Raw genomic sequence first — 71,553 nt, forward strand, 5'->3', positions numbered from 1 at the left:
ATTTATATATTTCAATAAGATATTTGTTTGTATATAATGTATAGAAAAGCATTTAACACAGCATTTTTTAAATTTAATTTATTTTTTAAAATTTACATCCAAGATAGTTAGCACATAGTGCAATAATGATTTCAGGAGTAGATTCCTTAATGCCCCTTACCCATCCCCCCTCTCACAACCCCTCCGGCAACCCTCTATTTGTTCTCCATATTTAAGAGTCTCTTATGTTTTGTCCCCCTCCCTGTTTTTATATTATTTTTGCTTCCCTTTCCTTATGTTCATCTGTTTTGTATCTTAAAGTCCTCATACGGGTGAAGTCATATATTTGTCTTTCTCTGACTAATTTCGTTTAGCATAATACACTCGAGTTCCATCCATGTAGTTACAAATGCCAAGATTTCATTCTTTTTGATTGCCATGTAATACTCCATTGTATATATATATATATATATATATATACACTACATCTTCTTTATCCATTCATTGGTCAATGGACATTTGTGCTCTTTCCATACTTTGGCTATTGTTGATAGTGCTGCTATAAACATGGGGGTGCATGTGTCCCTTTGAAACAGCATACCTGTATCCCTTGGATAAATACCTAGTAGTGCCATTGCTGGGTCATAGGGTAGTTCTATTTTTAATTTTTTGAGGAATCTCCATACTGTTTTCCAGAGTGGCTGCACCAGTTTGCATTCCCACATGCAGTTAACACAGCAAATTTATAACAATGGGGAGGTAACTGCACTTTGGGTGAGGACAGTGGATTTAAAGTGATACTAGTGTTTTTCTGGCTAAAAAGATTATGGCTAATCTTTTTATTAGCCATATTGTACAATTTTTGTAAAGTTTATTTATTATTTTTTTTGTGTGTGTGAGAGAAAGAGAGGGGAGAGAGAAAAAGCACAGAGGAGGGACAGAGGGAGAGGGAGGAATAGTATCTTAAGCAGGCCCCATACTGTCAGTGCTGAGCCTGACATGGGGCTCAAACTCACAAACTGTGAGATCACGACCTGAGCCAAAATCAAGAAATCAAGAGTCAGATGCTTAACTGACTAAGCTATCCAGGCGTCCCCATATCGTATAAATTTAACATGATGTATTTAATTTTTTCCTTATTGATGGACATTGTATGTTTCTTCAGCTTTTTTAACCTTTATAGGTACTGCAATAGATATCCAATAGATATTCTTTACTAGATATACATATATATGTGTGTATATATATATATATACACACACAGACACACACACATATATATAAATACAATGTATATACAATACATATATACAATGTATATATAATACATAATACAATGTTTATACATTACATATATAAAATGTATTTATAATACATATATACAATACATATACATTGCTTTGTGAAACTGTGTAGGTATATGGGCTGGTTAAATTCCTAGTAAAAGCATTGCTGGGTCAAAGAATTTATGGGATATTGTATTTATCATTTAATAGATTTTGTCAAATTGCTCTCTGAAAAAAGTTTGCATCACAATATGTGGCCCAACAGTGTGGGAGTGCCCATTTCCCCACAAACCAATCGACAACATTATCAAATTTCTATATTTTGACAAACTTCTAGCTGAAACACGTAAGACACAGTTGTTTGGATTTGCATTTCTTTCAAATTGAGCATCTTTTCATATATTTATCAGTTATTTGTATTTCTTTTCTGAGAACAAATCTGTTCATGTCTTTGGTTCATTTTTCTATTGAGTTCTCATTTTACTAATGATTTGTAAGTTTTTAGATTATCACAAATTAGCCATTTGTCATCCTATGCTTGTGGGGTTTGTATTTTACTTTAATAAAATATTAAATGTTTATGTAATCAACTTATGAATCTTTCAATTTGATGGAGAATATAAGTTAGTCATGAGCAATTGAGTTCTGAGAAGTCATATCAAGGTTCTAGAGCACTCTGGGCTCCTTGGCTTGCTTCCTAGAGGGGCGTCCCCCACACAGAGGCCCATTGTAGGGAGAGCTTCCTGCTAGAGTGTCATATTTCAGCATTCAAAGAAAGAGGCTGCCTAAGGGTCCATATTTAGAGTATGATTCCCTAGCTGGGACAGCTGAATGGGGACTAATTTCTGCATACTTTGTCCCTGAGTTCTGGTATTATTCTGAGGGGCTTGTATGGGTGGTACAGTGAAATTGTTACAGAAGGCAGCGAGTGAAAAGACCTCTTTCTTCTGGTGACTGCTTGAGATCCTGTAAACTGTGCTTTTTGTGAGGGAAAAATGACAAAGATTTCATTTACAGACCCTCACCACTTTCTACACTGGAAGGTGCTGAACACAAGCTGCTGCTAGGGTGACATATAGTACATGAACAACAGATCCTGGAGATATCTCACCAATGTCGTGATTAAATGAACATTCCACCTGCTAAGCCTCATTGCCATCAGTGGGATAATAGTTGGTCCTGTCCAGGGTGTGAGGAGACTGATTTGATCACATGCTTGTGTAAAATCCAAATAAAGCCCTGAAAATGGAAAACAGGTTAATCTAGGAAGTCACCAGTTTTCAGGCACTGGGTTCATCAGGAGTTGGGTCTTCATTCAATCATCCAGGAGTCATCTATGAGGAAGTTCCCAGACACCTGAAACAAGATCATAGTTCATTTCAGTCAGAACCTCAAAAGGTTGTAAATCACTTGTGGGAAATTGACACTTTTAGAAAACTGAACGTTTTCCCACAGATTATAGATGACATTGAAACTGTGGTTTTGTTTGATATTTGTATATAAAATGTCAGTAATTACTAATATGTTTTGAAAACGGATATAGTTCATAGCAACTAATGTGGCACAGAATAATGTGTTTTGTTATTTTTGCGAGCTAAAATTTAAATGTCAAATGAAAATGGCTTGACTGCATTTCCCGATTACAAAAACAATGAGTGCAATGTTAAAGTTAAAAAAAAAAAAAAGAACATAAAAAATGTTAACCGTCCTTTCTAAATGCATTCTCTGCCTCCTTTCCTGACATCCCTTCCCTAGCCCATTTTGGTGCATCACTGTACCCCATGGGGACTGTTGGTCTTATAGTCTAAGGCAGAAACAGAGGATTCCTCTAAGAATCCAGAGAAAAGACTAGAGCAAAGGCCTGGGGGAGGGTGAGATGGAGACCTTCCCCAGTAACCCTAGAAGGGCAAACCACAACCTCAAGGCAGAGAGGCTACTCAGATTGGAGAGGACAGAGCTGAGTGACTGGGCGGTGCACGCTGAGGCCGATCGCAATGACGGGTGGAAGGGGAGTTGGTGCACCGTGAGGTAGGGGGTAGGGTCCTGCAAAACTCCCGGCTGTCCAGAGGGGGTGGGGTGGGAGGGGAGAGAGCTTGGTGACGCGAGGCCCTCACATGACCTGGAGCTGCAGAGCAACGCAGCTTTCCGTGCAGTCGTCACTCCCTTCTAGGTATCAGCTCCCCGCTGCCTTGCGCCTGGCGGGCTGGCACTGGGTCCGAGGAAAGCGGAGCAGGTAAGGGCTCTGGGGCCCGCGCGCTGAGGCCAGGGGGGCAGCCGCCCACCAACCCCGGTAGCTGGTTCATGGATACCGGACAAAGCGGGTCCAAGTTCCAGGAGCCTTCACTGTGATTCTCCCGAGTCCCCTCCCCCTGCCTACGTCTGTGCTGGGGAATCTTGGGCTATGACAAGGCTGATAGTTGGCAGGGGGTGGGGTGGCGGGGAGGAGTGTCTCGAAAGGGAAATGCAGAGATTGAGATGTCCCATCCTCTCTGATTCTAATCGCTGACCTCACACTTCCGTCCAGATTCCTGCTCCTTTCATTGGAAGGGACATGTCGCCGTGGGATTTACACAGAAAATGGTGGGCCTTGGTGACTGGACGGTGGGGTTGGTGGGGATGGCGTTTTGGAATGAGGGAAGGGAGATTTGATAACAGGGATCCTGAATTCAGAAAGGTGAGTATTAGGATCTGTGTCCTGGGTGCTGGTCCAAGCACTCAGCGCGTTTCCTCTTTTCTGTTTGATGAACAGTAGATCGGTGTGGCACTGTTTTGTGGCGAGGCAAGGGAAGAAAGAGAGAAGAAAACTGCACGGGATCTGTGGAGGTTAGTGTGAGCACAGGCACTGCCTATGGACAGTTGAAGTTCTGTGTGCATTCTCTAAGGCAGGAACTTAGGCACCGCTGTCTGGTTGGGATATAAGGTGGGGCTAACTAGGGGACTTTCCCTAAACTGCGTTTACTTACCAAGCTTCGGATTTTTAACTTAAATTGTATGTTGAAGACCAGTAAAGACAGCAAACTTTTCTACGGATGCTTTAATTTGCACTCCAGATAATATTGAGAAAATGCAAATTATATCAAAGAACATTATTATTATATTTTGAGATAGCCTTTGCCAAGAGGCATAGCAATTTTACAAAAGAAAAAGCCTTCCCTCACTCCTTGTCTGTTCTGGAGACTTCTAGAGATGTATTTAAAGAGAAGTAGGTGTCAGTCTGCTATGTATGATTCTGGAGTAAGGGATCTGGGGGCCTCCATCTCTTTCTCCATTTTCCAGTTTTCCAGATTCCCCTGTTTGAACACCTTGGTGAAAGAAATGACGGACTTTTGGGAGAAACCCTAGAATATTACAGGTGGTTTTAAAATAATTTCCCTTTGTCTCTTCCCTTTTATTTTTTCTGCCTCCCTTTTACACCCTGCCCATTTCAGTGCTGGGGAAGCCCCAGGCTCTGCTTTTCAGAGAATGGGTTTCTAGATCTAGCACAGAAGGTACTGGGACCCCTGTTTTAGATATTGGGATGTAACAAGCACTCAACAGTTAACCTTCCCCTTCTTCTCTGTTTGTTCCTAGGTCTTCCCATAGGCCCACAGTAGGGCTGTTTACCATTGGAAGCAAGGGAAAGGGGGAGACTGGCTTGGAACCATGAAGGTTGGTGTGAAGGTGAGCAGTGCCTTGTGATAACAAGAGGGTGAGCACAGAAGGTGGCCGAGACTTGAGAGGGTCTTAGTGGAGGGTATTTCTGCCTCTCCCACACTCTGTCAGATTTCCACAGTGTTGCCAATCCCTTGGTGATTTCTGTCCTGGAAACAGGAGTAATATTGGGATAGGGGTGGGCTGGACTGTGACTGAGAAGATAAGAGGAGGGATCACAAGATTTAACACATTAGCAAACTGGACATGGGCTCTGGCAAGGCAAGTACTGGGGTCAGTGATTAGGGCACTTGTGTGTTCTATGAGGACTTAGTGTCTATTACCTCCTGTTTGTTTACTTGTCCATAGATCTGCCTGCAGGTCTGCTGTAGGGCTTGAGATTACTGGAAGCAAAGAAACAAGGAGGAAATTGCCTCTGATCGGTATAGACTGGTAAGAGGATGGGGAATACCTGTAGATCTCAAGGGTGGGTTGGTGGAGATCAGTGTGCATCTAGTAGGGTCAGTGTGCAGTCTGGAGGATCCTTAGCCTCTCCCTTTCCCAGCCACCTTTCCTACCATCTCTGTCACTTACCCCACACTCTTACCTTTATTTTGGTACAGAAAGTTGGGTAAACTGAGCAAGATAGAAACATAGTTTGATAATGTGCCTGTCACATTAAGAACAAAATCTCCAGTCCCATCTGTCCCTCCATCTGTCTGTCTGTCTCTAGGTCCACAGATCTCGTAAGTTTATAGATCTACTTTAGTGTATATCACCAATCAAAAGAAGGAAAGAGGAGGGAACTGCCTTGATCATTACAGGTTGGTATGAGGGTGGGGACCTCTGGGAGTGGTGACAAGAATAGGTCTAGTAAAAATCAAGGTCTGAGGGCTTCTCAGTCTCCCCCATTCATAGTCAGCACCACACTCCAATATCTTTTTCATTATTCATTTGGTGTAAGGAAATGTGTATGGATGTACCTTAGGGGAAAGTTGTTGGGCACTGGGGAAAATGGGGAGGGGAGAAAATAAAAAGGATGGAGAGAGAGTTTGCTCATCATCCTCTTCTCCCACCAAGGACATCATTTCTACACTTTTCTGTCCTTCTGTATATCTATCTGTGATGCACGAAATTAGAAGAGAAATTTTAGTCCATTTCCTTCCTCCACTTCTAGGTCCACCTCCAGTGGCAGCTGTAGTGGCCTCTAAGTGGCTGAAGACCAGCGCCCTCACAGGCCTACACCCAGACCTACTACCCTCTTTCCCCATTCTGATTGAGCTTCTGGTACCTTGTTCGTGCCTTCAGTAGGAGTGATTACATGGGTCGCATTCAGGAAGTGGGTTGGGTGACTGCAGGATTGGTGATCTGGGCTGGTACCTGCTACTGCATTCACAAATTAACCAAAGGAAGAGCCCAGGGAGTGAGGAAACTTTCCAGAAATGGGTCCAGAGTCAAGATGGAGACTGTGGTTGGGGTACAGAACCAGACCTTGGCCATGAGTGAAGCCATGGCTGGAACAGAGACTGAGACTAGACCCATGGCCAAGACTGGAGCCGAAACCAGAGCAGGAGGTAGGATTGGGGTTGAAGTAGAGACTACCACCATTGCTAAGGCGAACTCTCAGGCCAAGACAATGGCTGAGGTAGAGGCAGAGAACCAGTCTGAGGCCAAAACAGTGTCCACAACAGTGGGCATGATAGAGGCAGTGACTCTGAATGTGGCCCAGCTCAAAACTGGGGAAGTAGCCATGAAAGAGGCAGTGACCCAAACTGACTCTGAGGCTGGGAGAGTAGTCAAGAAGGAGGCTGTGACCCAGACCAAGGCTAAAGCTTGGGCACTGGTTGCCAGGGCAGAAACCAAGAAGCAAATAATGACCCAGACAAAAGTGGAAGCTTGTTTACTGGCTGAAAAAGACACGAACAAAGTAATGGTGACACAGAATGAGGCCTTGGGAGTGACCAGGGAAGCAGCCAAGATGGGTGCCATAAATAAGACTGGACTTATGGCTGAAACCAAGGCAAGAGCCCTGGATGAGACTGTGAATGTGGCCAAGACTCAGTCTGAGGCCAGGCCTGGTCACATAGTTGATGCTAAGGGAAATATTAATACCATGTCCAGGAAAGAAGCTGGAGTGGACATGAAGTCCTGTGCACCATCTCAGGCTGTGGCCAAGATCCAGGTTGACAACATGCTTGGTGCTGGGGTTGAGGCCAAGGGGAATCACAAAACAGTGTCTCAGGCAGAGTCTAGGGCAGACATGAGGGCTTCTGCTCAGCCTCAGATTGTAGCCAAGACCCAGGCTGAGGCTATGCTTGGGGTAAAGTTTGATGCCTGGGGTAATACCAATGCTGTGTGCAAGGCAGGGGCAGGGGAAGATAGAGTTTCAACACAACCTCAGACTGTGGCCAAGAAACAGGCTGAAGCAATGTTTGGGGCCAGGGATGATGACAGAGGAAATACCAATGTCACATCTAAGACAATGACTGGAGGTGACATGAGGGCTGCTGCTCAACCTCAGGCTATAGCGAGTGCTCAGGTTGAGCCTATGCCTGATGCCAGAGTCAAAGGTAGAGGCAATTCCAATGCTGTGTCTAAAACAGGGGTCAGGGCAAACTTGAGGACCAATTCCCAGGCTGAGGCCTTGCTTGATGCCAGGGTTAAGATCAGAGACAATCCCAATACCATGTCTAAGATGGGGGCTGGGACAGACATTGAGCTCTATACACAGCCTCATCCTATGGCCAATGTCCAGGTTGATGCCTTGCCTGATGGCAGGATTAAGGCTAAAAGCAATGTCAACACCATGTCTAAGGAAGGGGGTGGGACAGACACAAAGGCACAGTCTCAGGCTTCTAACAAGAGCCAGATTGAGGTTTTACCTGGTACTAGAGGTAAGGCTAGGGGAAAAGCCAAAAGCAAGTGTAAAGCAGAGGTGGGGATAGAAATGAAAACCTGTGTGCAGCCTCAGGTTGGCGTCAAGATCCAAGCTGATGCTTTACCTGATGGCAGGGATGATCCTAATGCCATTTCTAGGTCAGGGACTAAGGCAGACCTGAGGGCCTGTGGTCAGCCTCAGACTATGGCAAATTCCCCGGGTGAGGCCTTGCCTGGTGCCAAGAATAAGATCTGGGGCAATTCCAATGCTATATCTATGTCAGGGGCTGGGCCAAGTACAATGGGCTCTGCCCAGCTCCATGGTATGGCCAATTTCCAGGATGATGCCTCACCTAATACTAAGAATAAAGTCAGGGGCAATCCCAGTGCTATGTTTAAAGCAGCAACTGGGCCAGATTCAATATGTTCTGCCAAGCCTGAAACAGATAAAACAGACTCTGCCCAGCCCCAGGCTGTGGCCAATTCCCATGGTGAAGTCTTGTCTGGTACTAAGAATAAGGTCAAGGGCAATCCCAATGCTGTGTCTAAGACAGCAGCTGGGCCAGGTGCAATAGGCTCTGCCCAGCCTGAGGTATCTAATATCCAAGATGAAAACTTGCCCAGCACTAAGAATAAGGTCAAGGGCAAGTCCAATGCTGTGTCTAAGACAGGGGCTGGGCCAGATACAGTGGGTTCTGCCCAGCTGCAGGCCGTGGCCAATTCCCAGGGTGAAGCCTTTCCTGGTATCAAGAATAAGGCTAGGTGCAAGTCCAATGGTGTGTCTAAGACAGGGGCTGGGCCAGATGCAGTGGACTGTGCCCAATCTCAGGTTGTAACCAATTCCCAAGGTGAAGTCTTGTTTGGTACTAAGAACAAAGCCAAGGGCAATTCCAATGCTGTGTCTAAATCAGGCACTGGGCCAGATACAGTGGGCTCTGCCCAGCTCCAGGCTGTGTACAATGCCCAGATCGAAGTCTTGTCTGGTACTAAGAACAAGGTCAGGGTCAATCCCGGTGCTGTGTCTAAGGCAGAGGCTAGGGCAGATGCAATGGGCTGTGCCCAACCTCTAGCAGATACAACAAGCTCTGCCCAGCGCCTCACTGTGGCCAATTCCCAGTGTGAAAACCTAGTGTACCTGCCTGGTACTAAGAACAAGGTCAGGATCAATCCCAATGCTGTGTCTAAAGCAGGGACTGGGCCAGATATAGTGGGTCCTTCCCAATCTCAGATTGTGGCCAATTTCCAGGGTGAAGTCTTGCCTGGTACTAAGAACAAGGTTAGGGGAAATTCCAATGCTGGGTTTAAGACACGGGCTGGGTCAGATACAGTGGGCTCTGCCCAACTCCAAGCTGTGGCCAATTCCCAGGGTGAAGGCTTGTCTGGTCCTAAGAATAAGGTCAGGGGAAATCCCAGTGCTGTGTCTAAAGCAGAGAATGGGTCACATATAGTGGGTTCTGCCGAGCCTCAGATTGTGGCCAATTCCCAGGGTGAAGTCTTGCCTGGTACTAAGAACAAGGTCAGAGGAAATTCCAATGCTGGGTCTAAGACAGGGGCTGGGTCAGATACAGTGGGCTCTGCTCAGCTCCATGCTGTGGCCAATTCCCAGTGTGAGGCCTTGCCTGGTATCAAGCATAAGGTCAAGGGCAATCCCAGTGCTTTGTCTAAAGCTGAGACTGGGCCAGATACAGCAGGCTCTGCCCAGCCCCAGGCTATGGCTGATTCTCAGTGTGAGGCTTTGCCTGGTGTGAAGAATAAGGTCAGCAGCAATCCCAATGCCATGTCTAAGGTAGAGGCCAGAACAGATATAACAAGCTTTGCCCAGCCCCAGGCTGAGTCTGATTCCCAAGGTGAAGCCTTTTCTGGTGCTAGGAGTAAGGTCCAAGGCAATCTGAGTGCTCTGTCCAAATCAGGCACTGAGAAAGATATAGTGGCCCCTGCCTGGCCCCAAGCTGTGACTAATTCCCAGGATGAAGCCTGGTCTGGTACTAAGAATAAGGACAAGGGCAATCCCAATGCTGTATCTAAGGCAGAGGCCACTGCAGATATAACAGGTTCTGCCTGGCCCCACATGGTGGCCAATACCCAGGGTGAAGCCTTGTCTGATATTAAGAACAAGGTCAGGGTCAATATCAACACTGTGTGTAAGGCAGAAGTCAGGGCAGATACAACAGGCTCTTCCCAGACCCAAGCCGTGACCAATTCCCAGGGTGAAGCTCCAACTTGCACTAAGAATAAGGTCTGGGGCAATCTTAGTTCTGTGTCTAAAGCAGGGATTAGGCCAGAAACAATGGGCTGTGCTTGGTCCCAGGCTGTGGCCAATTCCCAAGGTGAAGCCTTGCTTAGTGTCAAGAATAAGGTCAGAGGCAACCCCAATGTTGTGTCTAAGGTAGAGGTCAGAGCAGATACAAGCTTTACCCACCCTCAGGCTGTGTCTGATTCCCAAGGTGAAACCTTGCCTGGTGCTAGGAGTAAGATCCAGGGAAATCCCAGTGCTATGTCTAAGGCAGGCACTGGGCCAGATACAATGTGTTCTGCTCAGCCTCAAACAGATATAATAGACACTGCCCAACCCCAAGCCAAGTCTAATTCTCAAGGTGAATCCTTGTCTGGTGCCAGAAATAAGGTCAGGGACAATCCCAATGTGGTATTTAAGGCAGGGGCTGGGCAAGATAGACGAGGCTCTCTTTCACCCCAAGCTGTGGCCAGTTCTCAGGGTGAGGCCTTGCTTGGTGCCAGGAGTAAGGTCAGGGGAAATACCAATGCTGAGTCTAAGGTAGAGGCTGGGGCACATATGATGGGCTCTGGCCAGCCTCAGTCTGTGGCCCATTCCCAGAATAAGGTCTTGCCTGGAGCAAAGGACAAGGTTATACCCAAGTCTGAGGCAAAAGTCACAGAAGATGAGGGCTATGTAAAACCTAAGACTGAAGCCATGCTCACTTCTGAGAGTGGCGGTGGGACAGGCACTCAGGCCTGCAGAAAAATTCAGCCTAGGGTCCATGACTATTACTGGAATGGGATTGGTATTGAGGATTGGATTGCTTCTGAGCGATGGATAAAATTTAGGTTTCAGGCCAGGGATGGATACTGGGAGAATAGCATGTCCTGGGCTGATGATGAGAATGAAGCCAGTGTTGAATCCTGGACTGGGGCTAGTGATAAGTCTGATATTAAGTCCTGGGCTGGGGCTAAGGCTGACAATGAAGCTGGTTTTCCTTCCTGGGCTGCAGCTGGGGACCAGGCTTGTGGGGGGCTCTGGGGTGGGAGCCAGGCCAGTGAAGAGTCCTGGGCTGGGAACAAGGCCAGTGGGGGTTCTTTGTCAGAGGTTGGGGACATAGCCATTGGAGGGTCTTGGATTGGGGTTGAGAACCAGGCCAGTGTGGGATCTTGGGCTAGTACTGGGAACCAGGCTATTGGTGAGCCCTGGGCTGGAAGTCAGGCCAGTGGGGTGTCCTGGGCTGGGAAAGATGCCATTGGAGGGTCCTGGACTAGAGCTGAGGAACAGGACAGTGGAAGGTCCCAGGATGGGGCTAGGATTCAGGCTAATGGAGGGTCTTGGGCTGAAGCTAGAGCTGGGAATGTGGCTAGCATTGGGTACTGGGCTGAGAATATGGACCAAGCTAGTGGAGGGTACTGGATTGGGAACAGTGATCTGTCTGCTGGATCCAAGCCTAGATTTGAGGATCAAGCCAGTGGAAATATGTCCTGGTCTGTGGCTGGTGGCCAGTCCAGTGGAGGGTCTAGGCTCAGGCCTGAGGATCAGTCTAGTAGAAAGTCCTGGGCTGACACTGCAGACCAAGCCAGTGGAGGGGCCAAAATTAGGCCTGTGGACCAGTCTGGGGGTGGGTCCTGGGCTAGGGCTGGGGAACAGGCCAACAAAGGGTCTAGGCCAGGGTTTGTGGACCAGTCGAGTAATGGGTCCTGGGCTAGCACTGGCAGTCAGGTCATTGGAGGATTCTTGGTTGGGACTGTGGACCAGGCCAGTGGGAATTCCTGGTCTGGGACTGGTGATCAGTCTGGTGGTGAGTCCAAGCCTAGATTTGAGGATCTGGTAAATGAAGAAGAGTCTTTGGCTAGGGCTGTTGGCCAGGCTGGTGGAGGGCCAAGGTTGGGGCCTGAGGACCAGTCCAGCAGAAGGTCCTGGGCTGACTCTGAGGACCAAGCCAGTGGAGGGTTCTTGGTTGAAGCTGTGGACCAGGGCAATGGAGGGTCCTGGGCTGCACCTGGGGATCAGGCTGGTGGTGGGGCAAAGCCTAGATTTGAAGAGCAGACAAGTGGAAGAGGGTCTTGGGCTGACAATGGGGGCCAGGCTGGTAGAGGGTCTAGGCTAGGTCCCAGGGACCAGTCATTTGGAGATTCCTGGGCTGGCACTGGGGACCAGGCCAGTGAAGAATCCAGGCCAAGGCCTAAAGACCAGTCCAATGGATGGTTCTGTGCTTGCAGTGGGAGTCATGCTAATGCAAGAGGGTCCTGGGGTGGGGCTGGTGGCCAGGCTGTTGGAAGATCTAGACTAGGGCCTACGAACCCATCCAGTGGTGGGTCCTGGGCTGATACAGGGAGTCGGGTCAGTGGAGGGTCTTGGGTTGTGGCTGGAGATATGGCTAGTAGCTGTCCCAAACCTGAATTTGAGGATGCCAGTGGAGGAGGGTTCTGGTCTGGTGCTAAGGACCAGATTGTTGAAGGGTCTAATACAGGGTCTGCAGACCAATCTAGTGGTGGGCCCTGGGCTGGCACTGAGAGTCAGGCCAGTGGAAGGTCCTGGGCTGGGGCTGGGGATCAGGCTGATAGCTGTTCCAAACCTGGATTTGAGGACCTGGCCAGTGGGGAAGTCTCCCAGGCTGGCACTGGGGATCAGGCTAGTGGAAAATCTTGCCCTGGGTTGAGGCATGGTAATGAGGCCAGTAGAGGATCTAGGCTGGGGCCTGAGGACAAGGCAAGTGGAGGGTCCTGGGCTAGGGCTGATGACCAGGCCAGTGGAAGACCACAGGTCAGTGCTGAGATGGAGGCCAATGAAAGATCCTGGTTTGGGACTAGAGGTGAGATTTCTACAGGGTCCTGGTTCAGGAGAGGGCAAGAGGCTGCTGGTATTGCGTCCAAACTTGGAGGTAAAAATGAGGCCAGTATTGAATCCAGATCAAGGGCTGAAGAAGAGGCCAATATTGAGTCCTGGACCAGATCTGAAGAGGCAGCCCATGTGGATTCCTGTGTGGGAGCTGGGGCTGGGGCAGAGGCCAGGAAGGAATCTTGGCTCTGGGATGGAGATGCAGCCACTACAGGGTCTAGGCTTGGGGGTGAGGAAGAGGCTTGCATGGGGTCCTGGTCTTTGACTGAGGATGTAGATGAGGATGAGCTAAGTAGAGTGTCCAGCCCTGATATTGAGGAAATCAGTTTAAGGTCCTTGTTTTGGGCTGATACTGAGAAGAGTAATGAGTTCAGATCCAAGAGTGAGAGAGATGTCTATAAGGCCAGTGCCAAGGATAACCTTGAGGCTTCTGGTGGAATTGATGTAAGGTCTTGGTTCTGGCATGGTAATGAAAACAGAAGTGAGGACAAATCTGCACTTAAGACTAAACCCAAAAAGTCAATTGAGTCACGAGGCACATATCCATCCATGGTCCCTGGGGCAGGAATGGGGTCATGGGCGGGAGCCATGATCTGGACGGAAATGAAATTTCCATACCAAAATGAGTCCTGCTTCCCACCTGAAGATGAAATCAGAAAGATAAGGTGTGAGGAGAAAACTCATCCCTGGACCTGTCGCTGTAAACGCGAAGCTAATATGGATCCACGAGAGCTTGAAAAACTTATTTGCATGATTGAGATGACTGAAGATCCTTCTATTCATGAAATAGCCAATAATGCTCTATATAACAGTCCTGATTATCCATTTTCCCATGAAGTCATTCGTAATGCAGGTAGAATATCAATTATTGAAAGCTTGCTCAATAATCCCTATCCCAGTGTTAGGCAGAAGGCTTTAAATGCACTGAATAACATCTCAGTGGCTGCTGAAAATCATAGGAAGGTGAAAACATACTTAAACCAAGTATGTGAAGACACAGTGACCTATCCCTTGAATTCAAATGTGCAGCTGGCTGGACTAAGATTGATAAAGCATTTGACTGTTATTAGTGAATATCAGCATATGGTTACAAATTATATTTCAGAATTTCTTCGTTTGTTAACTGTGGGAAGTGGAGAAACCAAAGACCATATTTTGGGAATGCTTTTGAATTTCTCTAAAAATCCATCTATGACAAAAGACTTACTCATTGCCAATGCACCAACATCACTGATTAATATCTTTAACAAGAAAGAGACAAAAGAGAATATTCTTAATGCTCTTTCACTATTTGAAAATATAAATTACCATTTTAAAAGAAGAGCAAAAGTATTTACCCAGGACAAGTTCAGTAAAAATTCCCTTTATTTCATATTCCAACGACCTAAAGCATGTGCCAAGAAACTTCGAGTCTTAGCAGCAGAATACAGTGACCCTGAGGTGAAAGAAAGAGTTGAGCTATTATTAAGTAAACTCTGATTAGTTATATGTTTCCAAACAAATCTGAGTAATATTTTGGTTTTGCTGCCTGGAGGTAATGCACATTGTAAATTGCATTATAACTTTGAAACTGATGTTACTTATGATGGTCTATAGCTGGATCACTTTTTGAACACCAAACGAATTCAAACTTGTACTGAAAATACATGTGTTGATTATTACCTTGTCTGGATCAAGATATTTTTAGTATGCTTCATGAACAGAAACTGACCTGATTTTTCATAAGTAAGGTAATTTTTGGTCCTTTGTGTGGACTTATGTTTATACATTTGAGGCTTTATTTTTATGTCATCAATAAAGTTGTGTGTTATAAGCAGAAAAAAAGAGACACATCTTTGTCCTTGGGTTTATGATCTATTTGGAAAGGTAAGATGTATGGAAACAAAAATATACTACAAAACCATGAGCCTCTGATCATGGCCAAACAGTGCAGAAACTTCTGCAGGCAACAGTGGTCAGAGAAAATTTTACAGAGGAGGGGGACACTTAATGAAGCTGGGCTTGAAGGATAGGATAAAAATGGGGTGGGAGAGCATTTGGAGGAGGGATGAGTGGTGGGAAGAAATGCATGGAGGTGGAAATCCTGCTCCATAGAGGAGGCTGGCCTGCCTGGAGTTCCACGTGTGGGGAGGGGAGTATGGGAAATGTAATCCATCAGTTTGGGTGAGCCCTTTCATGGAGGATCCCTGACTGCTAAACTGAGTTGTCTTAATGTTACTCCATTCACCCCTGGGTGACCCTACAACCTTTTGTGACCAAAGGAATGAGCAATTAAAGGAAAAGAATGTAGCTGATCTGTGTGCAGGATGGGTCAGAGTTGGGGTGGGGACAAGAGTGGCCACTGGAGGTTGGAACACCAGTTAGGAAGTTACTGCCATGGTCCAGGTATGAGATGTTAAAAGTGTGAGACTTCACTACTGGCCATGGGAATAGCAAGGGGAGGAAGGAAGTGATACACTCTTTGAACAAAGAAATGATGGAACTTATCTTGAGGGCATACATAGAGGGACAATTTTATTTTAGGGTCCTGGTGGTATTTAATAGGAAAACATCCTCTTTGTTGACTAACTCTGGTGTCTGTGTAAGGTAAATACATTAGTTATTATTTTGAAATAATAAAATATAATAGAATAAATAACAATGTTTAGTGCTTCTATTAGATTTCTTTTAGAAGTTTGATTGAGGCAGGGCCCTTATGGAAACACTGAGAGTGGTGTTGATATCAATACTGAAGAATATTCACCTTTCTCCCACCCCAGATTGTGGTGAGGGTGTGGTGGGAGGGGCACTCTCAAACTGGGCTGGTGGGAGCATACATTGGTACAAAGATCCATCTGGATACATGTTTCAGAAGTCTTTAAGATACACATGATCTTTGACCCAGTAATTCCACTTGTAGAAATTTATCTATAGAAGATGATCAAATAATTGGCTTGTACAAAGCTGTGTATCTTCATACTGTTTTGAAGAGTGAAAAATTGTGAATGACCCAAGTGTCTCAAAATAGGCCATTGGCTAAACAAATTAGGGTGTGCCTACACATAGAAACATCTTGCAGCTACTGAAAATTGTGATGGGCATCCAGACTTATTTACTTGGAAAAAACTCAGCATTAATCTTAAGTGGGAAAAATAGGCTGCAAAAACACATGCTATACTTTTTATAAAGTAAAAGTATATATCTAAATTATCTCCTGTATAAACTTTGGTGTGTACTGAGAGTGTTAATAGTGTTCTATGGGTGTTAGATTAATGGGCAATTTTATCTCTTTTTTGCTCATCTGTATTTTCTGATTTTTATATACACCACAAATTTTTGCATAACTTGCCAAGAGGAAATGGATGGATTTGGACTAAGCAGACCTGTCAATAGTATATCAGGGAACTAGGGCAAAATTATAAATAGAGGTTCACATATTGATGTCTAGATATTTGGAAGGTATAAATTAAATTTTTGAATAAATATTTGAATAAAGTTGTAAATGTAAGTGTAAATGTTTGAAAATTTAAATCTTGTTAATCATTTTAAAAGTAAAACTGTTCTCAATTCTATTATTCAATGGCCACTAAGTTTCTAGTGGAAAAAATGATGTCACATTTGTGGTAGATTCTGCAGTCTGTTGCCCTAAATCCTCCTTCAGGAATAAAGAGGTTATTTAGTTGCTAGGAGTGCTGCCAGCAGACAGCCCTCAGCTGTCATCCCTTTTCAGGAATTGCCTCAGCTGGGAAGTCACCTCCCCCAAGGTCATGCCCTCTTCCTGGGGGTACTTTCATCCAATGGCTGATTGACATGGCCTTCTTGCCCCAAATGGGACAGCTAAACTTCTCCTTCTGTCCAATCCTGCTTCCTTCTTTTCCCTTCTACAGATTTTGATCTCAAGAGCAATTCCTAATAAAAGCCCTTCATGCTGAACTCTGAGTCTGCTCTCCAGGAAGCCAACCTACAACAGTTGATATAAGCAGTAGTTCAGGAAGGCAAACACTGTGATGAAATTTTGGAGATGAATCACCTGCTGCCCATCTGGCAAGGAGGACCCCATCACTGATGGTAGGTGGAGTAGATAGGCATCTGAAACATGTGGCAGAGGAATTGTCAGAGCTTTCAGTGATGGTGAACTGGGATGGCACTGGTGGAAGAAGATGCATTAGCTGTTTCTATGTAGCAGACTTTTGAGAAATATGTGGGAAATATTAGATATAAAGAATGTCAGAAAATTGTGTAACTATTTCTATGCTTGACTTCTAGAAAAAAAATAATGAAGAGCCAAATTAAATTAATCAGCAATTAAATGCTATATGTGAAAGCCAGAAAGTTTCATTCATAACCTATAAAGAGGCCCTCTTCTTTTCTAGGTAGAGGGTAGAGAGATCGTAGGACCAGGCCCAGGACTTATTGAAAGCAAGCTTCAAAGAACGTTAGAATCCCAACCAAGACAAGTCTGCTATTCTGGTTAGGAAGGAATGGGACCCTGACACGTGGGATGGGGATTTATGGATTGATATTCCTAAAAATCTTGTATTCTCAGATTTCCCTGGACACCTTGAGCATTCAGAAGTATCCCACTCCTTCCTATTTAGGGCTAGTACTTCACTTTGTTTGAAAATGCAGTGTCCTTTCTCCTCTAAGGTAATGTGTGTTTCCTTCAGAACCTGCCCCACTTCTCATCCTGGCCACTGGGCCAGGATTAAGTCACAGCATAACCTCCCTGGGGATGTGCTGGGCCTAAGAAGAAGGAAGGAAAGGGGATACCCCAAGAAGAAGCTATAGGACTTAGCCAGCATGTACTAGCAAGTGCTGAGGGGGAATCACGGGACTAAATTCTGAGGGCCTTGATCAGGGGAGATGGAATATAAAATTGAATAAGGGAAAAATTAATTGTATTGAGAGTCATCTCCCAAGATGCAGTATTTAACACCCTGGGAAAGACCCCAGGAGATCTGTGAACTCACTATTAGAATGGCGTCTCAAAGTATGGAAAAAAAAGAATTAAGTGAGGTTTAAATGCCAGAGTTGTCATAGCAGATGGCAGGGAAAGGGTTAAAGTCTCAAAGAAGTGGGAATGATAGAATAAATATATCATGTATGTTCTGAAAACCCTCTGGAGGAGTATGTTCTTCAGGAGGATCCAAAGGGCACACTATTTGCTGGAGCTATAAGGAATGCACTGGTGAAAGGAGCAGCAGCATCACTAAGTTCAGGGGCGGCTTGCCTCTGGAGGCCAAGGCTCAGAATAGGAGAGGATGTTACAGGATAAAGAACACTGATAGAAATGGTGATAGTTCAGGGCACTTGGGTGGCTCAGTCGGTTGAGTGTCCAACTCCTCGTTTTGGTTCAGGTCATGATCTCACAGTTCGGGGGATTGAGTCCCGAGTCAGGCTCTACACTGACAGCGTGGACCCTGCTTGGGATTCTCTGTATCCCTCTCTCTCTCTCTCTGTCCCCCACCCTGTTCATACATGCATGCTCTCTCTCTCTCAAAATAAATAAAATAAACATTAAAAAAAAGAAAAAAGAATTGGTGATGCCTCTGAAACAATAGAGGCAGGATGACTGCACATAACCATCAGAAGTCGGGTCAATGCAAATACCATAATGTGCTGCAGAATCAGAGTGATAGGCAGGGAGGCCTGATCTGCAGAGATCTGTGGAGATGATTAATAGAACAACAGTGCCCTGGGGAAAATAAGCAGCCAACAATCTGTACCGAATGTGAGCAATCATCAAAGATGGTTCAGAAGTCTGAGGGACAGTGCCTAGATAAAGTCACAGTTCCTTGCTCAGCTTCTGACCCTAACTCAATTTTTGATCCAGAGTTCATTGTTTGAAGGAGAGGCTGGGTGCAGAGGAAGAAGAACCCTACAACATTAGTAATTATTTCTCCAGTCCTTCCATTTATGCATGTAGCTGTATGCAGGGAAAAGAGGAATACTCAAACATTTTGAGGACTTTTGGATGGTAGTTATGAGTTGATTTACCCAGAGACCTAAAATGTGAACATGTTCTCCTTCTTAGAATAAGGGCAGATGGGAGCCTGGTATTAAATGGACTCCTGGCCTATGTTGAATTCGGAGTGGCTCCACTGGGTCCACAAACCTACCTGATGGTTATTTTCCTGGTCTCTGAATATATAATTGGAATAGAAATTTTGGTAGTTGGTATAAACCTTACATTTGTTTCTTGGCCTGTGGAGTCAGACCTGTTTGTAGATGAAAAGTGAAGTTTCTGAGACTGCCCTCACCTTCCTTGGCCAAGATAATAAACAAAGACATATAGCATCTTGGGGAGGATGGCAGAAGTTAGTGCCACTGTTAAAGACCTAAAGAATGCTGGAATGTGGTCCCCATCATATCTACATTTAATGCACCATTTTGGGCCCCTGAAAAATGTGGGCAGAGCCTGGTAGATGATGGTAGACTATTGCAGACTCAACCATGTAGTGGTACAAGTGCAGCTACCATGTCAGATATAATATATTTGCTAGAGCAGAATAACATGAGCTTAGATACTTAGTAATTAGTTATTGATTTGGAAAATGTAGTTTTCTGTCCCGATCAGAATAAAACATCAGAAAAAGTTCACATTCATGTAGAAAAGACAACAGTATACACGTACAGTTTTTCCTCAAAGGCCTACCAACTCTCCTGTCCTCTGTCATATTATAGACTGAAGATAGCTGGACCATCTGAATATAATACTAAACCGCTATGTTGATGACATCATGCTAATGGGACCAAAATGAGTAAGAAATGGTTAGCACATTACAAGCCTTGGTAAGACACATGTACTCCACATGATGGGGGTAAACCCTACAAAGATCCATGGGCTGGCTACGTTAAATGCAGGTTTTAGAGGTTGAATGATCTGGGGAGCATGCCAGGGGATCGCCTCTAAATTAAAAGACAAATTATTGCATTTTCACCTTCCCCACAAAGAAGGAAACTCAATGCCTGGTAGGCTTCTTTGGGTTCTGGAAATACCATATTTCACACATGGAATTACTGTTTCTACCCATATACTGGGTGACACAAAAACCTGCCAGCTTCGAGTGGAGCCTAGAGCAAGAGAAGGTCCTAAGCAGGTCCAAACTTTGGTCCCAAGTAGTCTTGGCACTTGGTCTATACAATAGACAGACCTTATGGCATTCGAGGTATCTGTGTTGGCAAAAGATGCTATCTGGAGTTTTTGATAAACCCCAATGGGAAAGTCAGAGCTAGGTCCAGAATTTAGGGTCTGGAGCAAACCAATGCCATTTGCAGTGGAGAATTATATATATCTTTTGAAAATAGCTCCTCACATGCTACTGCATCCTGATAGAGATGGAAAGCCTGGCCATAGGATATCAAGTGACCATGTAGCCAGAACTGCCCGTCATGAACTGAATTCTGTCAGATACACCAAGGTATAAGGGTGGGCAAGCCCAGCAACCAGATGGAAGTTTTACACGCGGGATCAAGCATAAGCAGGGCTGGAGGACACATGCACCTGCACAATTAGCTAGAGCATATCCGCCATGATAGCTACCACTGTTGCATTATCATCATTAATTCACCTTACACCAGTGTCCCCTTGGGAAATGTCTTTTGACAAGCTGACTAGGAAAGAAAAACCCAAGCATTGTTTATAGGTTGGTGGGCTTGGCTTGTGGGTATCAGCAAGTATAGCAACTCCAACCTAAGAAAGCCGTGGTGACCAGGAAGGAGGGTCTGAGTCACACTACCAGGCAAACTACCAAGACCCTAAGACTGATGGGGATCTATAACTGTTAGTTGAAGTGGGAGATGATTATTTGCAGCTTTGAGACCAGCTACAGTACCGAAGGTTGTAGTTTGTCCAATGTTTCTCCTAGGAAGAGAGGTCCACGAGACTCCTGGAAGAGTTGATCCCAGAACTTATATGAAATGGATCTGGGAGGCACAATGTGTGGACTGTGGTGGACATTGTAATGCCTTTCTCAGAGCTCCCTTTAGCAATAAAGGCCTTATTACTTCAGTTGTTAGGAATTCTGCCTTCAGGGATTACGTTAGCTGAGAGTTATCTTGTTCAAGATTACATCCCATTGTCAGGGTGACCCACATCCAATGACTCACTGATTCTGTGTATAAAGGCCTGGCCCTCTTGCCCCTAACTGAGATAGTTTTGGAGTTTCATTTTGTCTTCAGAATTCCCTTCAAAGTATGCTGAGTCCTTCCATTGAGAGCACACTAAAATTTGATTTCTCCCTTTTCCAATTCCTGCTTCTTTATTCCCCTTCCATAAGTGTTGATGCCAGGAGCACTCCCCAGTAAATCTTCTATTCTCTTATCTTTGTCTCAGAAAATGACTCCTGGAACATCCAATCTGTGACAATGCTTTACATATGTTACATCTATCTATCTATCTATCTATCTATCTATCTATCTATCTATCTATCTTTTATCTAATCTAGCCATCCTAAAATCAAGAGTAATAGGTGTTGTTTAATGTGAAATGTTCTTTAACCTCTATATGCAACTGTTGCAAATATTGCACTGATTTTTTATTACTTCTGGAGCCACAGACTGGAAATTAAAGATAAGCAAGAAAATGGACACTATTGGGAAATGATAGTTTGTTAAGCAGAAACCTGTTGTATTCATGTATCTAAGAAGGCTTTGACAAGTTAGCTTGTTTCTTCTCTTCCATAAGTGCTTCCACTGCTTGAATCTTCCCTGCCTTCTGAAATAATGTCTGCCTCTTAGGTCAGCAGTGGCATGGTCTACAAATCTTCATGACATTTGGACACAGTTGCCTTTTGTTTAGAGGATAGAGGGGAACAGGTGTGGAGAAGTACTTTCCTGGAGCCTGAACAGTACTAGCCAAAGTGCATATGTCTAGGGTTATAAGTTGCACTGTGCCAACAATGAGCACGAGATCCTGTGTCCTTTGTGTTATTCTGTGTGTGTGTGTGTGTGTGTGTGTGTGTGTGTGTGTGTGACAGAGAGAGAGAGAGAGAGAGAGAGATGCAGGACTCTTCAAAACATGGGATTTAGAGAGGGCCCCTCACGCCCAGTTCTAAGGGCAGTGTTGAGAGTAGGATAGAAGTGGATGACACTCCTAGATATTTGGGGGAGTTAAGTGGTATTATAAGCTAATTCTGGGTTCCAATGTGGCCCAAAGTCCTGATTCTTACTCTAGTGCTGTTTTAGCAGACTCAGGGCTCAGGGGTTGGCTTAAGGTTTTGGGTACAGTGGCCTTGCTGGATCATGCACATATGAGGAATAGTTTAACATCACTTTTTGAAGATGAAATGCAGTTCTTCTTGGAAAAAAGGCCCAGTTCTGATTGACCCTTAAGGCATTGTAGCGTAGGGGAGAGATTGCAATCTGGAGCAGAGGATGAAGCAGGAAGGGTGCTAATATTTCTCTTCATTTTTATGTTTCAAACCTAAAGGAGCATATTTGAGAGGGGAATGGAATGAATCTGGTTTAAACTATATGAATTTGAGGTGCTTATGGGACTTTCAAGTGGAGATGATGGCTTCAAGTAAAGCCAGAGAGTGATGTCAGGTGGCCCCAGTAAGGGATACAGACTGAAAAACTGAGGACTTAATGCTAAGAAAACTCAACACAAGTGGGACTTTGGCAGAGAGGAGTGCAGAATTGAAACTGAGGATATGGCTTCCCATCAGCATTACAACACATATCAAGGGGCTTCTGGGTGGCTCAGTTGGTTAAATTTCCGACTTTGGCTCAGGTCATGATCCCCGTGTCAGACTCTGTGCTGACAGCTCATAGCCTGGATCCTGCTTTGGATTCTGTGTCTCCCTTTATCCCTGCCCCTCCCCTGCTCTTGCTCTCTCTCTGTCTCTCAGAAATAAACTTTAAAAATTTTAAGAAAATATTACAACACATATCTCTATATATTCTTTTTCTTCCCTTTTAAACAATGTGGCAAAGTACACCAAACATTTACCATCTTCACCATTTTTAAGTGTACAATTCATTGACATTAAGTACATTCCCTTTGTTGTGTAACTGCCACCTCCATCTCCAGAAGTCTTTCCATCTTCCCAAACTGAAATTCTGTACCTATTAAATAATAATTCCCCATTATTCCCTCCCTCAGCCCCTGGCAACCACCATTTTACTTTCTGTCTCTATGAATTTGACTACTTTGTAAGTGGGATCATGCAATGTTTGTCCTTTTGTGACTGGCTTATTTAATTTAGCATAATGTCCTTGTATTAGTCTGCTTGGGCTGCTAGAACAAAATACCACAGACTGGGTGTTTTAAACAACAGAAACTTATTTTCCAACAGTCTTGGAGACTGAGAAGTCCAAGATTAGGTGCTGGTAAATTTGGTTTCTGTGACAGATCTCTTCCTGGCTTGTAGACAGTCACCTTCTTGCTATGACTTCACATGACCTTTCCTTGATGTGTGAACCTAGAGAAAGAGTGAGTGAGCTCTCTGGTATTTCTTCTTATAAGGACACTAATCCTATTGGACAAGCCACCAGACAGCATGACTTCAAATCCTGGTCTTTTCACTTAATAGCTACATGATCTTAGGCAAATCTTTTCATTTCTCCTCCTCGTTTTCCCTATATTTCAAATGGAAATAACAAAACCTATTTTATAGAATTGCTGTGATAATTAAATGATTAAGCTCTCAGAGTAATACTTATAAATTGGCATATATTATATATTATTGTTATTCCTTGTATATATTTTTGTTTCCCTTCAATTCTGTCTGTTTTTGCTTCATGTACTATGGGGCTTTGTCATTAGGTCCACATATTTATATTTATAATTGTCATATCTTCTTGATGGACTGACATTTTCATCATTATAAACAACCCTTCTTAGTTTTTAATAACAATGTGTATCTTAAGGCCTAATTTTTCTGGTATTAATACAACCATTCCAGGTCCCTTCTGGTTACTGTTTACATGTATAACTTTTTCTATCCTTTGATATTCAACCTATTTGTGTCTTTGAATCTGCATGTATTTTGTATACAACGTATGGTTGGATCATATTTTTAAAATGTATTCTGCAATCTCTGCTTTCAAATTGGAGTGTTTAATACATTTATATTTAATGCAATCACTGATAAGGTATAATCTGCCATTTAGCTATTTGTTTCTATATGTCTTATGTATTTTTTGTTCCCCTATTCCCCCATTGTTACCTTCTTTTATGTCAAATAGGCATTTTCTAGTGTGCCATTTTCATTCCCCTGCCATTTCTTTTACTATATTGTAAAATAAATTCTCCTGGGTGGCCCAGTCAGTTAGGCCTCCAACTCGATTTCGGCTCAGGTAATCATCTTGTAGTTTGTGAGATCAAGCCCTATGTCCAGCTCTGCATGTGAAGCCTGATAGGGATTCTCTTTCTTCCTTTCTCTCTGCTCTTCTCTCTCTCTCTCTCAAAATAAATAAGTAAACTTAAAAAAAAAAGATATTCTGTTAGTAGTTGTCCTGGAAATTACAATGAACAACTTAATTTATAAAAATCAAGTTGACATCAATACCAGCTTAATTTAAAATCTTTTCTCCTAATAGTTCCATTCCTAACCACTCCTTTGCACTGTTATTGTCATACAAATCATATCTCTATACATTGTATGTACATCAAGATAGATTTATTCATATTGCTTTATGAAGTTGTCTTTCAAATCAAATGGAAAAAAATAGAGTTACAAAAATACATTTATACTGCCTTTTATGTTTACCTATATAGTTACAACTATATATTTACCTATATAGTTACAACTATATACTATATATGTATTTTAATATTTTGTTGAGAGCTGGACATTTTAGGTAATATAGCAACCCTGCATACTGATGCTCTTCTCAGTGGTCATTGTTATTATTTTATCAGTTATTTGTTTATTCGTTGACTTAGTAGGACTAATTCTGTGAAGTTTACTTCCTCCACACTCATAATGTGCATCTCTGATGTCCCAGCTCATATCTTTTTCCCTTGTTTTTATCTTTGAGCTTGGCTACTTAGGTTTTGCCCGTGGGTTAGCATAAGTCACTTATTGGACAAAGGTTGTGCTTAAGTTCCCTTAGCCAATTAGATATTTACCCTTTTTTAATGTTTATTTATTTTTGAGACAGATAGAGACAGAGTGCAAGCAGGGGAGAGGCAGAGAGAGAGAGAGGGAGACACAGAATCTGAAACAGGCTCCAGGCTCTGAGCTGTCAGCACAGAGCCTGATGCAGGGCTTGAACACATGAACCACGAGATCATGACCTGAGCTGAAGTTGGACGCTTAACCAACTGAGTGACCCAGGCGCCCCTAGATATTTACCCTTTACCATTATATATCTGTGTAGTTGCTCTCACATTTCAGTGAATTTACATATTTTGCCTCTCTCCCATTCAGCCAGGGAGTAGTAGCTTGGAGGTTTTTTTTCTGATTGCTCCTGAAAGACTATAGACATTCACACATTTTTCCAGACTGCCAAGGATGACTGTGATTTTATTTTTAATCTTGGCTTTCTAGGATTTGTCCCTGGGTCAGAGTAGCTTATGATTTAGTCAGTGTTTGGTCAGAGGTTGTGTTTAAGTTCTTTGTGCCAGTGAGGCTTTATGCCCTGTGTTTATGGGTCTCTATATGGCTTGGGGAATCCGTTCAAGCCTGTTGCATGTCTTTCTCTAATTTTCCCAAGGGGATACAGCCTAGCATATACCACAATCTTCCTGACCACCACAATTTTATATGATCTCAAGAGGGCTCTTACTGGTTGTCTCCCTGGTTCTCTCTAGGAAACTTGTGATTGTTCTGACATTTTTCTTGTATTAGTGGTATTAGCTTCCTCTTAATTATTCTGCACCAAGATCTCCATTGTTTTTTGACAGTGTCTGTCAAAATGCATGGAATTTTCTACTACCATTTCCGGATTATTTCAGCCCTTTCAGGCAGACAGAGCATTCAGGCAGAGCTTCAGCATTCTTCATCCTTGTGCCCTGCCTTTCTTCTTGGGACAAACTCTTCAACCGATGCACCAGAGCAGAAGGCAGGTACTTTTTTTTTTCCCCCGAGTGACACTCTTGCTCTGTGAAATGGTGCTGGGAAAGGGTAGCATTTCCTGTTCTTTTCAGCCTTCCTTTCCTAGAATAGAAAAATTATTTGAGGATATAATTGTCAAAAACTTCCTAGATGCTTTGAAAGTCATAAATTTACAGATGCAAGAAGGTCAATAAATCCCAAGCAGGATAAGCTCAAAGAAAACTATGCTTAGATACATCTTATCAAACTGCTGGAAACCAAAAGTAAAGAAAAAAAACCTTGAAAGTTGCTAGAGGAAAATAACACATTACTTATAAGGGAACAATTTGAAAGACTGTGGTTTTCTTATCACAAACAGTGAAGGTCAGAAGATAGTGGAATAACATGGTTGATGTGTTTAAAGGAAAGAATTGTCAATGCATAGTTACAGTTCAGGAATAGAGTGTGGAGATGAAAATAAAGATGTTCCTCGATGAGGGAAAACCAAGAGAATTTGTTGCCAGCAGACATGCTCTAAAAAAATGCTAAAGTAAGTTCGACAGCCTAAAGGGAAATGATACCAGAGGGAAATCTGGAATTCATGAATGAAGAAGCAATAGAAAAATGGTAAATACCTGGGTAAATATAAAAAATTTCTATTCTTTGAAAATAATAACGATATTGTATTAGTTTCCTACTGCTGCTGTAACAAATTATTGAAAACTCAATGACTTAAAATAAGACACTTTTATTATCTTAACAGTTCTGGGGGTCAGAAGTCTAAAATGGGTTGACAGAGCTATGTTACCCGGGATGCTGTAGCAGAGAATCCATTTCCTTGCTTTTTCCAGCTTCTAGAGGCTACCTGCATTCCTTGGCTCATAGCCCACATCACTCTGATGTCTGATTCTGTCATCATATCTTACGTGGCTCTTCTGCCCCCCCCCCCTTATCAGGACCCTTGTAATTACATTGGGTCCACTCAGCCAATCTAGTATAATCTCCCTATCTCAATATCCTTAATTTAATCACATCTGCAAAGTCCCTTTTGCCATATAAGGTAACATAGTCACAGGTTCCAATATGTAGACATCTTTGAGGAGACATTCTTCTTCCTACCACAGCATCATCAAGATTCCACTAATTTTTTTTTATTTTTTTATTTTTTAATTTTTTTATTATTATTTTTTTTAATATATGAAATTTATTGTCAAATTGGTTTCCACACAACACCCAGTGCTTATCCCAAAAGGTGCCCTCCTCAATACCCATCACCCACCCTCTCCTCCCTCCCACCCCCCATCAACCCTCAGTTTGTTCTCAGTTTTTAACAGTCTCTTATGCTTTGGCTCTCTCCCAGTCTAACCTCCTTTTTTTTTTTTTTCCCCTTTCCCTCCCCCATGGGTTTCTGTTAAGTTTCTCAGGATCCACATAAGAGTGAAACCATATGGTATCTGTCTTTCTCTGTATGGCTTATTTCACTTAGCATCACACTCTCCAGTTCCATCCACGTTGCTACAAAGGGCCATATTTCATTCTTTCTCATTGCCACGTAGTACTCGATTGTGTATATAAACCACAATTTTTTTATCCATTCATCAGTTGATGGACATTTAGGCTCTTTCCATAATTTGGCTATAGTTGAGAGCGCTGCTATGAACATTGGGGTACAAGTGCCCCTATGCATCAGTACTCCTGTATCCCTTGGATAAATTCCTAGCAGTGCTATTGCTGGGTCATAGGGTAGGTCTATTTTTAATTTTCTGAGGAACCTCCACACTGCTTTCCAGAGCGGCTGCACCAATTTGCATTCCCACCAACAGTGCAAGAGGGCTCCCGTTTCTCCACATCCTCTCCAGCATCTATAGTCTCCTGATTTGTTCATTTTGGCCACTCTGACTGGCGTGAGGTGATACCTGAGTGTGGTTTTGATTTGTATTTCCCTGATAAGGAGCGACGCTGAACATCTTTTCATGTGCCTGTTGGCCATCCGGATGTCTTCTTTAGAGAAGTGTCTATTCATGTTTTCTGCCCATTTCTTCACTGGGTTATTTGTTTTTCGGGTGTGGAGTTTGGTGAGCTCTTGATAGATTTTGGATACTAGCCCTTTGTCTGATATGTCATTTGCAAATATCTTTTCCCATTCCGTTGGTTGCCTTTTAGTTTTGTTGGTTGTTTCCTTTGCTGTGCAGAAGCTTTTTATCTTCATAAGGTCCCAGTAATTCACTTTCGCTTTTAATTCCCTTGCCTTTGGGGATGTGTCGAGTAAGAGATTGCTACGGCTGAGGTCAGAGAGGTCTTTTCCTGCTTTCTCCTCTAAGGTTTTGATGGTTTCCTGTCTCACATTTAGGTCCTTTATCCATTTTGAGTTTATTTTTGTGAATGGTGTGAGAAAGTGGTCTAGTTTCAACCTTCTGCATGTTGCTGTCCAGTTCTCCCAGCACCATTTGTTAAAGGGGCTGTCTTTCTTCCACTGGATGTTCTTTCCTGCTTTGTCAAAGATGAGTTGGCCATACGTTTGTGGGTCTAGTTCTGGGGTTGCTATTCTATTCCATTGGTCTATGTGTCTGTTTTTGTGCCAATACCATGCTGTCTTGATGATGACAGCTTTGTAGTAGAGGCTAAAGTCTGGGATTGTGATGCCTCCTGCTTTGGTCTTCTTCTTCAAAATTCCTTTGGCTATTCGGGGCCTTTTGTGGTTCCATATGAATTTTAGGATTGCTTGTTCTAGTTTCGAGAAGAATGCTGGTGCAATTCTGATTGGGATTACATTGAATGTGTAGATAGCTTTGGGTAGTATTGACATTTTGACAATATTTATTTTTCCAATCCATGAGCAGGGAATGTCTTTCCATTTCTTTAAATCTTCTTCAATTTCCTTCATAAGCTTTCTATAGTTTTCAGCATACAGATCCTTTACATCTTTGGTTAGATTTATTCCTAGGTATTTTATGCTTCTTGGTGCAATTGTGAATGGGATCAGTTTCTTTATTTGTCTTTCTGTCGCTTCATTGTTAGTGTATAAGAATGCAACTGATTTCTGTACATTGATTTTGTATCCTGCAACTTTGCTGAATTCCTGTATCAGTTCTAGCAGACTTTTGGTGGAGTCTATCGGATTTTCCATGTATAATATCATGTCATCTGCAAAAAGCGAAAGCTTGACTTCATCTTTGCCAATTTGGATGCCTTTGATTTCCTTTTGTTGTCTGATTGCTGATGCTAGAACTTCCAGCACTATGTTAAACAACAGCGGTGAGAGTGGACATCCCTGTCGTGTTCCTGATCTCAGGGAAAAAGCTCTCCGTTTTTCCCCGTTGAGGATGATGTTAGCTGTGGGCTTTTAATAAATGGCTTTTATGATCTTTAAGTATGTTCCTTCTATCCCGACTTTCTCAAGGGTTTTTATTAAGAAAGGGTGCTGGACTTTGTCAAAGGCCTTTTCTGCATCGATTGACAGGATCATATGGTTCTTCTCTTTTTTTTTTTGTTAATGTGATGTATCACGTTCATTGATTTGCGAATGTTGAACCAGCCCTGCATCCCAGGAATGAATCCCACTTGGTCATGGTGAATAATTCTTTTTATATGCTGTTGAATTCGATTTGCTAGTATCTTATTGAGAATTTTTGCATCCATATTCATCAGGGATATTGGCCTGTAGTTCTCTTTTTTTTTTTTTTTTTTAAATTTTTTTTTTTTCAACGTTTATTTATTTTTGGGACAGAGAGAGACAGAGCATGAACGGGGGAGGGGGAGAGAGAGAGGGAGACACAGAATCGGAAACTGGCTCCAGGCTCTGAGCCATCAGCCCAGAGCCTGACGCGGGGCTCGAACTCCCGGACCGCGAGATCGTGACCTGGCTGAAGTCGGACGCTTAACCGACTGTGCCACCCAGGCGCCCCTGTAGTTCTCTTTTTTTACTGGGTCTCTGGTTTAGGAATCAAAGTAATACTGGCTTCATAGAATGAGTCTGGAAGTTTTCCTTCCCTTTCTATTTCTTGGAATAGCTTGAGAAGGATAGGTATTATCTCTGCTTTAAACGTCTGGTAGAACTCCCCTGGGAAGCCATCTGGTCCTGGACTCTTATTTGTTGGGAGATTTTTGATAACCGATTCAATTTCTTCGCTGGTTATGGGTCTGTTCAAGCTTTCGATTTCCTCCTGATTGAGTTTTGGAAGCGTGTGGGTGTTCAGGAATTTGTCCACTTCTTCCAGGTTGTCCAATTTGTTGGCATATAATTTTTCATAGTATTCCCTGATAATTGTTTGTATCTCTGAGGGATTGGTTGTAATAATTCCATTTTTATTCATGATATTATCTATTTGGGTCATCTCCCTTTTCTTTTTGAGAAGCCTGGCTAGAGGGTTGTCAATTTTGTTTATTTTTTCAAAAAAACAACTCTTGGGGCGCCTGGGTGGCGCAGTCGGTTAAGCGTCCGACTTCAGCCAGGTCACGATCTCGCGGTCCGTGAGTTCGAGCCCTGCGTCGGGCTCTGGGCTGATGGCTCAGAGCCTGGAGCCTGTTTCCGATTCTGTGTCTCCCTCTCTCTCTGCCCCTTCCCTGTTCGTGCTCTGTCTCTCTCTGTCCCAAAAATAAATAAACATTGAAAAAAAATTAAAAAAAAAAAAACAAAAAAACAACTCTTGGTTTCGTTGATCTGCTCTACAGTTTTTTTAGATTCTATATTGTTTATTTCTACTTTGATCTTTATTATTTCTCTTCTTCTGCTGGGTTTAGGCTGCCTTTGCTGTTCTGCTTCTACTTCCTTTAGGTGCGCTGTTAGATTTTGTATTTGGGATTTTTCTTGTTTCTTGAGATAGGCCTGGATTGCACTGTATTTTCCTCTCAGGACTGCCTTCGCTGCGTCCCAAAGCGTTTGGATTGTTGTATTTTCATTTTCGTTTGTTTCCATAGTTTTTAATTTCTTCTCTAATTGCCTGGTTGACCCACTCATTCGTTAGTAGGGTGTTCTTTAACCTCCATGCTTTTGGAGGTTTTCCAGACTTTTTCCTGTGGTTGATTTCAAGCTTCATAGCATTGTGGTCTGAAAGTATGCATGGTATAATTTCAATTCTGGTAAACTTATGAAGGGCTGTTTTGTGACCCAGTATATGATCTATCTTGGAGTATGTTCCATGTGCACTCGAGAAGAAAGTATATTCTGTTGCTTTGGGATGCAGAGTTCTAAATATATCTGTCAAGTCCATCTGATCCAATGTCTCATTCAGGGCCCTTGTTTCTTTATTGACCGTGTGTCTAGATGATCTATCCATTTCTGTAAGTGGGGTGTTAAAGTCCCCTGCAATTACCACATTCTTCTCAATAAGGTTGCTTATGTTTATGAGTAGTTGTTTTATATATTTGGGGGCTCTGGTATTCGGCGCATAGACATTTATAATTGTTAGCTCTTCCTGATGGATAGACCCTGTAACTATTATATAATGTCCTTCTTCATCTCTTGTTACAGCCTTTAATTTAAAGTCTAGTTTGTCTGATATAAGTATGGCTACTCCAGCTTTCTTTTGGCTTCCAGTAGCATGATAAGTAGTTCTCCATCCCCTCACTCTCAATCTGAAGGTGTCCTCAGGTCTAAAATGAGTCTCTTGTAGACAGCAAATAGATGGGTCTTGTTTTTTTATCCATTCTGATACCCTATGTCTTTGGTTGGCGCATTTAATCCATTTACATTCAGTGTTATTGTAGAAAGATACGGGTTTAGAGTCATTGTGATGTCTGTAGGTTTTATGCTTGTAGTGATGTCTCTGGGACTTTGTCTCACAGGGTCCCCCTTAGGATCTCTTGTAGGGCTGGTTTAGTGGTGACGAATTCCTTCAGTTTTTGTTTGTTTGGGAAGACCTTTATCTCTCCTTCTATTCTAAATGACAGACTTGCTGGATAAAGGATTCTAGGCTGCATATTTTTTCTGTCTAGCACCCTGAAAATCTCGTGCCAATTCTTTCTGGCCTGCCAAGTTTCAAAAGAGAGATCAGTCACGAGTCTTATAGGTCTCCCTTTATATGTGAGGGCACGTTTATCCCTTGCTGCCTTCAGAATTTTCTCTTTATCCTTGTATTTTGCCAGTTTCACTATGATATGTCGTGCAGAAGATCGATTCAAGTTACGTCTGAAGGGAGTTCTCTGTGCCTCTTGGATTTCAATGCCTTTTTCCTTCCCCAGTTCAGGGAAGTTCTCAGCTATGATTTCTTCAAGTACCCCTTCAGCACCTTTACCTCTCTCTTCCTCCTCTGGGATACCAATTATGCGTATATTATTTCTTTTTAGTGTATCACTTATTTCTCTAATTTTCCCCTCATACTCCTGGATTTTTTTTATCTCTCTTTTTCTCAGCTTCCTCTTTTTCCATAACTTTATCTTCTAGTTCACCTATTCTCTCCTCTGCCTCTTCATTCTGAGCCGTGGTGGTTTCCATTTTGTTTTGCATTTCATTTAAAGCGTTTTTCAGCTCCTGGTGACTGTTCCTTAGTCCCTTGATCTCTGTAGCAAGAGATTCTCTGCTGTCCTGTATACTGTTTTCAAGCCCAGCGATTAATTTTATGACTATTATTCTAAATTCACTTTCTATTATATTATTTAAATCCTTTTTGATTAGCTCATTAGCTGTTGTTATTTCCTGGAGATTCTTCTGAGGGGAATTCTTCCGCTTGGTCATTTTGGATAGTCCCTGGCATGGTGAGGACCTGCAGGGCACTTCCCCTGTGCTGTGGTGTATAACTGGAGTTGGTGGGCGGGGCCGCAGTCCCACCTGATGTCTGCCCCCAGCCCACCGCTGGGGCCACAGTCAGACTGGTGTGTGCCTTCTCTTCCCCTCTCCTAGGGGCGGGATTCACTGTGGGGTGGCATGGCCCGTCTGGGCTACTTGCACACTGCCAGGTTTGTGATGCTGGGGATCTGGCGTATTAGCTGGGGTGGGTAGGCAAGGTGCACAGGGGCAGGAGGGGCAGGCTTAGCTCGCTTCTCCTTAGGTGATCCACTTAAGGAGGGGCTCTGTGGCAGCGGGAGGGAGTCAGATCCGCTGCCGGAGGTTTGGCTCCGCAGAAGCACAGAGTTGGGTGTTTGCGTGGAGCAAGCAAGTTCCCTGGCAGGAACTGGTTCTCTTTGGGATTTTGGCTGGGGGATGGGCGGGGGAGATGGCGCTGGCGAGCGCCTTTGTTCCCCACCAAACTGCGCTCTGTCGTTTGGGGACTCAGCAGCTCTCCCTCCCTTTGTCCTCTAGCCTTCCCGCTTTCCGAGCAGAGCTGTTAACTTTGACCTCCCAGATGCTAAGTTGCGCTTGCTGTCGGAATACAGTCCGTCAGGCTCCTCCGCTTTTGCAAGCCAGACTCGGGGGCTCTGAGTGGCCGGTGAGCCGCCCCTCGCCCGGCTCCCTCCCGCCAGTCCGTGGAGCGCACACCGCCTCGCTGCCCTTCCTACCCTCTTCCGTGGGCCTCTCGTCTGTGCTTGGCTCCAGCGACTCCGTTCTGCTAATCCTCTGGCGGTTTTCTGGGTTATTTAGGCAGATGTAGGTGGAATCTAAGTGATCAGCAGGACGCGAGGTGAGCCCAGCGTCCTCCTACGCCGCCATCTTCCCTCATCCCTCTAATTTTTTTTTTTTTATAATTTAAAGTGTTCTAGAGCATAAGAGAAGGTGGAAATCTACTGAATTAATTCTATAAGGCTTCATAAGACTTATACCAACACAAAGAGGAATAGAAGTAAAAATGTAAACCAGAGGTTAATCTAAATCATAAATATAAATGCAAAAATCCAAAGTAAAATATTAGTAAATTCAATATAGCACTGTAGTAAATAGAATTGTAATAATATTCTCTATTTTTTGTGCTATCTGTATTAGATTAGCATCAATGCTATGAAGGCAATGCAAGGGCTTAATAACATGGACTTCCACTCACCAAAGTTGATTTTGTACTAACACTAGCAACAAAAGTGCCCAAACTGGCAACAAAATAAGATGATATTAAAGCATTCAATACAATAAGACAGTATTTCTTGGGGGTACCATTCAGCTCCATGGTGGTAGGATTATTATATGGGAAACCTTTCATCGTGGTGAGAACATAAATTTTTCCCTATGGAAATAAATATATATTCCAGATGCACATTCACCTTCATTGCTTACAGTGATTCTGTCAGTGCCACCATCCATGGACTTCCAGAATGCCTTAATCATCATCAGGTTATCCTATACAACATTGTCTCTGACTAAGAAACTCATTTAATGGTAGACAAAGTACAATAATGGAGTCATATCCAAAGATTCACTGGTCTGTATTACTTACTCCATCATGCAGAAGCAGCTTGCCTGATAGAAAAGAAAATGAATTTCTGAAGGCTTAGTTATAGGATCAGATGTTCCAGATTGAGACTGCTATACTACAAGAATACAACAGCTGCTTTAAAACCAGTGACCATGACAATTGTCAAATTATGGAAATAGCCCAGATGTCCATTGACTGACAAATGGATAAAGAAGTTATGGAATATTACCTGGTGATCAAAAATAATGAAATCTTGCCATTTGCAGTAATGTGAATGGAACTAGAGTGTATTATGCTAAGTGAAATAAGTCAGTCAGATAAAGACAAAAATCATATGATTTCACTCATATGTGGAATTTAACAAACAAAACAGATGAACATAGAGGAAGGGAAAGAAAAATAAGATAAAAACAGAGATGGAGAAAACCATAAGAGACTCTTAAATGCGGAAAACAAACTGAAGAGTGCTGGAGGGGTGTTGGGTGGGGGAATGGACTAAATGGGTGATGGGTATTAAGGACGGCACTTGTTGTTATATGTAACAACAAGAGCACTGGATGTTATATGTAAGTGATGAATCACTAGATTCTATTTCTGAAATCATTATTACACTATATGTTAACCAACTTGGATTTAAAGAAAAAAAAAGAAAACCAGTGACCAATATATGGCGTTATTTCCCTCATTTAGTGAAGATACACAAATCTGGGAATGAAGGGGTGGAGGAGGGAGTGCCCCCCTGCCTCTCTCTCTCTCTCTCTATATATATATATATATATCTCCAAAGCCTTGGGCTCAGCAGATATGAAAGTTCTATTTTATAGGGAATGAATGTTTCCAACAGGGAATAAAGCCATGGTTCCATTAAATTGAAAGCTGAAACTGCACCCTGGCTATTTTGGTCTCCTCATGCTATTGAACTGAGAGGCAGAGAAAAGGGTTACTGCACTGCCTGGAATGATTGAATACCATTACCACTGGAAATAGAGTTGTTTCTATACAATGAGAACAGGAGGAGAAGTATGCTTGGAGTCCAGGTATAGTCATTAGGGCACCTCTTAATACTCATTTGCCCAATAGTCTTGGTCAATGTGAAAATGCAAAAATCCAATAAAGATAGGATTGAAGGTTAGGGTCACTACATCAGGGAAAGAACTGAGGAAAACTAAAGGAGATATGAAATGGATTATTGACTTTGGCCTCATGACCAGCTACAGAAGGGAACTGTGGCAGCTAGGTGTACCTTTATTGATAATTATTTTTTTCCTTCATTTCTCTTATGTGTGGAAAATACCAGATATTGTTGTTATAATCAGGTTTCAAGTGGAGAGTATGACTTAACATTACTCCATGATAGTACATAGGCTCATGGGTCTTTTTGTCTCTGCCTCCTTGTTGGAGATGAGAGTTTCTTTATTGGAGTGAAGGGAAAGAATGGATGCTGAGTGGCTAAAGGTGGATTGGGTTGGTTATCCTTTATTTTACCTCAACTCCTGATCAATTTTCTGCTCTTTAGTCCTTTTCTATGCCCCAGAAAGCTGACTCTTATGGATTATAATCCCCAGGCACCATTCTTCTTTGGATCTGGCTAATGGAATACACTTACAGAACTTTGGAGGAAGAGAGAAAACAATTTTTTTTTCTGTTCCATCACTGACTTGGGCTGTGTTTTATTGGCAGTGACTGCCAGTAAGTATACTGGCAGTGATAGGCCAAAACTTCAGCTCCTACAGAAGATCCCTCTTCCATGGCCCTAGCTCTCACCAAGAAGTCCCTCATGCTTGAAGGACAAACACCAAAAGCATTCCCATAAAAATCAGGAAAAAGACAAGGATGTCAATTTTTCCACAATTATTTAACATTGTTCTGGAAGTACTACTTAATGCAATTATCAGAGAAGGGAATACAATATTAATATTGGAAAGGAGGAGACAAGATGATCATTACTGCAAATGAAACAAATCTAAGAGAATCAATCAATGAAAAAATATTTTAAACTAGGAATTCCATAAAGAGGCTGGTTATAAAATTAACTGCAAAATCTAACGACTTTCATATATAAAAAGAATAAATAGAAAATGTAAGATAAAGAAAAGATTCAACTTACAATAGCCATGGTAAAAAGTAAAGTACTTAAGAATACACTTAACAAAGTGTATTTAATTTAAAAAGTATTTATTGATAACCTATAGTGTGCCAAGTAATGTTCTAGGGTTTTTTTTTTTAATTTGGAAATGCTGCTAAGGAAAATTAATGAAGACAACTAGCAAAACTGGGTTCTGGTGTAGAAAGATACTCTTTTCCTCCTAGCTTTATTGAGATATAATTGACATGTTATCTAAATTTAAGGTGTACAATGTGATGATTTGATACACATATATATTGCAAAATGAATATCACAATATGGTTAGTTAATACATCCATCATACCATATAATTACACCTTTTTTGTTGTAGTTGTGAGAACATTTAAGATCTACTGTCTTAGCAACTGCCAAGTATACAATATAATACTGTTTACTATAGTCACCATGCTGTTCATTAGATCCCCAGAACTTACTGACCTTAAAACTGGAAGTTTATGCCAATGTCTCCTCATTTCTCCCTTTCCCAAGCCTCTGGAAACCACCAACCTACTCTCAGTTTCTATGAGTTTGGCTTTTTTAGATTTCACATATGAGTGATATCATACAGCACTTGTATTTCTTTGACTTATTTCCCTTAGCACAATGCTCTCCAAGTTTATCCATGTTATTGCAAATGGAAAGATTTCCTTTAAAAATTTTTTAAAATGTTTTATTTATTTTTGAGAGAGACAGAGTATGAGTGGGGGAGGGACAGAGACAGAGGGAGACACAGAATCTGAAGCAGGCTTCAGGCTCTGAGCTCTCAGCATAAAGCCTGACGCAGGGCTCCAACTCATGAACCGTGAGATCATGACCTGAGCTGAAGTTGGATGCTTAACTGACTGAGCCACCCAGGTGCCCCAGAAGGATTTCCTTTTCTTAATGAATGAATAAAATATACCAATATAAATATATATGTGTATTTTAATCCAGCCATCCATTGATAAATACTTTGGTTGTTTTCATGTCTTGGCTATTGTGAATAATGCTGCAATGCACATGGGGGTGCAGATATCTCTGAGTGATTTCACTTTCTTCAAAGAAATACCCAGACATAGAATTGCTGGATCATATAGTATTTCTACTGTTAATTTTTTGAGTATCCTCCGTGCTGTTTTCCATAGTGGCTGTACCAATTTACATTCCCACAACAGTGCACAAGGGTTCCATTTGTCTCCACATTTTCACCAGCAGTTGTTCTCTCTTGTCTCTTTTCTTTCTTTCTTTCTTTCTTTCTTTTCTTTTTATTTCTTTTCTCTTCCTTCCTTCCTTCCTTTTTTTCTTTCTTTCTTTTGAGAAAGAGCGAGTGAGAGACATAAGGGGAGAGGGCCAAGAGAGAAAGAGAGAGAGAGAGAGAATCCCAAACAGTTTCGCTCTGTCAGTGCGAGCCTGATGTGGGGCTCAATCTTATGAAACAGTGATGTAATGACATGAGACAAAATCAATAGTGGGGTATCAGCCACCCAGCACCCTGTGTCTTTTTAATAATAGTCATTCTGACCTGGTGGGTGGTAAGATATTCTTTTAAAGATGCCAGTTATCCTTCAATTAACTTATAAATTAAATGTAACCAAATTGAAATAAGGACAGGATTTTAAGGGAATGTAACAAAATAATACATTTTATGTCTAAATAAACACATGTGAATAGGCAGGTAAATTATGAAAAAGAGTGATTAGAGAGGCTTTACCCTCCCAGATATTAAAACATATTATAAAGATACTATAATTAAAAGTTTGGTACATAAAAAGAAAAAAATAACATTCAAGAAACATAATAGAGAATCAAATATATCAAATATATGTGGATGGTTATCTTATGATAAAGGTGACGTTTTATTTATTTATTTATTTATTTATTCTTTCAGATTTTTATTAATTTTCTAGTTAGCATATAGTGTTAATATTAGTTTCAGGAGTAGAATTTAGTGATTCATCACTTACATATAACACCCAGTGCTCATCACCAGTGTGTTCTTCAATACCCATTATACATTTAGTCCATCTCCCCCACCCCCCGCCCACCTCCCCTCCAGCAACCCACAGTTTGTTCTCTAGACTTAAGAATCTGTTTGGGGGTGTCTGGGTGGCTCAGGTGGTTTAAACACCTGACTCTTGGTTTTGGCTCAGGTCATGATCTCACTATTCCTAGGTTCGAGACCCACATCAAGCTCCATGGTGATGATGCAGAGGCTACTTTGGATTCTCTCTCTCTCTCTCTCTCTCTCTCTCTCTCTGCCCCTCCCTGCTCTCTCTCTCTCCCTCTCTCTCTCTCTCTCTCTCAAAAAATAAATAAATAAATTTAAAATTAAAACAAGAGTATTTTATGGTCTGCACCTTTCTCTCTCTCTTTTTTTTCCCCCATAAAGGTGACATTTTAAATCAGTCAGCTAGAGAAAGATTATTAGATAATTTGCATTGGACAGTTTACTAACTATTTTGAAAAAATAATTCCATGTGTTCAGTAAAGTTGGGAAAAATATATTTGCGATAACATTGAGATGTTATTTGCTTTATTCACCATGTTAACATTTATACAAATGGTTCAAAAGTAATGGTGGGTAAAATTGCTGGTGCTTTACTGGTAACAAAGGCAATGGCACCAAAAAAAATTCCATGTGGACCAAAAATTTAAGTACTAAAAATACACATAAAAATTAGAAGAAAATACACGACTTCCTAAGCAGGACACACAACCCAGAAAATGTAAAGAAATAATTGATAAATTTTGTATCATAAAGATTTAAAAATTCCATATTGCAGAAGTTCAAAGAAAATTATAAACAGGGAATATATTTATAAAACTTATGATTGTCAAAGAGCTCATTTCCTTGATTTACAGAAAGTTCTTATGTACTAATAAGAAAAAGATGAATAACCTAAATGGAAAAATGGGGAAAGACAATTCATAGAAAGAGAGATACAAATGGTTAACAAACCTATGAGAAGATGCTTAATCTCACTTATAATTAATGAATTTCAAAATTTTTGGAACAGAACATGGAATATATATATCACAATTTAAAAGGTGAAAGTTGGTAACATGGATATGATTTAAAATGAACATCCACTTTGACCCAATGATTTCACTTCTAGGAATTTATCATAAGGAAATAATGCCACAATTATCAAAATATATGTGTACGAAGGTCTCCACTTCAGCATTTTTATAATAGGCAAATATTGGTAAAAGGCCAAATGTGAATCAGTAATAGATTGGTAAAATTTTGGTAAATCCACACTGCAGAATATTATTGTATCTGATAAAATAATGTACATGATATATTAGGTGAAGAAATAATTTGCATTTTATGATACAAAATTATTTAAAAAAATATATATGTGTACATACACTCACATATAATGTATCTACCTACTTATTATCTATTTACCTATCTTCTATCTCTCATCTATCTATCTATCTATCTATCTATCATCTATCATCTATCTATATTGTTGTTATTTGTACATATAAAACAACAACAAAACCTGGAGAGTCAATTGAAAAGTTAACAGTGATTTTCACATGATTTATCCTAGGATTTAGGTATATGGGTTATCACAGTGGTTATCATGAATGTGGAGAATTTGAACATTCTTATTTTCTGCTCCCCTCTTTTCCTAGTTAACACCTGCTTTCTTTCATCTCAGTTCAAAATTTCACTCCCTTTCCCCCCTCAAGGAAGTCATCTTTGATCCCCAGATTCTGCCACTTGTTTTAATATATTAATAATGTTCTTTTCTTTCATGATATTTTTTTCGATTTGTATACATGTATAATTGTTTCATTAAAGTCTTGTTTCTACTATGAGGGCAGAGTGTCTGTTTTTACTCACAATAAGCACAGGACTTGTGTTAACTCTCCTTGGTCCCCTCTCCATCTCAATATTATGACGTGGACAACTGAGTTTTTCTCAGTCTTATACAAAGGGGTATGAAAGTGTAGCTTTTAGACATCACCCTTCAGTCACACAAAAACAGATAAAGGAGAACACATCAGAAACAAACAGAAAACTCACACTAAATGGTGAAATATTAAGGGCATTTCCATTTATCTAAGGAACAAGGCTGGGAGACCCTCAATCACCGCTATTGTCAACATAGTTCTGGAGGTTCTGGTCAATGCAGTACATCCAGGAAATGAAAGAATAAGAGATATATAGATTGGAAAAGAAAAAATTTAAAAATCATCATTTGCAGATGATTATGTACGCATACCTAGAAAAAAACCAAATATAACAATTGAAAAACTATCAGAAATATTATGAAAGGTCATTAAAAATAATAATTATTGTTTCCTTAGGTATTCAATAACCTGCTAGAAAATATAATAATAAAGGAAATTTATTCTTCAAAACAACAAAAACAATAAAATACCTAGGAATAAACTTAACAAGTAATGAGTATGACCTACCTAAAGAAACATAAAATTTGTTGAAGATCATAAAAGTAAACATGGATAAAAATCAATTTTTAAAGATGTTGGTTCTCAAATTAAAGTGGATAATTCATTGCACTTTATGTCACTAAATGTCAACCATTTCGTTTTGTGTATGTTTTTCAACTTGGAACTTGACAAAGGCATACATATATTTTTTGTATTTGCATGAATAAAGGTGGAAGTTGTTAAAAGTGGTTGGTGGTGGAACATGAATTTCAGGGCACTTTCACATTCTACTTTATACATTTCTGCATTGTTTGCACATTAAAAAAAATAAGTGTATGTAATAAGAGTGAGACAGGAAGAGAGAGAGAGGAAGAGATTGATTTCTGTTCAAGGGATATATCTTTTTTCCTAGGTAAGTACTTAGTCTTTTTTACTTTTTTTTAAAGTTTATTTATTTGAGAGGAGAGAGAGAGAGCGCAAGCTGTGGAAAGGCAGAGAAAGAGAGAGAGAGAAGAGAGAGAGAGAGAGAGAGAGAGAGAGAGAATCCCAAGTAGGCTCTACACCAATAGTGCAGAGCCCCATGTGGGGCTTGAACTCACGAACCACTAGATCATGACCTGAGCTCACTGAGCCACTCAGGTGCCCTATTGTTTTTTAAAGCCATAGATGCCTGTGAGAATCTGCTGAAAGTTATGACTCCTCTAGCCACTAAAATGAACATATGTATATGCATAACTTTGATACAATTTCAGGTACAGCACAGAGGCAGCCAGTTAAGAATGCCTACTCTAGTTAATCAGTATGGTCAGTGAGGAGACTCCCTTGGACCTCAGCATACATTTGGCTGAGGGAGGACTAAAATGGGTGTGGGCTACAGGCAGTGACCCTGTAGAAGATCTTTGTTCTCCCTGGGTGCCCGCAGCAAGGAGGCCAGAGGCAAGAGGCCCAGCTGGCTCCACCTCTCAAGCCAGGTGGGAGCAGCAGTGTTAGGAGCAATTTTAACTAAGGAACCATGGATGAGGGCACAGCAGGCAGACCTGGCTGCTTTCCCCAGCCAGCAATCACTTCTTTTTCATGGAAACCTGCAGCTGCAAGGGTATGTGGGAACAGCAGTCCCTTCTGTTTATCCTTGAGTTACATCTGTGAGGATTTGGGGGAGGAGGGGAAAAAAGGAAGAAGCCAAAGGTGGTTACTCAAGTTGGTCACCTGAGTAAAGGTGACATTTACCATCTTGGTCACCTGTCCATGTGTACTTTCTTAAGCTTTTCTGTCCATTCTTTAAAATCAGTGATGCATAACTCTTATATTGAGAAAATAAAATGATGCTATTTTTTTAATTTAAAAAATTTTTTAAGGTTTTATTTATTTTTGATAGAGAGAATGAGAGAGAGAGACAGCATGAGCAGGGAAGGGGCAGAGAGAGAGGGAGACACAGAATTCAAAGGAGGCTCCAGGCTCTGGGCTGGAGTGACCAACAGAATCAGTGCCTAACTGTAAAGATGAGAGGTTTTGGAACACTGGAGAGGTGAGAGGGCAGCACCTTCATCCCTCCTTCTTTGACAAAGCTGAGAGGATCAGACCATTTCTATACTCCTCACACCCTCGGGTGCCTCTACCTCAGTGGACTGGAATCTAATCCAGGGGCTGGTGTTCAGAACAGCCATCATATCATAAGAGGTTGACATAGCAGTCAGCCAAGACTTTAGGACGTTAAATACATGTCTTTCTTTAATGAAACAAGACAGGATTGTGTTGCTTTTTTAAACCAAATTGTAAGGTGATCCAAAAGTGGAAAAAGTAGATCATTCATATTAAGTGGCCAAAGTTAGACCACTAAAGATTAGATCTCTTTGTGGAATAATTCATAGATTGTATGAAAAATTTGCTTCCAATTTTAAACCCAGTTAGTATGTTTTGAAAGCTGCTATTTGGCTATAACCAGTAGAAACATTTTTCTTATAAATAAATATAATGTAATTAATGAGGCTTTTTGGGTTTTCCCTACCTCTTACATTTTTCTCCACTCCAATAAAAATAACATCATTTTGGGGTGCCTGGGTGGCTCAGTTGGTTAAGCGTCTGACTTTGGCTCAGGTCATGATATCACGGTTCGTGAGTTCAAGCCCCAGGTCGGGGTCTGTGCTGACAGCTCAGAGCCTGGAGCCTGCTTCGGATTCTGTGTCTCCGTCTCTCTCTGCCCCTTCCCTGCTCGTGCTGTCTCTCTCTCTCTCTCTCAAAAATAAATAAAACCTTAAAAAAATTTAAAAAAATTAAAAAATAGCATCATTTTATTTTCTCAATATAAGAGTAATGCATCACTGATTTTAAATAATGGACAGGAAAGTTTAAGAAAGTAAAATATTCCCACAATGTATGTTCTTTTCTGAAATCTTTCCTTCCATTTCATATAGGGGTGCAGGGAAAATGCTGGCCCTTAATGACTGGAGGTGGGGGAAGGTGAGAAAATGGGAGAAGCAATTGGAGAGGGAGTAGAGAAAGAAAAAGAACTATTCCTCAAAGAGGGAAAAAAAGACCAATGGACAGGGGAACAGATGCAGTTTCTCCCTGTTCACCAGAGAAAGGCAAATTCCAGCCACAAGGAGCAGCTCTCCTCAGTCTCCCGGATTGGCAGAAGAAAATGAGTGGCAGGACCTGATGTAGCGGGGAAGGAAAGGGGTGGGCGGGTTCCTGCCGCACTGCCGATGGGATGGGAGAGGTAACTGGGGTCCTGCACTCGCGGGTGACGTGGCCCTCACGTGAGCAGCAGCCGACGTTTGCCCACGTCCTTCTAATCCTGGTCCTGGTTTTGTCCGGCTACCAGCTCCCTATTGCCCTAAGGGCGGGCGGGCCAGTGGCCAGGGAAGGAGGAGGAAGTAACCGCCCGGATCCCAGCAGGTCTGTGTGTGGATGGGAGCAGCCTGGGGGCGGGGGTGGGGAATCCCTACGGTGTGGGTAGCGGAGGGTGGAGACAAAGCGGACTTTCTCAACACCCTTCCACTATCCCTGGCCCTTCCAAGAACAAAAATGGTGGACTTGGGGGCCGGATTCCTGGGGACATCCCGGACCAAGAGGGAGGAAATTCGAAAACTTTGGCAGCCAGGGCCTTGAATCGGGAAGGGCAGATATTAAGATTCTAGTCCTGTGTGCATCCATCTACCAAGCCAGAATCTTGGGGCTGTGCATCTGTCATTCCCCATGTCTTTCAGTAGGGCGCTGTATACCACCCAGAGGAAAAGAGTAAAGAATCTGCTCCGAATCCTTGGAGGTCGGTGTAAAGGTGGGATCGCCCCGCGGCCCCCGGAAGGGTGGGGGATGGTTGAGGTCCTTGCCTTAACTTGGGCCCATTTCTTACTCCAGCTACCTTCCTGTTATTTTATGTAGGAAGAAGGATGTGACGGCGCCTACAGGGAAAATGGCTGTCATTGGGGGTTGGAATGCATCGGGGAGGAGGCTCTTCTTTTGCTTCTCTACTTTTCCGTACTCCCTCGTCGGCCTCCTCCTTTTCTACTTGTTCGAAAGGGGTGTGGTTTTTGCTGGGAAAATGGCCGACCTCTGAGGGTGGGTGCTGCAGGAATGGGTGAGTGGACGCTGGGCTTGAAGAGGGCTGATGTCAGCGGAGTCCTGAGAAGTAGGGATAAGGATTAGAGACCAAAACATGAAATCCGTTTGACAACCAGAGTCCTGAATTTGGAAAAGCTGGTATTGAGACCTTCCGAAGTGCTGTTCTGTCCTCAAGCCGTTTGCCTCTGCCGTGTGGCATGTGTGTCTATGGACACACTTTAGGGCCAATTCAACCGTAGAAGCAGGAAGAAGACGACAATTGTCCAGAAAAAGTAGGCCAAAGTGAGGGTGGTGGCAATATTTGGGACTCCTGGGGTGGAGAAAAGTGGAGACTGCAAACCCCAGTGGCCTCATGAACCTCCTCTGCACCCCCCCTCCTTTCCTCCTCTTTATACCATTTTGGAGCTTTCAAAACAAAGTGCTCTGCAGGTATTAGACAAAGAAGGAAGTGGCTGGGGGGCGGGGCACAGGAATCCTGTAACGGGGGTGGGGAGATCTTGCTTCAAATTGCTGTTTGGAGTACTGTATCCTGGGTTTGTCTCCTTCCTGCAAGCACTAAGTCCCAGAGTTCTCAGTCCTTAGGTTTAATGGGGGAGACAGAAACTGAGATGAGAGAGGAAGGAAATTGCTCCAGAGCAGTGGAAGTTGGTATAATGGGTGAAGGGAGGAGTGTCCTGGAACCTCCGTGATGCTGGAGGTGGTGGAGGGAAGGGTGAGCTCCAAAACTTTGTGCATTTTATGTCTGTCCGTCTTCCAGACAATCTCTCCACCACCATCTGATTTGTTACAGGGAAAGGGCTGTGGCATCACTTTTGAAGGAAACAACTGACCTGGGTTGGGTGAGGATAGGGTGGAGACTTGAAAGAGATGAAGGAGATGGGGAAGGGAGATAATAATTTTCAAAGCCACAGCTCTGTGAGGAGGGGAGGGTGATGTTGGGGTACACAGAGCGAGGGCCAGAGATGCAGGAAAGGGATGTGTATCTATCCAGGATGAGGTCCTTCTGTCCCTTGATCATTCAGCATCCTCCTCCCCACCCATTTGTATGCAGGTTTGCAGGACCCAGTGGACTTCCAGGCAAGGAAGAGAAGGAAGAAAGTGCCTGAACCTGTATGGGTGTATGTGGGGGCGCCACTACCCCCAGGACATCTAGGGGAAGGGAGGTAGGGAAATGATTAGGTACCTTAAATGTAACATACTGGGGTGGGATGGTTGAACATGAGGTTGGAGAATCTGGACGTGGGGAAATTTTTCAAAATTACCTCCCCAATAGAGGAGAGGAATCAATGATCCAGCCCTGATTCCCTGTCATGTTCTCTACATTTGTGGGTCTGTAGTTCAGTCTGTCTGCATGCAAAGGCACAAAAAGGGAGACTGACGCCTTAAATCTTTCTTTCATTCCTAGGTTCCGCTGTACCTGTAGCTGCAGCAGGGCCTGCTGAAAACTCTGTCCCCAACATAGGAGCACCCCTCCGGGCCAGAGCAATCTCATTCTGCCCCGGTTAAGAATTCGGCTCAGACATTGTCCCCAGCATGGGCCGTACTCGGGAAGCTGGCTGCGTGGCCGCTGGTGTGGTGATTGGGGCTGGCGCCTGCTACTGTGTATATAGACTGACCTGGGGAAGAGATGAGAATGAGAAAATCTGGGACGACGATGATGAAGATGATGAGGAGGAATCTAGTGATATTGTAGAGACTAGAATTGAGAATGGAAAGGAGCTAAAGCTAATGCTGGGATGGGGTCTGAAGCTAGACTTCAGGGTGATTCAAAGGTGAAGACTGAGGTGGGCATGGTACTTGAGAGTGGTTCAGATGTAAAGGCAGAGGTCCACTTGGGGCCCCAGAGTGGAGGAGGCCTAGAGGCCAAGGCCAAAGCCCTTTTCAGCACCCTGAAGGAACAGGCAAGTGCAAAGGCGGGCAGGGGAGTCAGGTTGGGTACCATCTCTGGGAACAGGACCCTTGCACCCAGTTTACCCTGCCCAGGGGGCAGGGGTGGAGGCTGTCACCCCACCAGGAGTGGCGCTAGGGCTGGGAGTAGGGCAAGTGGAAAAACCAAGGGAAGAACCCGAGGTAAGAGCACCAGGACTCCAGCTACAGCATGGCCTGTTCGTAGGGGCAAGTTCAACTTTCCCTATAAAATTGATGATATTCTGGGTGCTCCTGACCTTCAAAAGGTTCTTAACATCCTGGAAAGATCAAATGATCCTTTTATTCAAGAAATAGCCTTGGTCACTCTGGGTAACAATGCAGCATATTCTTTTAACCAAAATGCCATTCGTGAATTGGGTGGTCTTCCAATTATTGCAAAACTGATAAAAACCAAAGATCTTATTATTAGGGAAAAAGCTTACAATGCCCTTAATAACTTGAGTGTGAATGCTGAAAATCAGGGAAAGATTAAGACCTATATCAGTCAAGTGTGTGATGATACCATGATCTGCCGCTTGGACTCAGCTGTGCAGATGGCCGGACTAAGACTGTTAACTAACATGACTGTGACTAATCATTACCAACATTTGCTTTCCTATTCTTTTCCAGACTTTTTTGCATTGTTATTCCTGGGAAATTACTTCACCAAGATTCAGATTATGAAACTAATTATAAACTTTACTGAGAATCCAGCCATGACAAGAGAGCTGGTCAGTTGTAAAGTACCATCAGAATTGATTTCCCTCTTTAATAAAGAGTGGGACAGAGAGATTCTTCTTAATATCCTTACTCTATTTGAAAATATAAATGACAACATAAAAAGTGAAGGACTTGCATCATCTAAGAAAGAATTCAGCAGAAGTTCACTTTTTTTCTTATTCAAAGAATCTGGAGTGTGTATTAAGAAAATCAAGGCATTAGCAAATCACAATGATCTGGTAGTGAAAGTAAAAGTCCTAAAAGTATTGACCAAACTTTAATTGGGTGTATGTCCCAAACAATATCGAGATAATTGTTTAGTTTGCACTTGGGAACAATGCATTTTGTAAATTCTTTGTTTGCCATTGTGCTTACATGGCAAAGAGATCCTTTCAGCTGCCATTTTGGAATAATGAATATCAAGGATCATCAAGAGTGATGATGGTTGTGGTGGTTGGTTTTAGGCTGTACCATTTTAAGGATGCCAAATGAATACTAGAGCTTGTATAAAGAAAGCACTTATCGATTCTATCTTGCTACCTAGACTGAGGTATTTTTTGCTCTTTCCTTTACCTAATTTGACAGCAAACTAATTATAAATAAGCTACACTTTTGTATTGGTTTACATTTGTTAATCTTAGACTTGTGTTTCATCAATAAAGTTGTGTGTTTTAACCAGAAAAAAGTATTGTGTCCCTTCAGTTTATGATTTAGAAAGGCAAAATGTATCGAGACAAAATTATCCTAACAAAACCACGAACCTCTGATCATGGCCACACCCCTCCCATCAGTGCAAAAACTTCTGTAGGCAGCAGTGCTCAGGGAAAATTTTATAGAGAAGGGAGGCACTTAAGTAAGCTGAGCTTGAAGGATAGGATAAAAATGGGGATGTTTTGAGAATGACTGGTGACTTGGGAGACAACTTTTGTGTTCTGTTAAATATTGTCATAGCACAAAGTAGCACTACTGTATTCACTGATCATAAATAAGATAACTTCTTTCCCCCATAGTTTGGGATCTCCAAAGTTATGATGCATCTTACAGTTGATGGCATCTTAGCATTGTGCCATACTTTAATTAGAAGTATTTTTTTCCTTTTGTAGTGATACATAAAATAATGATGCATCTAATAATCAAAGGCATCTTAGATCAATGAAATTCTAGTCAATGAGAAAAATGTAAAAATGTATTTAATACATAAAGGATGTATTTGCTCCATAATAAGTACATCATTTTGTACTGATAGAGGTTTTGCAGTAGTTTGAGTTAGGAAACTGGCAGAGGGTTGAGGGGGAGTCATCAGATTCCCCTTACTGAAGGAATGTTTTTTATTTATTTATTTAGACCGTTCATATCATCTTTATTCACAATAGCCTCAAACAGGAAACAAATGACCATCAACGGTATAATAGATAAATAAAGTGTGCTATATTTACATGCTACACAGCAAGAAGGAAGAATGCATGCTGCTATATGTGGCAATATGGATGACTCACACAAATATAATGTTGAATAAGCCAGATTCAAAAGAACATTTATCATGTGATTCCATTATATGAAATTCAAGAATAAGCAAAACTAATCTATGGTGATAGGAATAAGACCAGTGGTTACTTTGGGGAATGATTGGGAAGGGCATGAGGGAACCTTCTGGACAGTTGGAAATGACCTATATCTCAATTTAATTGGTGCTTACACAGGTGTCAACATCAAGGGAATGGGTGCTGTTGTACGACTACCGTATTCATATTACAGATTGTGATTTGGAGCCAACAAAGCAACATTATCAATCTCAGTAATGTTAATTTAAATTTTCTTAATTTTGTGGCTTGGTTTATTTTTATTTTGTGAAGTTTTTTTTTGTTTTGAACTTTATGTAAGAGTTAGGGTTGGTAGAATATGCCACTTTGGCATAAGGATTATTTTGAGCTAAAAACATTTGAAAAAATAGGCACAGGAAGGCAGGAGATAAAAACCTTAAGTAATCTGTTTTGTCTCTTAAAGTCCTCATATGAGTAAGGGAAGGGAAACAGAAATAATATAAAAACAGGGAGGGGGACAAAACAGAAGAGACATCATAAATATGGAGAACAAACTGGAGGTTATGGGAGGGGTTGTGGGTGGGGGGGTGGGCTAAATGGGTAAGAGGCACTAAGGAATCTACTCCTGAAATCATTGTTGCACTATATGCTAACTAATTTGGATGTAAATTAAAAAAAGTAAAAAATAAAACAAGTTAAAACAAAAGAAAACAAAAACCAAAAAAAAAATCTTATGTGAAAATTGTATTCCCTAAACCAGGAGGAAAGACAGACACATTCTTATCACCAGAGAGGGAGTTAAGGTTGAGATATTTCTGTACAAAAAGATCTTGCTAAAATAAATTTTATCTTCCTTTAATGTCCCCATATTTTAGCTACTTTTACACAATTGCATCTTTTCCTTCAACCTACTATATAAACACTTGGATTTTGCCACTTGTTTGGATCTTCATTTTCTTATGAGGGTTCCTATGTCATGTAGAACTTATGCTGAATAAATTTGTTTGCTTTTCTCCTGATTACAATAATAATTTCAGACAAAACTAGAAGCCCTTGAGTTTTCTTTCTTTTTAAGAATAATATTACTCAAATTTGATAAGCAACGCATTTATCTACAAGATGTATATTAAAGAAGAAAAAAGTTGGTAGTACCTAATATTTGTCAGACACTGATTGGCATTTATAGAGTTCCTACCCCCTCCACTTAATCTCCTCAACAATCCTGTCAAGTAAACATTATTATATTTTTATTGCAGAAGAAATGACACTTGGAGGATTTAAATAAGTTTCCCAAGATCACTTCATCAGTAAGAAGTAGAGTCAGTGGCCTTCCAAACTTGAGCAATTGGTTGTTTTAATTTTTTTTAATGTTTATTTATTTTTTCAGAGAGAGACAGAGACAGAGACAGAGGAAGAGCGGGGGAGGGCAGAGAGAGAGAGAGAGAGAGAGACAGAATCTGAAGCAGGCTCCAAGCTCTGAGTTGTCAGCACAGAGGCTGATGAAGGGCTTGAACCCACAAACTGCGAGATCATGACCTGAGCCGAAGTTGGACACTCAACCACCTGAGCCACCCAGGTGCCCCAGCAATTGGTTGTTTTAAAATCTCTTTCTTCAGAACCAAATGTCTGTATAATGCCTCCATAGATATTTTATACAAAACTCCCCTTGATGAAGACAGAAATGGAGATGATATTCTTTATGTCGAGTCCATAACTTTATAGATAACCACACAGTAAAGTGTAGAAGAAAGAGTAAAGTCTTAGGAATTGCCAATAGTTGAGGTTCAGATGAAAAAGAGAAAATATTTATCTTGGTGCTCTTATGTGTCAGGTAGGATGAGCAGTTTGGCTATTGAGCAAATAATAATGACTTTTGTATTGATTTGTTCAAGTTGGGGTACTGAGTGACTTTTATAAAATTAGGTACACTGTAAATAAACTTTCAGAGCCTGATTTAAAATCTTTCTAATTTTCTCCTAAAAAAATTCATTGGAGATACTTGAGAAAACAGAGGCAATGAGAACGCACTTGTTTTCTGACCCAGATGTGTAGCTTGAACATCTAAAAAAGAAATTTACGTCAAGCCATGTTGAATTTGGGGTGCTGAGTGACTTTTATTACCTAACCTCATTTAAAATGTGGGTAAAAATGAGGTTAAGTAATAAAAAGCCACCATGTGGCAGGGGCACAGGCCTGACTAGCATCCATCTGCTCTGGCAGATTTCTCCTCCTTCCCTCTCATTCTTTCCCCCTCTCCTTCCCTCCCACTTATATATTTATTTCCTCCTTCTGGAAGATAACTGGCTGCATAGTCTCTTTGTGCTTCTGTGACCATTTAATTTCCATGACACCAGGTCACGCAACAGTGGGCATTTAATACAGAATTGTCATTGCTGTGGTAATGTGGCGACCTAGGGTGTGAGTGGATGCCAAAAATTTTCTGGAACTCTTGTTGAACAGAGACTGAGGAGGAACTAGTCTTAGCGTGGCACAGCCCTATGTGCATGGCATGTACTTTTGATGTCCCACGCCTGGTATTATTTGGAACCAAATTGCCCAGACTTTGGGAAGTGCTGTGTGAGACAGATGTGTGACAGCCTGGTCCAGGCAGGCCACATGGCCAGCCAAGCCACATGCCAGTGTCCTGATGCTTTCACACTGGAGGTTGCCACTCTCAATCATTTTGGGAAGGGTATAGTTCTAGGATTGTGGCCGTGATAGTGGCAGATCATGGGGGCATGGAGGAGGCAGTGTCCTGTCTTTAGAGATGATGGCAGCTCCTGGGAAACTGAGGAAATTAGGAATTTGGAGGATATTTTGGTTTTGTTATCATCTAACAATTTCAGGAATTTAAGTGGGTCTATCCCAGTAAAATGTGTCCAAAGGTAATTTTACAAAACTGAAGTATACTTCTCTTATAAATTGTCACCTAAAGCACAATATTTCAAGGCTCGGGAAAGTGGCTTTCTTTTTTAAAATTCATAGTTTACTTGTCTTGTCTCAATAAACATCCCAAGTGTAGGTTTAGCAAATTGATATGGTCAGGCAAACTGTGTGCTTATGCTTCTGTTTGGTTATTTTCTCTGCTAAGTTCACCCTGTGGGGTGGACTTTGACCAATGGAGACTACTAAAGAGAGCTAACAGGTAAATTCTTTTCTATCCCTTCCACTTAGACTGTCATAGATGCAGTAATTTTATGTGCCCTTACTGTAGACGTCATGTGATGTAAGTAATCAGCTGTGTTTTTGTTGTAAAGTTCTGTCCAGATGAGTAACTTACCTCCTTATATTTGCCTTCCCTCTTTCCTTGTCTCACTTCCCTTTTCCCCTCACACTTTTTCCCTTGTATTATACATCTCAAGGTCAACTTTTGCCCCAGGCCCTGTTTTCTAGTCTTGAACTAAGGAACTACTCAAACTATTAATTCTATTTTTAAGAAAATGACTTCTGTAATATATTACTGTAGTAGCTCAGTGCACCATCCCTCAAAAGTAGCAAGCATAAAAACTAATGTTTCTACTTATGGAGAAAATTAACGTTTTGGAGGTAACCAAAAACCTTCCACAAAGTATGCTGTCAGAAAAAGGTAAGTGTTGATAATAGACACCTACTTCACAATACACAAAACTGTATATAACAGAAAAATTAAAAAGGAAAGCATTGAATTGTGTTTATAAAAAGTTTGATGGGAACAAGAGCCTATTTTTATAACCTAGAGGTAGGAAGAACCTTCCTCAGTGTGATCAAATCTCTAGAATCCATAAAGGGAAAATTTGAAGGATTTGATCACCTATATAGGGGGAAACACATGAGCAACACTAAATGAATTAGATATACCTACTTTGACAGCACCAACATCTAGCTAAGTCAGCTTGTCCTGATTCCCTGAGCACTAATCATCTGATGATAATTTGGTTTCTGATGTAGATTGATCTTAGGGAGTGAATGTTCTGAGCAGCAAACACTAAGAATCTGGTCTACTTGGTAAATTTTTTTTCTTATAGTAACATAACTCATCATTCTTTTATTTTCAAAAAGAAATGCTACCCCACTTGGTAATATGTTATACCTTCTGCAAACTTAGAAATGCTCAATAAACAGGGGGTTCTATGCCTAATCAAATATCCTGTATTATTATAAATGGTCAACAGTGCCAGAGAGTTACACTAAACCCAATCTCAATGGTGGACTGAATGGATCTGTAAGGATAAAGTTACCACCCAATAAAGCTTCCTGCTCTCCCCACCACCCTTCTCCTTCCCCCTAGGCCTATCCTCAAACACACACATTGTCCAAACCCTTAACAAAAGGCCTGAGGGGGACTGAATGGACAGGGTCAAGCATGGAAGTATACCATTTCAAAAAATAAATGTCTATTATCTTGCTTAATATCACACTTCAGGGCAGAGCTGACCAGGGACCATTATCCTAGTTTTCTACACCTTATGATGGCAGCAAGATAGTTCTGGTTTAAGGGCAAGGAAGAGCCACAGCTCAGAGAAACCAGAAATAAACTTTAGTTTGGGATGTTATACAAAATGAATGTGGAAAGGTAGCATTGAAAATGGTCATCATCATTCTTAGAAAAGCCATTATCAAGGGATCTTAGCTAGTCTCCATTTGTCAAAGTTCACCCTTTGGAGCATTAACTCTACTGTGTTTCCATGTGTGTAGTTTGGTTAGTTTGCAGCAGCAATAGTCCTTTCCTGCTATGTGACACTACATTAACTCGTTCCTCAAGCTGTGGCTTGAACCATAGTGGCATTGGCAGTGGCAGAAAGGATAATTGCTGTATTTCCTCTGGATTTGAAGTAAGGCAGGGCCCAGTAATGGAGAGGGGATGCAGTTGGGCCAAGTGGAACTTTGATGGTACATACATTGAATTGGGAAATGTGATACAAATAATTGTGTTATGAGTCCATTATGAAGGATGCTAAAGCACCATGGGGATAAGATACACTATAATTTGGGCTATGAAAATTCTACAATTGGTAGAAGGGGGTCTGGACCAAAAATTCTGAGTCAGCAAGTGAAGTACTCATAATGCCTCCTATCTCAGGATATATGACCACGAATGAATTAATCAGTGCATTTAAGCATTTTCAAATCTGCTGCCTAATTCTGTTGTCCAAGTTATTACACATTGTCATCTTGCCTTGCAACCAAGTATAGGACATTGATGTTTTAGGAACACAAAACATGCTATTAGGTCTTGAAGACATGAGCAGTACTAATGAAGACATTTTTGCTAGCACCTGCAAAGGAGAGTGACATCCTGTTTGACAAAGTGGGTAAAATGCACTTTTGAACTTTTGAAAATTTTAAAAGTTTTTAGAAAAAATGGAGAAATAATATAAGGATAAAATGAAATAAGTGTAAGAGGGACATTGGGACTGAGACAATTTTTTGAGTTCTTATTGCAGCAATTGATTGATTTGTTATAGTGTATTATTTCTTTGCCATACTTCTGGGTTGCATTTATAATTATTATATTTAGAATTTTCACATATATATCACTGGTGTGATTAATCCATCGTTTTATTTATTTTTACATCACCAAGTATTTTTAAGTTGAAGTATGATTGACACACATAGTTACATTAGTTTCAGTTGTACAACATAGTGATTCAATAAGCCTATACATTATGTTATGCTCACCACAAGTGTAGTTACCATCTGTCACCAAACAATGCCATTGACTATACTCCCTATGCTGTACCTTTCATTCCTATGACTTTCATAACTGGAAGCTTGTATCTCCCACTCCTTCTTACCCATTTTGCTCATCCCCCACCCTTTCCCTCTGGCAACCACCAGTTTGTTCTCTTTGTGGTTTCTGCTTTTTTGTTCGTTTATTTGTTTTGTTTTGTTTTGTCTTTTTAGATTCCACATATAAGTGAAATCATATGGTATTTGTCTTTTTTATCTGACTTATTTCACTTAGCATAATACCCTCTAGGTCCATCCATATGTCAAATATTGTTATTAAGATTGTGTGGCTTGTTTTTCACTTACAAAGCAGTGTCTTCATAAAGAAGAAAATTATCAATATTTTCATGCATTTATTTTATTCTTTTCAAACAAATTCTCCCTTACCATAAGGTCATGAGATTATCTACATTATCTTCTAGCAGGTTTACTGTTTTGCCTTATCTAATTTAGATCTACAATTCACCTGGAATTTATTTTTGTATGTGACATGAAGTAAGTTTCAAGATTATATTTTTTCCCTATAAAAAGATATCCAATAAACTCAGCACCATTTCTTCAGAAGACTGTCCTTTCTCTACTACATACACTACAGTGTCCTATTTGTGACAACTTGTTGCCATATATGTATGGGTTTGTCCTTGTACTTTTGATTCTGTCCATTAGTCTATTTTTGTTTAATCCTTATTTATTTATTTTTGAGAGAGATAGAGAGATATATAGAGAGAGTGGGGGAGGGGCAGAGAAAGAAGGAGAGATAATCCAAGCAGGCTCTTTAGTGTCAGTGCAGAGCCCCACGTGGGGCTCGAACTCACAAACAGTGAGATCATGACCTGTGCTGAAATCAAGAGTCAGACACTTGGCTGACTGAGCCACCCAGGCACCTCTGTCCATTAGTCTATTTGTTTATCCTTGCATCAATGTGTTTGAATCCTGTCATAATTACTGTAGCTTTATAGTGCATCTTAATATTTGGTAGTATGACTCCTCTTTATTGTTCTTTTTCAGAATTCTCTTGGTTATTCTTGGTGCTTTGCATCTCCATATTTTTTTAAAAAATGTTTGCCAATTTACACTCATGTTAGTTCAGATTTGTACACATTTTGTTAGAACGACTCCTAGGATATGATGGTATCTCAATGCTATTTTAGATGGCTTCATTTTTATTTTTATTTATTAATTTATTATTATTATTATTGTGTTTTAGAGAGAGAGAGTGTGCAAGAGAATTTCAAGCAGGCTGCATGCTCAGCACGGAGCCCAATGCAGGGCTCAGTCCCACAACCCCGGGATCATGACCTGAGCTGAAATCAAGAGTCGGACGCTCAACCAAGTCACCCAGGTACCCCAGATGGCTTTGTTTTTAAATTTTCATATCCTACTTGTTCACTGCTGGTATATGGGAATAGAGCTGATTTCTAAAAATATACTGACATTGTATTGAGTGGACTTGTGGAAATCATTTATTAATTTTTACAGTTTATTTATAGATTCTTTTGGGTTTTCTACATATGCAATCATTTTGTATGTGAGTTATGATTATTTTTTTCCAGTTATTGTTCCTTTTATTTATTTTTTCTTCTCTTATTGTACTCTCCCCAGTATGGTGATGAATAAAAGTGGTAATAGTGGCCATCTTTTTCTTGTTAACTGATCTCAAGTGGAAAGCTCTCAATATTTCAATATTAACTATTATGTTTGTTGTAGATGGTGATTATCAAATTATAGAAGTTCCCCTTTATTCCTGGTTTCCTAAAAGTTTTAAATCATGAATGGGGGTTGAATTTTATCAAATGCCTTTTCTGCATCCATTGAGACATTTATATAAGTTTTTCCTTCTAATTATAATAATGTGGCAAATTATGTTGATTGATTTTTATAAAATTTTTTTTCCAACGTTTATTTATTTTTGGGACAGAGAGAGACAGAGCATGAACAGGGGAGGGGCAGAGAGAGAGGGAGACACAGAATCTGAAACAGGCTCCAGGCTCCGAGCCATCAGCCCAGAGCCTGACACGGGGCTCGAACTCAGGGACCGCGAGATCGTGACCTGGCTGAAGTCGGACGCTTAACCGACTGCGCCACCCAGGCGCCCCAGTTGATTGAGTTTTAAATGTTAATTTAACCTTGTGTTTTTAGATGAAACCCAACTTGATTATTATGTATTATCTATTTTGTATATCACTCAATTTGGTTTGCTTTTACTTGGTTTGAAATTTTTGCATCTATTTTCATAAGAGGGATTAACCTTTAATTTAATTTTTTGTAATATTTTTTCAGGTTTCGTATCATATTTATTCTTGGATCATAACACAGAGTGGGTAGTGTGGTAAATAATTTTATGTGTCAACTTGGCTAGGCCACAGTACCCAGACGTTTGGCCAAACACAAGTCTGGATGTTGCTGTGAAGTTATTTTTCAGATATCATTTAAATCAGTAGACTTTGAGCAAAGCAGATCATTATCCATCATGTGAGTGGGCCTAATCCAATGAGCTGCAGGCCTTAAGAGAAAACAACTGAGGTCATTTGAAGAGGAGGGAATTCTGTTTTCAGATTTTTTTTTTTTTTTTTTTACTTTAGAGAGATAGAGTGCAAGCAGGGTAAGGGCAGAGGAGAGAGAATCTTAAGTAGGCTCCATGCTCAGTGCGAGCTCAAGACAGGGCTCTATCCTGTGACCCTGGCATCATGACACAAGCCAAAATCAAGAATTGGATGCTCAACCAACCAAGCCACCCAGGCCCCCCCAGGTTGTCTTCAGACTCAAGCTGGGACATCACCTCTTTCCTGAATCTCTAGCTTTCTGGCCCACACTATAGATTTTATATTTGACACCTTCCACAATTGCCAGAGCCAATTCCTTTAAATAAAATCTTTCTCTTTTTCTTTGTGTATCTATCTGTATTTCATCTGTATATATATCCATATCTATATATCTATATCTATCACTTATTGGTTTTGTTCTGTGGAGAATCTTGATTATTCCTCTTTTTGCAAAAAATTCTATAAAATTAATTTGATTTCTTCTTTAAATATTTGGATAAATTTACTGGTGAAGCCACCTGTAGCTGAAGTGTCTTTTTGTGGGAAATTGTTTTTTTTTTTACCTATTCAATTTAGAAAATTAAGTACAGCACTAATCAAATTTTCATCTTTGCTTGTATCTGTTTATCCTTATATTGAATGTTTAATGTTTGTGGGTTCTGTAGCAATGCCTACTTTTTCATGCCTGATGTTGATTTTCCTGTTATTTTGCTTCTTATTCCTGATATTTTCTATCAGGAAAACCAATATGAGGCATGAAAAAGTAGGCATTGCTACAGAACTCACAAAAATTAAACACTCAATATGAAAATGAAGAAAGTAATAAAGATGAGAGCAAAAATTAATAGAAAACAAGCAGATGAGAGAGAAGCAAAAAGTTGGTTCTATGTAATATTTTCTCTCTCATATGCTTGTTTTCTATTAATTTCTGCTCCCATCTTTACTATTTAGTTTCTTCATTTTCATTTGAGTTTAATTCATTGTTCTTTTTCTAAGATCATTGATTTCTAGCCTTTCTCCTTTACAAACATGCAGTATAAAAACTATGATTCTATCTATAAATTTCTTTCTACACACTGCTTTAGTTGCAGTCCACAAAATTTTGATAATTTGCATTTTCATTACCATTTAGTTCAAAATATGTTTAAATTTACATTCATATTTTTTCTTTAATCTATGTTATTTATAAGTATTTTACCTAATTTCCAAGTATTTGAGACTTTTCTGGTTGTCTTTTACTTATTGATTTCTAGTTTAATATCACTGTAGTCAGACAACATACTCCATGTCTTTTTAAATGTATTGAAACATTCTTTTAATACTATTTAAAAAAAAATTTTAGGAGTCTCTTGAAGATGGTGGTGTAGGAGGACACTGGGCTCACCGCATCCTGCTGATCACTTAGATTCCACCCACATCTGCCTAAATAATCCAGAAAACCACCAGAAGCCTAGCAGAACAGACTCTCCAGAGCCAAGCATAGACAAGAGGCCCATGGAAGAGGGTAGGAAGGGCAGAGAGGCGGTGTGAGCTACATGGACTGGCGGGAGGGAGCCAGGGCGGTGGAGGGGCAGCCCGCCAGGCAAGGCAGAGCCCCTGAGTCTGACTTGCAAAAGCAGAGGGGCCGGACGGAGTGTATTCTGACAGCCAGCGGGACTTAACATCTGGCATGTTATGTCAACAGCTCTGCTCGGAGAGTGGAAGGGTTAGAGGACAATGGGAGGGAGAGTTGTTGAGCCCTGGAGGACAGAGATCATCTTGGTGGGGAACAAAGGTGCTGGCCAGCGCCATCTGCCTTGCCCATCCCCCATCCGAAATCCCAAAGGGAACCAGTTCCCATCACAGAACTTGCTTGCACCGTACAAACACCCAACACTGAGCTTCTATGGATCCATCTCTCCAACGGGTCTGCCTCCCTCTTGGTGTCCCAGGGCCCCTCCCCCAGGGGACCACTGAAGGCAAAGCGAGCTGGACCTGCCTCTCCCGCCCCTGTGCACCTTGCAGATCTACCCTGGCTAATATGCCAGATCCCATAGAAGAAGCACCACAAGCCTGGCAGCGTTCAAGTAGCCCAGACAGGGGCCACACCACTCCACAGTGAGTCCTGGCCCTGGGAGAGGGGAAGATAAGGTACACACCAGTCTGACTGTGGCCCCAGTGGTGGGCTGGGGTCAGACATCAGGTCTGACTGTGGCCCCACCCACCAACATAAGTTACTCCAGAGAGCACAGGGGAAGAGCCCTGCAGTTCTGCGCCACTCCAGGGACTATCCAAAATGATGAAATGGAAGAATTCTCCTCAAAAGAAACTCCAGGAAGTAATGACAGCTAACAAACTGATCAAAAACGGTTTAAGCAATATAACAGAACATGAATTTAAAATAATAGTCATAAAATTAATTGCTGGGCTTGAAAAAAGTATAGAGGACAGCAGAGAATCTATTGCTACAGAGATCAAGGGACTAAGAAACAGTCAGTAGGAGCTAAAAAATTCTATAAATAAGGTGCAAAATAAAATGGAGGCGACCACAGCTCGGACTGAAGAGGTAGAGGAGAGAATAGGTGAATTAGAAGAGAAAATTATGGAAAAAGAGGAAGATGAGAAAAAGAGAGATAAAAAAATCCAGGAGTATGAGGGGAAAATTAGAGGACTAAGTGATGCGATGAAATGTAATAATACCCATAAAATAGGGATTCCAGAGGAGGAAGAGAGAGAGAAAGGGGCTGAAGGTGTACTTGAGCAAATCATAACTGAGAACTTCCCTGATCTGGGGAAGGAAAAAGGCATTGAAATCCAAGAGGCGCAGAGAACTCCCTTCAGACGTAACTTGAATCAATCTTCTGCACGACATATCATAGTGAAACCGGCAAAATACAAGGATAAAGAGAAAATTCTGAAAGCAGCTAAGGATAAACGTGCTCTAACATATAAAGGGAGACCGATAAGACTCGTGACGGATCTATCTACTGAAACTTGGCAGGCCAGAAAGGAATGGCAGGAAATCTTCAAAGTGATAAACAGAAAAAACATGCAGCCTAGAATCCTTTATCCAGCAAGTCTGCCATTCAGAATAGAAGGAGAGATAAAGGTCTTCCCAAACAATCAAAAACTGAAGGAATTCATCACCACTAAACCAGCCCTACAAGATATCCTAAGGGGGATTGTGTGAGTGAAATGTTGCAAGGTCCACAAAGTACCAGAGACATCATTACAAGCATGAAACCTACAGACATAACAATGACTCTAAAACCATATCTTTCTGTAATAAACTGAATGTAAATGGACTAAATGCTCCAACCGAAAGACATAGGGTATCAAAAAGGATAAAAAAACAAGACCTATCTATTTTCTGTCTACAAGAGACTCATTTTAGACCTGAGGACACTTTCAGATTGAAAGTGAGGGGATGGAGAACTATTTATCATGCTACTGGAAGTCAACAGAAAGCTGGAGTAGCCATACTTATATCAGACAAACTAGACTTTAAATTAAAAGCTGTAACAAGAGATGAAGAAGGGCATTATATAATAATTACAGGGTCTGTCCATCAGGAAGAGCTAACAACTATAAATATCTATGCGCCGAATAAGGGAGCCCCCAAAAATATAAAACAATTACTCACAAACATAAGCAACCTTATTGATAAGAATGTGATAATTGCAGGGGACTTTAATACTCCACTTACAACAATGGATAGATCATCTAGGCGCAGGATCAAAAAATAAACAAGGGCCCTGAATGATACATTGGATCAGATGGACATGACAGATATATTTAGAACTCTGCATCCCAAAGCAACAGAATATACTTTCTTCTCAAGTGCACATGGAACATTCTCCAAGATAGATCACATACTGGGTCACAAAACAGCCCTTCATAAGTATACAAGAATTGAGATCATACCATGCACACTTTCAGACCACAATGCTATGAAACTTGAAATCAACCACAGGAAAAAGTCTGGAAAACCTCCAAAAGCATGGAGGTTAAAGAACACCCTGCTAAAGAATGAATGGGTCAACCAGGCAATTAGAGAAGAAATTTTTTTTTTAATTTTTTTCAACGTTTATCTATTTTTGGGACAGAGGGAGACAGAGCATGAACGGGGGAGGGGCAGAGAGAGAGGGAGACACAGAATCGGAAACAGGCTCCAGGCTCTGAGCCATCAGCCCAGAGCCCGACGCGGGGCTCGAACTCACGGACCGTGAGATCGTGACCTGGCTGAAGTCGGACGCTTAACCGACTGCGCCACCCAGGCGCCCCAAGAGAAGAAATTTTAAAAAATATATGGAAACAAATGAAAATGAAAAGACAACAATGCAAATGCTTTGGGATGCAGCGAAGGCAGTCCTGAGAGGAAAATACATTGCAATCCAGGCCTATTTCAGGAAACAAGAAAAATCCCGAATACAAAATCTAACAGCACACCTAAAGGAACTAGAAGCAGTACAGCAAAGACACCCCAAACCCAGTAGAAGAAGAGAAATAATTAAGATCAGAGCAGAAATAAACAATACAGAATCTAAAAAAACTGTAGAGCAGATCAACGAAACCAAGAGTTGGTTTTTTGAAAAAAGAAACAAAATTGATAAACATCTATTCAGGCTTCTCAAAAAGAAAAGGGAGATGACCCAAATAGATAAAATCATGAATGAAAATGGAATTATTACAACCAATCCGTCAGAAATCAAGCAATTACCAGGGAATACTATGAAAAATTATATGGCAACAAACTGGACAACCTGGAAGAAATGCACAAATTCCTAGGCACGCACCCACTTCCAAATCTCAAACATGAAGAAATAGAAAACTTGAACAGACCCATAACCAGTGAAGAAATTGAATCAGTTATCAAAAATCTCCCAACAAATAAGCGTCCAGGACTAGATGGCTTCCCTGGGGAATTCTACAAGACATTCAAATCAGAGATGATACCTATCCTTCTCAATACCTATCCGTCCTCCTACACCGCCATCTTCCCAGGATCCCTCTGGCTTCTCCTTTTAAAAATAATTTCTATTTGTCATGTCTCTCGTGTGCTTTTGTTTGAATGTTAAACATTATGAAAGAAAAATTCTAGAAAATTTAGATGAAATTTTCTTAATTTGTAGAGGATTTTCTTTTGCTTTGGGAAAGCAGTATACAAAGGAGTAAATTAGCTTAAGTAAATCAAGAATTAAACTATTTTGAGGTTGGATTTCAATCTTTGTCAGACCTATTCTATTTCTAGGTCACCCTTACTGCCAGTGTGTAATTCTTCAGGGCTTCTAACTGACAGCCTGGGGAATTTATCAGTTCCCCCAATCTTGGAAGTCCCCAAACTCCAATTTTTCATCTTTCTTGCACTTTGAAGTTGCCAATAGCTCTGTTTATCTTCCCAAACTCTTAATTACCTATTTCTACTTGGCTTCTTCGCTTCTAGTTCTATACCTATTAAGAATTGGTGAATGCATCAAGGAGAAAATTAACTCAGATTACCCATTTCATTTCTTTGTAATTTCCTTTTCTCCAGGATATTAGCCCATCAAACCCTGGCTGTCTAGTTGGCTTTGTGCTCTGGATTTTGACTCCTTAACTCTGCATAATTACTAAAAGCTCTATTCAGGTTTCTGTATCTTCCCAGCTTCTTTTTCAGCCTCTTCACCAATGCTGATAATGGACTGGTCAATGCCTCAAGGGGAAAATTGGTGCCAAATGTCAGTTCACCTCATTAAATTTCCCTTCTTTCCAGGATTTTGGTACCTCAATCCTGGCTGCTTTGGAAGCTTTCTGATGTCTTTAAGTAATTTAATCTATTTAAATATAATAACAATGAATTTTTCAGGTTTTCTTGTCCTTCTAAATGGGGGGTTTAGTCTTCTATTAGTAGGCCATTATAGCCAGAAGCAGAGCACATTTCAAAACTTTGAACATAATATTTTCATTACCATCCCATGCAAAATGCTTTCTAATTTTAGATGTAATTTCTTCTTTGACTCTTATGTTATTAGAAGTGTATTTCCTAATTCCAAAAAATACGTGGATTTTAGTTATTACATTGTTATTATTGATTTTTAGTTAATTGCACCATGGTTAGAAAACATACTCTGTATGACTTTAATCTTTGTGAAATGTTAGAACTTGATGTATGGCCCAGGATATGATCAATTTTTATACACGTTCTGTATGATTTTTAGTTTATGAGAGAGAGAGAGAGAGAGAGAGAGAGAACGGGGAAAGTGCAGAGAGAGAGGGAGACATAGAATCTGAAGCAGGCTCCAGGCTCTGAGCAGTCAGCACAGAGTTCTATATGAGGCTCAAACCAATGAGCCATGATATCATGACCTGAGTCGAAGTTGGACGCTTAACCAACTGAGACACCCAGGTACTCCTATACATATTCTGTATGTTTTTAAAAATAATATATAAACATATAGTTGTAATTGTTGAGTATAGCTTTATACCAACCAAGGTTTGAATTAATTGGGTCAATTTTGCCAGTCATGTTCAAATTTTTTATGTCTCTGCTATTTTTATTTGCTCATCCTGTCAGCTATAAAAAGAGATATGTTAAAATCTCCCACTGTGATTGGGGATCTCTATTATTTCTTGTAGTTCTGTCCATTTCTTTTTTATATATTTTGAAACTATGTTATTAGATGCATACAAATTTAGAATTGTTACATCTTTCTGGTGAATTATACATTTTCCCTCATGGAGTATCCCTCTTTATCTCTAGTAATGCTTTTTGACATAGTGCCCATTTTATTTGATATTAGTATTTTTTTAAGTTTATTTATTTTGAGACAGAGAGAGTGAGTGAGCACGAGTGGAGGGAGGGGCAAAGAGAGAGAGGGGTAGAGAGAATTCTAAGCAGGTTTCATGCTGTCAGTACAGAGCCTGATGCGGGGCTTGATCCCACCAACGATAAGATGACCTGAGCCGAAATCAAGAGTTGGACGTTTAACTGACTGATCCACCCAGGTGCCCCTGATGCTAGTATATCTTCATCAATTTTTGTTTAGTTAATGCTTTCATGGTATATATTTTACATTTTTACACTTTCAAACTTTCTGTATGTTTGAGTTTTAGATGTATCCTTTCTGAACAGCATATAGTTGTGTTTTGTTATTTGTATCCAATATTTTAATATTTATGTTTGAACTGAAGCATTTATTCTGTTTTAATTTAATGTAATTTCTGATACATTTAGAGTATAATCTCTTATCTTATTCAGTGATTTCTATTTGACCTGCCTACTTTATGTCCCAATTTTTTTCTTATCTTCTTTAGGATTTATTCACTTTTTTATTATTCCTCTTTACTAGCTTGATAGTTGTACTAATTCACTATTGTTTAGTGATTACTCTATACATTACAACATGCATTCTTGATTTTTCAAAGTTTTCTATGAATCAATCCTTTTCCCCCTTTTCTCAGACAACTCACAGGACTTAAAATGCCAACTCCACTTACCCTCATCTCAATGTATATGGTATTGTTGTCATGCATTCAAACTTTCTATATGCTTCCAACCTATTTCTCTTTATATTTCAATATTTTAAGAATTCTTACAGGGGCGCCTGGGTGGCGCAGTCGGTTAAGTGTCCGACTTCAGCCAGGTCACGATCTCGCGGTCCGTGAGTTCGAGCCCCGCATCAGGCTCTGGGCTGACGGCTCAGAGCCTGGAGCCTGCTTCCGATTCTGTGTCTCCCTCTCTCTCTGCCCCTCCCCCGCTCATGCTCTGTCTCTCTCTGTCCCAAAAAAATAAATAAACGTTGAAAAAAAAAATTTAAAAAAAGAATTCTTACAATAATTTCATATAGTCAAGACTCATATATTTACATTTTCCTTTGTAGTTCTTTTCTTCCTGGTTTGTAAAAAGATAAATTTTCATTATGCTTGAAGAACAACATTTAGTATTTCTTCTAGTATGAATTTGCTCATATCTATATCTATATCTGTATCTATATCTATATCTAACTATATATCTATATCTCTATCTATCTATCTCTATATCTTATATATATATCTGACTTGCATGCTCCACTGACAAAGCCAGCCAGGCATACCTGAATTTGCAACTGGTATATATTTTTTGTCTGAGAATGTCTTTATTTCAAAACAACAAAAAAAATAAAACAAAACAAAACATAAACAGGGCTTCCCATAGAGGACAATGTCCCAATAGGGAAGAATCACTCTTTCCCCAATTAAAATGATCACATTTTTTTTGTGTGATGCTTAAGATATTACAAATTTCAGTTGTGTTCCTGACCTTTCCAAGTGTCCTTTCATTCAGGGCAAAATGTGGTTTACTCAGCCCAAGGATGCTGGTTTTTCATCTATCCACAATATCAATAGTCATTTGGCCAGCCTCTCCATTGTTGGAAACACGATCCCCACTCCTGACCCCGCTATTAAGGAGAAAGCTTTATGTGCTCCGGATAACTTGAATGCAAGTATTGAAAATCAGGGGCAGATTAAGATGTACATCAATGAAGTGTGTCGGGAGACTGTGTCACATTGCTGCAACTCGTTTCTGCAGCAGGCCGGATTAAATTTGTTAATAAGCATGACAGTTATTAATAACATGCTTGCCAAGTCCGTTTCAGACTTGAAGTTTCCTTTGATAGCAGAGGGAAGTGGATGTGCTGAGCTTCAGGTTTTGAAACTGTTGATGGGCTTGTCCGAAAAGCCAGTCTTGGCAGGGGAATTGCTGGGTGCCCAAATGCTGCTCTCATTCATGTCCCTCTTTATGAGGAACGGAAACAGACAGGTTCTCCTGGACACCCTGGCCTCTTAAATGGCCATCTCGAACAGAATGGAACCGAATCTGCCCAAAACCCTTCTGGTGAACACACACATGTGTTCTCACTCAAAGAATCTGCAGTGGGTGCTGTTGAAGATCCAGTCTTAGCCCATCACCACATCACGGGGTGAAAGTTACACTCGCTAAATCGAGGACCACATTCCTATTGGCCAGGCAGGGGTTCCCACAGGGCTTGGAGTAACTTCTTGGTTTTGCAGTCTGCAGGCAATATGCATTGTCAGCCACTCCCTTGTGGCCTTCTTCCTGTGGTAAAGGGATCATTCCAGCTGCCAGCTGTGGATACAGAACATCCTATTATAGCATCATGAGGGATGCCCTGCCCGTGGTGGTCTCCCTGTCTAAGCGGGACCATTTTGTGGAGACCAGACACATATCGGAGCATGTGCTGAAAATGCTTTTGCTGCTGCCTAGGTTGAATTCTTTCTCATTTACTGCTTCTTCTTTGCGAGCTGATGGATGGTGAACCTATTCATCAAAAACGTACACCCCCCTTTTGTGTGCTGTACTGACTTAACCTTACCCACCCAAACCTACCATTTGTATGTATCATCAATAAAGGTGTGTGCTTTGATTGGCAAAAGCGAGACATGGAACTTGCCCTTGAGTTTACAGTCTACATGAAGAGGAAGACAAAAATACGCGACCAACCGACACCAACCCACGCTAACTAACTGGGGGCCTTTGCTCCCTGACAAATGCATGCTTATCAGTGCTCACAGGAGGCGGGGTAGAGGTGGGCTGCAGTGCTCAGGATAAGCCTCAAGAAGGGCCTGGAGGGCTGGGGGTGGGAGCAGGGGAGTGGAGGTGGGGTTAGTGGAATCAGGATGGAGTGTTGGGAGGACTGAAAGAGACAACACTTTTGAAGCAGGCGGCACAGTGCCTGGCACCTGGAGCAGAGAAATACCTCGACGAAGGTGTCTTTCCTTGACTGCCAGCCTAAATAGGAAGGTCAGTATCCTTGGGGTGTGTGTACACGTCCTTGGGGACCACTGGACAACCCATCCCTGCGCATGTCACGCACTAGTATAGCAGTGATGGTTGCCGCTCTCCGAGTGCCCACTTTGTGTAGTTCCGTCTCTCCTGCAAAGCGGCTGTTAAACCTACCTCCAGGCCCCCTCCCTCCCTTGGGACCCCAAGCCCAGATTCCTGGCAGAGCGAGAAGTGTTGGCCTCTGCTTCCTCTGGGGGAACCTCCTTTCTGCCCTTTCCCTGGTACCTTCGGTGAAACCCAAGAAGGGGCCAGCAGAGCCTTCCATGAACTCCCCATTGGGGTGGTAGGGCAGATGTTGAGGGTGGTGGCAGGGTATGACAGGTCCATGGGGAGACATCTCTGTCGCCTCCATCCAAGCTCCTGGCATCCCTAGGAGGAAAGGAGGAACCCAGCCCTGTGCACTGAACCACTCCGTGGATCTGGGCAAGTCACGCTGCCGCCCCTCTCAATACTGCCAGACCCCTCCCAGCAGCACCTTGGCCCCTGCATCACCAAAGCCAGGTTCTCTGACAGCTATTGATGTGTCAAGCGATGGTCCTCTTCCTCAGAGCCCTGGCCAACAGGCTCAACAAGAAGCTTCCCTTGGGCAGAGCTGCTTCTGTGCCTGGTGCCCTCTCCTGGTCTCCATGGGATGCTGCTCTGGGCCACTGTGCCCTGCACATCAGCACTCTGCACATGCTCTGCTTTTGGACTGCTCTCCTCTGCACAGAGCACAGTTTTACTTTTTTTCCCTTCTCCCGGAGTTTGGCTTGCAGGTAGATTACAACTCTAAGACTTGTACCCATCCTCCCTGTGCTTCGGCCTGACTAGCAGGCACCGGCACCTGCCAGGTGCCCCAGAATCTTCCAACATGCAATGGAGACACTGCTTCTTCCCAGGCACTGGCACCTTGGATGGCCAGCATGTGACTTGTGGTTGCTGTGACACCACGCCCCAGTAGTGCTCACCCCCCAGGAACTCTATTCCTCTGCTGGCTGCTGGGCCCTGCCATGTTGCTTAAGAGTTGCTAATGCGACCACCCCTTTCTCCCAAACCAGCCTCAGGTGGACTGGGCAATCTATTTCCCAAGTAGAATGGCCGTGCAGACAGCGCCCACACCCACTTGTCCCAGTGGAGCCTGCTTGGCCAATGCTGTCTTCAGTGACACCCTCATGCTCATTCTTTTTAATCTCAGCACAAAGGCAGAAAAGATTTTCTCCTTCCTCCTGGCTTGGCGCCCCAAGTTAACACATGCCTCCCTTCTCCTCTTTGCTCTGCCAAATCAACAGTCGAGTGCTGCCACAGGCACTTGTCCTCCATCTCCAAGGCAGGCACTTGGCATTTTTAGGCCACGGCTGACTTCTAACTCAGGGAGGGCCTTGGAGGCTTTCTGCCCATCTCCTGAGCAACTTTCTGTCCCTGGGAAGCCTGTTGGCATCGAAGGGTCTCCATGGTGTGGTTTTGGCCCAACTCAAGAGCCTCCTCTGCGTCTGCTGGCACTGCCCTCCAGAAAACACTCCTTGTGTCTGGAAGCTCAGGCCTCTGGTCTGCCCTTCATCCCTTGGTTGGTTGCTGTGCCAGAGCAGGAGCCCTAGAGGCAGTGGAGGGGACTCAGGAGCATGCCTGCCACTCAGGGCCTGATTAAGACATACAGAGGCTTTCAGCACCAGAAAGACCATGGTGCCCCCTCTCATACCTAATTCAGAATGAAACAGCATGGGACCACCGGGCACCAAACTTGCCTACCTGCCTGCTGCAACTAACAGATTCTTTCTGGGCTTCCCCATGGGAAATATTTGATAAGGTCATCGATGCTTGAGATTGTCACACTCTGTGGGGAAGGGCCCTGCCTTGATGGGGCCCACCCCAGCCTTGCCTGCCTCTTGGCTAAATCTGGAACTGCCCCCACAGACTGCCTTCCAGCTCCCAAAAAGCCCTGGTTCTGCTTCTTATTCATCTCATGATTACGTCTACATTTGGTGCCTGTGGGTACTGGCTTGCACACTAGCTCCCAGTGCCCTCCCCAGCTTGCTACCTCTCCTGGGAAATTTGTGATTTGACCTCCCCCCCGCCCCCATTAAGTGGCTCCTGAGGTTGCAGACATCCAGCTTCCCAGCGGATGCCTCCAGTCTCAAAGTCTGCATCCTTCCCCAGGGCCCTATGTGCCACTCTCAAAGCAGTTTCAGCCATAATCCCCTCACCTTGATGTGCCACCCACAGATAGGCACAGCCCTCACCAAGTCAATCTCTAAGCCGCCACAGCACCATTCAGCTTAGAGTTTGACAACTGTGGCTAGTGCTGGCTCCAGGCTCCTTTCCGGGGGCGGGCCACCAGTTGGTCTAAGATGCAGATGGGTGTTACACCACAGTCCAGGACAGTCCTGCAGAGGATTGGCCAGTCCCTTGTCTGCTACACATGCTGCATGCATCACCTCACACCCTGTCACTTCCCTCCTCTCTTGCTCTTGGCCTCCTGTTACCTGGAAGGCAGGCTTCTTTTCCCTAGTTGCCTCTTGTTTTTGTGTGTGGCTTAGGATGTCCTCCCTCATGCCCCAATTACAAAGAGTCTCCTATAGGGTTTCCTAATTCCTTCATACTTTTACACTTAAAGGGTCTCACTGATCTACTTGGAAGTTACCTTTGTGAAAGGTAGGAGGTGTGATCCAACCTGACTTCTTTCCCCAAAGGGGTAGCAAATTAACCCAGCACCATTTAGCACTCCATTCTCACGCTGCAGTGTGGCACACATGGGATCTTCATGCACCCAGCCGAGCATCCCCTCTGTGGCTTCCCGGTGGGAATTATGTCCTGAGGCACACCTTTCTCCCAGGAACTCCTAACTGACTCGGGGACCCTCAGCTCACTGGGGGGCCCTATGGCAGGTGGTGTGTGTGTTAGCAGGGAGGTATGTATTGGTGCTTGTGAGCAGGCCTCTGTCCCAGGTTCCTTCTCAGGACATATCCTGGCTCACAGGAAACATACGCACCCCGTCCCCCAGCCTACTTTAACAACACGGGAAAGTGGGGACTGGTTTCTTCCCTCACCAAAATTACTTTATTTGTGTGAGAGAAAAGCAAGTTCATTTTCTGTTTAGATTTGCTGCACTTTGCACATGGTAGTCTTTTGCCACTGTTGAAGTATGCCTATTGTCACCTGTTGCATTCATGGCACAATAGTTTCTCTCAACACTGTCCTTGATTTTTTATTTTTATTGTGGTATATTTCATCAATCTGGAATTTTAACTAGTCTGTTCCTGTCAATTTTTGTATTGAACTGTGATATTTTTTAGGAGTCTTCACATCCCACATTTACTAGAAAGCATTTGCCTATATTTCCTTCTTTTCTTTAATATTCTTTTTTAGAGAGAGAGGGAGAGAACAAGTGGGGTGGAGTGGCAGAGAGAGAGAGAGAGAGAGAGAGAGAAGTAGGCTTCCATGCCCAGTGTGTAACCTGACACAGGGCTTGATCACACGACCTGGTGATTATGACCTGAGCTGAAATCAAGAGTCAGATGCTGAACTGACTGAACCCCCCCCCCCCCCCCGCCAGGCACCCTGCCTGTATTTCCTTTTAATATAAATACAGTTTTTCTTTTTAGAGTTAAAGAAAGAACTTCTTTAGAGTTAGGTTCTTTTTTTAACCTACTAGTAGCATATATTTGTAATGTGTGTGTGTTTTTGTACATGTAGTTTGAGGTAGACTTTGTATCTTAATTTTCTCTAAATGTATAATGAGTTACACTAATGTCATTCATTGCAGAATCCAATTTTTTCCCATACAGAATTAGGCAAGTATGCTCCAAATTCCCATGTTTAGAATATGAACATGGATTTACATGCATTGTCTCCTTTTGTGGATCTTAACAAGCATGTAGTCTTCAGTCACTGGACCTTTGATTCTTCTTATCAGTAATTCACACTTAGCTCAATTGAGTAAATGACAAACACAGAATGATACATAAGGCGTAGCAATAAGTTCCACCCAATACCATTCACCTTTTTTCCCAAAATCATATCACAACTCTTTCTTGTAAAACATAAATTTTAGAACAAGGCACTTAATTCACTTTACTGTGGAAAAATAAAGAACATTCTACCATCTTGGAGCAATGAATGTCCAAGTATGGCTGTAAGGTACACGCTGAGAATTTAATGATTTTAACGAACCCATTGAAGTTTATAAAGCTGTGTTAACCTAACATCAGGAAAGAATGCAAGATAAAGGCACAAATGTCCCTGCTCATGTTGCAGTGTAATTCCCCAAGGATGCCATGTTATAAACATCCTCATTGTCTTCAGTGCTTGAAGCATATGTAGACTTGGGATTGCTCACCACAATTCCCATAGAAGATAGACTGGTGATGAAGGAGTGCATCTGTTGTGCATAAATATCTCTACTGTTAAAGTAAGGTAGCTTGTGACATGTCTCTGGTGGGTCCTCACTGCACTGGTTCACATCAATGTCCTTCTGCTTCTGGAAAACTTGTTGAAGATAATGGTGGTAGGCCATTGATAGTGATGGCACAGATGATGCATGTGCTGGCGATAAGCTTCCTGGCCAAGGTGACTCGGTGGTTGTCTCCATAGCCCCTAGTAGTCATGCTGATGGTGGCCCACCATCAACATATAGGGATGCTGGTGAGGTTGGAGATGTGGTCATCTTTCTCCACAGAGTAGATAAGCACAGAAAAAAACGGAAATGCCCGCAGAGAGAAAGAGAAGCAACAGCCTAACTTCATGGTAGCTGTGTCTCTATGTGATATCTAGAGAACAAAGTCCTACTGAGTGCTGGGCAAGCTTGAGAATTTGGAAAATCCTTATAAGCCTGAAGATCTGGACCACCATGCCCATGTTCTCAATGTCCTCGCTCTCTTCCTCCTTGGTGTCTACAGTCAAGGTGGCATAGAAGGGAATAATGAAGATGAAGTCAATTATATTCAGAGGGTTTTTCCAGAATTTCTTTTGAAAGGGAGAAACAAGCAGCCAGATGGCAAGCTTTCAGGTGAACCAAGTGATGCATGCAATCTCCAAGCCTTCCAGCACGGGGTCATCTACCTCTCCATCCTCATTCTGGAACTCTGATATACTGTGGACACACATGGCCACAATAGAGGCCAGCACCACACTCAAGGAGGTGATGGCAATCAATGAGCTTGGCAGACAGGCAGTAGGCTGGATTTTCCATTCAAATCCAGATCTTCTTCTGT

General features: G+C 41.8%; 3 protein-coding genes and 1 pseudogene across 7 annotated transcripts; 3 read left to right on the forward strand and 1 right to left on the reverse strand.

The window, feature by feature from the left end:
• Window positions 1–3,387: 3,387 nt before the first annotated feature.
• Window positions 3,388–14,649, forward strand: ARMCX4 (armadillo repeat containing X-linked 4). 5 transcript variants are annotated; one of them, XM_047844027.1, is made up of 8 exons: window positions 3,470–3,498; window positions 3,790–3,845; window positions 4,015–4,088; window positions 4,542–4,617; window positions 4,836–4,925; window positions 5,265–5,348; window positions 5,629–5,719; window positions 6,073–14,649. In XM_047844027.1, exon 8 carries the CDS (start codon window positions 6,217–6,219, stop codon window positions 14,308–14,310), a length of 8,094 nt encoding a protein of 2,697 aa, XP_047699983.1. In that variant the 5' UTR covers window positions 3,470–3,498; window positions 3,790–3,845; window positions 4,015–4,088; window positions 4,542–4,617; window positions 4,836–4,925; window positions 5,265–5,348; window positions 5,629–5,719; window positions 6,073–6,216; the 3' UTR covers window positions 14,311–14,649. The 5 variants fall into 5 exon arrangements, with proteins under 5 accessions (XP_047699981.1, XP_047699982.1, XP_047699984.1 ...); XM_047844025.1 differs by lacking the exon at window positions 3,790–3,845 and having other exon boundaries at window positions 3,388–3,498; XM_047844026.1 differs by lacking the exons at window positions 3,790–3,845; window positions 5,629–5,719 and having other exon boundaries at window positions 3,388–3,498.
• Window positions 14,650–44,640: 29,991 nt separating this feature from the next.
• Window positions 44,641–47,448, forward strand: ARMCX1 (armadillo repeat containing X-linked 1). The gene is given in 3 exon segments (XM_047844031.1): window positions 44,641–45,307; window positions 45,550–45,852; window positions 45,855–47,448. Coding segments are annotated over 2 exon segments (1,374 nt in total). The 5' UTR covers window positions 44,641–45,307; window positions 45,550–45,677; the 3' UTR covers window positions 47,054–47,448.
• A 6,098-nt stretch (window positions 47,449–53,546) lies between these two features.
• On the forward strand, window positions 53,547–65,961 carry LOC125157005 (protein ARMCX6-like). Its single transcript, XM_047843265.1, has 2 exons — window positions 53,547–53,604; window positions 64,794–65,961. The coding sequence occupies exons 1-2, from the start codon at window positions 53,547–53,549 to the stop codon at window positions 65,348–65,350; spliced, it is 615 nt and encodes a 204-aa protein (XP_047699221.1). The 3' UTR covers window positions 65,351–65,961.
• A 4,625-nt stretch (window positions 65,962–70,586) lies between these two features.
• Window positions 70,587–71,553, reverse strand: part of LOC125157006 (potassium voltage-gated channel subfamily S member 3-like) — a 1,085-nt pseudogene continuing 118 nt past the window's right edge.

Source organism: Prionailurus viverrinus, chromosome X (genome assembly GCF_022837055.1).
Source record: "Prionailurus viverrinus isolate Anna chromosome X, UM_Priviv_1.0, whole genome shotgun sequence".
Taxonomy (NCBI): Eukaryota; Metazoa; Chordata; class Mammalia; order Carnivora; family Felidae; genus Prionailurus; species Prionailurus viverrinus.

Excerpts from the sequence above, each read along its gene's own strand:
- LOC125157005 (XM_047843265.1), top strand. The coding sequence starts at position 53,547 with ATGAAGACATTTTTGCTAGCACCTGCAAAGGAGAGTGACATCCTGTTT. Across the intron at positions 53,605-64,793 it reads CATCCTGTTTGACAAAGTGG|ATATTACAAATTTCAGTTGT; the intron begins GTAAAATGCACT and ends GTGATGCTTAAG.
- ARMCX4 (XM_047844025.1), top strand. The coding sequence starts at position 6,217 with ATGGGTCGCATTCAGGAAGTGGGTTGGGTGACTGCAGGATTGGTGATC.